The sequence below is a fragment of the Phodopus roborovskii genome, unplaced genomic scaffold (assembly GCF_943737965.1).
Source record: "Phodopus roborovskii unplaced genomic scaffold, PHOROB, whole genome shotgun sequence".
NCBI lineage: Eukaryota > Metazoa > Chordata > Mammalia > Rodentia > Cricetidae > Phodopus > Phodopus roborovskii.
The window spans coordinates 21236319-21305498 of NW_026126448.1; the positions used below are offsets into that span (position 1 = coordinate 21236319).

Here is a 69180-nt window from a genome sequence, read left to right on the forward strand (position 1 = left end):
AGCAGGTAGGTCTCTTCACCTCCAGTCTCTCCGGGAAGTCCTCAACATTACAATGGACAGTGACCCACATAGAGTCCTCAGTAAATGGCAGCCTTGTAATCTCACAGTTGTGCAAGGGCCCTTCTGGAGCTGTAGGAGCACAGACTGGGAGCCGGGGGCTCTGGAATGGTCTTCCTCCAAAGGGACCCCTGCACTGGAGTCACAGGAAGGGCGGCCTCCTAGACTGTACAGTGAGCAAAGTCCCCCAGGGATCTGGCTGCCTTCCCTGCAGCCTGTTCCTTACCGACAACAGGAGCAAAGAGCCCCAAGGTTAGGCAAACACAGCAGCGATAAGGCACTTCCAGGCTGGGTCATGCATTCAAGGCCTTAGCTGGCGCTCTCTGGCTGGCTCCTTGGCTCAGTGAGAACCCTGGTCTTGTGTACATGACAGTGGGCTCCAACAGAAACAGCAGTCACAGCCACTGGCCGGTTGAGCACCTGAGACCTTGGTGCCCTGGTACAGCCTGGGTTAATGACCTTGTTTATACACTTGAGTCATCCGATAAAGGGCATCCAGGCAGTGGGCAGGTGGCCCTGTGCCCTGCAATGGCCACTTCATTGACTAAAGCGATAGAGGCGCCACGTGGAGCTCCAGTGCCCCTCCCCCTCCATTTCCTCACCAGTCCTGCCAGGGTCAGTGTATGTGTGCATTGTGTGTGTATGTTTTTTTTTTTTTTTTCAATGAACATGACTTCTGGAGTCAAGGTTGCATGGCCATTCCCCCTCCCGCCCATCGAGGATATAAATAGCACCCACAGTACAGAGGGCCAGATAGCTGGGAAGAAACAGAAACAAGACATCAACCATGAACCCCAGCCAGTCTGGGGGCTGCCCCTGCCAGGGCTCTGCAGGCCGCCCCGCTATTCTGTACGCACTTCTAAGCCCCAGCCTCAGGGCTAGGCCCATTGCACCCGCATCTCGCAGCCACTGCCTGTGCCAGCAGCACCGGCCTGTCCGTCTGAGTGCTCCGCACCGCACCTGCCGGGAGGCCTTGGATGTCCTAGCCAAGACAGTAGCATTCCTCAGGAACCTGCCTTCCTTCTGCCACCTGCCCCATGAGGATCAGCGACGGCTGCTGGGAGTCTGCTGGGGCCCTCTCTTCCTGCTTGGGTTGGCCCAAGATACTGTGACCTTTGAGGTAGCTGAGGCTCCGGTGCCCAGTATACTGAAAACAATCCTCCTGGAGGAACCCAGCGGTGGTACCCAGGGTGCCCAGCTACCAGACCGCCCACAGCCCTCACTGGCTGCTGTGCAGTGGCTTCAGCGCTGTCTGGAGTCTTTCTGGAGCCTTGAGCTGGGTCCCAAGGAGTATGCCTACTTGAAAGGAACCATCCTCTTCAACCCAGGTGAGCTCCCACACACTCCTGGATGGGGGCCAAGCTGGGAGGGGACAGGATCCGTCCAGGGAAGGAATCATTGTCTCTTTTCGTCCTTGTTAGCCTCAAATAGACATCTCCCAAGGAGACATAGAGAGGTTAAGCAACTACCTTAAGGCCGCACAGTAAGAGGCAGAGCTGGACTGGGGATGCAAGTCAAGCTAATGCAGGGGCTGTTCTTTGCCGCTGTGCCAGAGGGTAGAGGGGATAAGGCACACAGCCGTGTGGCAGACACGATGTCTTCAAGGGCGGGCTGCACAGTGAGGTTCTGAGGGTGAAAGTCCTCCGTGGGTTCAGAGCAGCCACACAAGAAGAATGGAAGGGTGGGGGAGTGGTCACTCCTTGGGTGGAGAACAGTAATGGGGCGGGGTGAGGAGCGATGAGGAGGATTGGGGTAGTTTCACCATGGAACCCTATCTGGCCCAGAGCTCACTATGTAGAGCAAGTTGACCTCAAACTAAGACCGTGCCTGGCATGGGAAAATAGTCTTTGTAGCTTTGAGGAAGACAAAGAGACAGGCCTTGAAAGTTAAAGCATAATGCGAAACAGCAGTAATGGTACCAGAGTCACATGTATTTCCCATATGTCAGGACTTAGGCTAAGGGTTTCACAAATAGTGATTAGGTTAAACCTCATCGCAATCATGGGCAACAGGTATTGTCATTATCCCCGCTTGAGAGATGAAGAAACTAAGGCAAAAAGATTTAAACTATTTGTCCAGGGTCACTCAGCTAACAAGTAACAGTGCTGGGATTCAAATTCAGACAACCTGGCTCTGGTTCTTTTTGTGTTTTGGTTTTGTTTTTTCCAGACAGGGTTTTTCTATGTAACAGCTCTGGCTGTCCTGGAACTCGCTCTGTAGACCAGGCTGGCTCTTGAACTAACAGATTTACCTGCCTCTGCCTCCCAAATACTGAGATTAAAGGTGTGAACCACCACCACCCAGCCTTGTTTTATATTTTTTTAAGATTTATTTAGTCAGGTGCATGCCTTTAATCCCATATGCAGAGGCAGGTGGATCTCTGTCTCAATAAACAAAATAATAAAAAGATGTATTCATATATTATATGTATAAGTTTCTACCTGTATGTATGTGTATCATCTGGGTGGTAGCTCAGAGAAGCCAGAAGAGGGTGTCTGGAATTGATAGGCAGTTGTGAGCCACAATGTAGATGGGAACTGGGCCCAGGTCCTCTGTTATAGCAGCGAGTGCTCTTAACCTCTAGCCATCTCTCTAGCCTGTACATCTTACTCATTATATCCACATACATGGGATAAAATGAAGGAGGTGGTGGCAGAGTGGGCCAAGGCATGTAACTCATTAGTAAAGTAATACCTCCTGAGCTACAGGTCCTGGGTTGGATACATAACACCACCAAACAATTAAGTCTCTTCTCTATCTTTAAGGGCTGGGAATATAGTTCAGTGGTACAACTCTTGCCTGGCACGTTAAAGGAACCATCAATGTACAGCCCAATTGTAGAGTGTACAGCGCCAGCAAGCGCAAGGCCCTGCATTGCACCCCAGCGCGTGAGGGGAGGGGCCCGCTAACACTCTCACGCCCGGGGCCAGCCTCTGCAGAGCAGCTGCTCACCAGCCCTCTTCACCCTCTCTGCCACAGATGTGCCAGGCCTCCATGCTTCTTGCCACATCTCCCACCTGCAGCAGGAGGCTCACTGGGCCTTGTGTGAAATCCTGGAACCCTGGTACCCGGCTAGCCAGGGCCGCCTGGCCCGAATCCTCCTCATGGCCTCCACTCTCAAGAACATTTCATGCAGCCTTCTGGTGGACCTCTTCTTCCGCCCTATCATCGGAGATGTTGACATCGCTGAACTGCTGGAAGACATGCTTTGGCTGAGGTGACCTGCAGCGTGGGGTCCAGTGCTTCCAAAGGGGAGCTTCCATTCCCCAGGAGCAGCCTCACCTCAGCCATACCCCAGCTTGGACCTCCTTGGTTTGGACAGTGTACTAACTCCTAATAGGTCCTTCATGGCCCCCAAAGTCTCTGGGCCAGGGACAGGACAGAGATGGGGGCAGGAATGAGGCTGTTCTTCAAGCCAGAATTCCTCCTGACTTTGTATAGAACTGAACTAAGTTATTGATTTTTGTAATAAAAGGTATGACCTGCTCACACCACAGTTGCCTGTGGAAGGGACCAGCCAGTCTCCAGAGGGCACTCCTGGGATGGAAGCAGAGACCAACTCCTTAATGTTCTAGAAAGGGACGGTGACCTCAATGCTGGGGATAAGGTTTATATTACAACTGAATGAGAAGCTACCAGAAAGCATCCTCTTACTACCTGCCACCTTCTTGCCCTTCTCCCTGAGCAGAAGGACTTTCTGTCCTTGTCCCCTCTTAGATGACTGTCCCCTAGAGGCTATCTCTCTCTCCCTCACCTCTGGGGAACTGGGAAGGCAGCTAATCATAGAAACACCCCATTGCCAAAATAGACAAGGTCACTTCACTTTCAAGAATCTGTGACCCTCAGCCAGGCATTGGTGGCTCACGCCTTTGATCCCAGCACTCAGGAGGCAGGGGCAGACAGATCTCTGTGAGTTCGAGACCAGCCTGGTCTACAGAGCGAGTTCCAGGACAGGATCCAAAGCAATATAGGGAAACTCTGTCTCGAGAAACCAAAAAGAATCTTTGACCTCAGGGTCCCCACTTCTTGCTATTAACAGAAGACACTGGACCATTACTCTCCGGCACCAGGGAACAAAGCAGCCAGGGCTGCCCTGGAAACAGCTTAGAGGTTAGAGGTGGCAGAGGTTTAACATGGCATGGTCACCCTAGTTGTCAAAATCTGAAACCATTGTGTCCTGAGTCCATGAGTTCCCTTCCAATGTCCCCTGCTCTGGCCCAGTCCTGGAACCCTCCCCTCAGAGGGCCTTTCCCACTGCCCTAGCCACCTAGGCTGGGCTTAGTCAGGCCACAGCCTCCAGCCCTGCTCCATCCAAAGCCTGGCTAGGGTCTGTGTTGATCGGTTAATGTCTGTGCCTCGGTGTTTGTTAAATCTTTTGACCCGGTTACTTTGGGGCAGGGTGACTGACCTGAAGGTCGAGCAGGAGGAAATGATTACTGCACAGTTGCCTACAGGGCTTTCAGATCTCCTCCTGTGCTGAGCAGGCTCCACCCCTTCACAGTCTGATCCTTCTTCTGGGGCCAAGTTAATTATTGCTTAGAGAGAGATCACTCTTTCAGGGGCAACAGCCTAGGAGTCACCAGGCAGGCCTGGCTCTAAATCTCCCAGCTTAGGACCATGCCTCCTTCCCATTATGGACACCCAGTGCCAGCACTGAGAATGTCCCTGTGCCTTCCCCCAGTCCCCTTAATATAGAACCACACAGCTCAAATGCCACAACAAGGATTCACAGAACTCAGAGATACAGCATTCTCTCTCTCTCTCTCTCCAACACACACACACACACACACACACACACACACACACAGCTGACCCCCACATAGTATTGGAAAGCTTGTTACACAGATCTCCCTAGAGAACATATGTACCCAAGCAACACAGTCACAATACAATGCTCCATGCACCCAAGACTGGGCATCCTGCTTGGAGACACCTTCAATCTGCACATGCTCTTTTTTATTTCATTGATGTTTGTGGATATTTTTGCCTGCAGACATGTCTGTGCATTGTGTGCGTGCCCAGTGCCCTCGGAAGCCAGAAGAGGGCACAGGATCAGGATCCCTGGTACTGGAGTTACAGATGGCTGTGATCCACCATGTGGGTGCTGGGAATTGAACCTGGGTCTTCTGGAAGAGGAGCCAGTGCTCTCAACTGCTGAGCCATCTGTGATGGTTTGAATGAGATGCTCCCATATGCTCATATCTGACCGCACAGCCCCCATTGGTGGAACCGTTGGAGAAGAATGAGGAAGTTTTGACTTGGTGGAGGAGGTGTATCACCAAGACTGGCTTTGAGGTTTCAGAAGACTCTGATAGCTCTCTGCCTGCTGCCTGCTGATCAAGGTGTGGACTCCCAGCTGCTGCCCCAGCCGCCTCCCTCCGTCTCCATCATAAACTCCAAGTCTCTGGAACTATAAGACAATTAAATTCTGTCTGCTATACCTGCCTTGGTCACAGTGTTTTATCACAGTAGAAAAGCAACTAAGACACCATTTCTTCAGTCCCACGTCCTTTTTAAATGAGACAAAGTCTCATTACATAACCTAGGTTGGCTTTGTGATCTTCCAGCATGCCAACCTGCCAGGATCACAGGTGTGCACTACCACACCTGTCTGTAGGATGTGTTCTTCATCCTCTCCCATGTCTCAGTAAAGAGAAAGGTAGGCAGACCACTAAACATGGAGGGTCATGCCTATCACCCCAACACTCAGGAGGCTGAGGCAGAAGGATTGCCGTGAGTTCAGGCTTCATGATAAGTTCAAGGCCAGCTTTCCCTATATAGTGAGATCATGTCTGAAAGAAAAAAAAAAAAAATAGGGAGCCAGGTGTGGCAGTGCATGCCTTTAATCCCAGAATTTGGGAGGCAGAAACAGGCTGATTCCTGAATTCAAGGCCAGCCTGGTCTACAAGTTCCATAACAGCCAGGGATACAGAGAGAATCCTTGTCTCAAAAAAATCAAAAACTTAAAAAAAAATAAAATAAATTAGGGCTAGAGAACGAAGCTCAATTGATAAGCATATGCCAAGTCCTGAGTTGACCTCCAGCCCCATGCCTGAGGCTTACCTCTAATCTGAGCATCTGAGAGCAGACACAGGTTTACCAGAAGGTCCTGATCATTGTCAGCTGCATAGTGAGTTCAAGTCCAGCCTGGGCTACAGGAGACCATGTCTTAGCAAATGAATGAGTGAATGGATGAATGAATGAAGAGTGACATGGTAAACCTGTGCCTACACATCTCCAGGTTGTTCTCAGAATCTACAATCCAGGCCAAACTGCTCTGTCCAGCATTCAGGACTGTAACTAGATAATCACTCATTCTAACCTGGACATTGACCTTCTCAGCCATTCCCCACCAACCACACCCAGAGAAACCTTCTAGTGAAATCTTTTAGACTTGAAAAAGCCCCTTATTGCCTCCCATCTCCAGACCTGCCTAAACCACCCACCTCTTCCTACCTGGCCCCCTCTAGCACATCCTAACCCCTCCCACAGTGCCAACACAGGAGGTGTTTCCTCCAGGTGACCTGATCACAGGGATTCAGGCCCTTCGAGTCATCTTCTATCTTTGATGCCTTCTCATCAATGGCCTCTACTAGCTAGCTAACTGTTATACTACTGCAAGTCCTTGAGCCATCTTCCCGTGTCTCACTTTCCTCTTCCGAGGCCACCAACTATTAGGAGACTTTCTCCTCAACACCCTACACCATCAACTTAATCTTTCCATCATCCAAATAGCTTTTCTTATTGACTCTGTCTTGTTCCTTCTTAAAAGTTTGCTCTCTCTATATGGTCAGGAAGTGTGATCTCTCTCCCTCTCTTTTTTTTATTTATTCTGTGTGTGAGAGGGCAGATGTGTTTGTGTCTGCCCCCTCACTGGAGTGGACACAATCCGAGGACAACTTTCAGAAGTTGGTTCTCTCCTCACACCGTGGGATGGGGGAGGTGTGGAACTCAGATCCTAAGCCCTTACAGGCTGAGCCATCTTTCTGGCCCCACTTCTGTCCCTTTATCACTCTGGTCGCTCCCTATGTTCTCACTCTAACTCTTCTGCAAGGAACACAAAGAAAATATGACAAAACCAAAGAAAGAATTATGTCCAGTGGAACGAGAGGAGTGGCACTCCTTCCCGTGTGGGTTTTCCAGAGCTGGGAGACTGTCTCTATTATCAGCATCCTGGGACAGGGCCTGTGTCCTATTTCCTGGAAGAGGAGGAAGAAGCAGGCCCAGCTGGCTTATGGAAATTTCTGGAGGTTCAAAGTTAATCACTGTACTGAGACTTGAGCTCAGAGACAGAATTCTTGCCATCAGGAGAGGCCAGAGTGAATCACAGACAGAACCAGGCAGTTGGGTGTTCAGCCACTGCTTGCGAATCATCTACTTCGAAGACAGGCTCCCTGTCCTTAGGCTGTACCAGGGATGACTCACAAGAGAGCAGGAGAGAGATTGTGGCTCCAGGGCAGCTTAGGATACTGGTTTATGGCCATCATTAGCTCTATCTTCATTAACCAAATCACTGGCTGTACTACAGGCAGCCAGAAGCTGTCAGCTGACTGTGCTGAGCCTAGCCATGAGCCACCCTGCCCTCGGGGCCTTTGTGCACCCTAGAACCTTTGATTCTGGTGCAGAACATGAGGTGCTCAGCCACGATCTGCCCATCCACTCAGTGTGTCCTGACATTTACTCAGGCCAGATTGTGTTAGATGTCAGGGGGAAGGAGAGAGAATGAATGAGACCCAGACCCCTTGTGGAACACTTGAGCCCTGGCAGAAGAAAATACCTAAGTGATTAAATACAGTGATCAGAACTGCGTGGGAACAGCAGTCTCAGGGATGATTAATTGTGCCCAGAGGTGAGAAAGTGCTTCCCTGGAGTGCTGACTGTTCTGAAATGTTTGGAAGTTGGCAGAGGTGAGGCATTCCAGAGGGAAGAGAACATTCAAAGGCACAGAGGAGCCAGAGGCAGGCAGATCTCTGTAAGCTTGAGGCCAGCCTGGTCTTTAGAGTGAGTTTCAGGATAACCAGGGCTACCCAGAGAAACTGTCTCCACAAACCCCAAAGTAAATAAAATAAAATCCATGAACAAATACATCTTTTAAAAAAAAAATGTATCTCTTCTACATCTACAAAATACAAAATTGACAGCACAGTGGTCCTCTTCAGGGTTGCAGCAGCCACCATCCCTACCAACCTTAAAGGCTCTTTCTCCATCCATCGCTTCCCCAGAGCTAACAAGCATCCTCATTTTCAGTTAATGATTTCTCTGAGTTTTGCTTTTTTTTTCTCTCGTTCTTTCCATTTATGTGTTTGAGACAGGTTTATGCTCTGTAACCCAGCCCAGTCCTGAGCTTGCAGTAAACCTCAGCCAGCCTCACTCTCCTAGGTGTGGAGATTTCTTTTGTAATCTGATTTAAAGAGCACTTATTGGTACATCCCTAAATTCTGGTTTTAGTTTTCGAGTTTGAACTTTATATAAATGAGACAATTCTGGCTTTCTGACTTCCTTTCTCCACCTAGACCTGAGATTATTAGTACACAAACACTAATGTTTTACAAAATCTCATGAACAGGTAAACCCTGACATATACCGTCAAGTGAAGAACAAAAGAGTAACAAAACTAGACTCCGGAGGGTGTTTTAAGGATTAGAAAAAAGGAATTATTGCAATTATGAGGGCAGGAACTATAGCAGCAAGAGGCTCTGATGCTGAGTTTGAGATCTTCAAGGGTCTCAAGGGCAAGAAGGGTTTTTCTTTCTCAGGTGAGAGTAAACAAGAGCTGTGGGAGGGCAAGGGAGATGAGCAGAGAAGCAGGGCAAGCTGATGGGGTCAGTAAATAGGAAATATTTGGCTGTAAAGCCTACCCAATCTATGGGAGCTTTGGAGGAAGAGGAGGGAAGAGCTGGCCAAAGTTCAGAGACCCAGGGAGAAGGAAGTTAATCCAAAGCTTGATTGTCAGGGACAAGAAGGTCAACTAGGCTTTTATTTTTTTTTTTTTATTTTTTTATTTTTAAAGATTTATTTATTGTGTTTACAATGCTCTGTTTACATGTCTGCTTCAACACCAGAAGAGGGCACCAGACCGGATTACAGATGGCTGTGAGCCACCATGTGGTTGCTGGGAACTGAACTCAGGACCTTTGGAAGAGTAACCAGTGCTCTTAACCTCTGAGCCATCTCTCCAGCCCTCAACTAGGCTTTTATGAGGCAAAGAACTGGAATTTGGAATCTGTCTGCTCTCACAGAGGGTAAACAGGTTCACTCGGGATTCTTATGTAAGTCTGATGAGTAAAGCAATGCACCATGCTCGGGACACAAAGGAATGGTTTAGGATCCTTAACCCTCATTGCCATGCAGGATCACAGGGATCTGGTCAGGCTCCACACTGCCAAAACATCTCATGACAAACACATACAGGACCCCTTTTTATTTTTTTGAGGCAGGTTCTCATGTGACTCAGGCTGGCCTTAAACTTGTTATACAGCCAAGAAGGAGACTGAACTTCTGATCCTCCTGCCTCTACCTCTGAAGTGCTGGGATTACAGACACTATGCCCAGTTTCTGCAGGGTGAGAATTGACCTCAGGGCTGCATGCATGCAAGGCAAGTACTCCATGAACACAGCTACTTCCCAGCTTTGTTTGCTTGCTTTTATGTTTTGTTTTGTTCTTTCAAGACAGGGTTTCTCTGTGTAGTTTTGGAGCCTGTCCTGGAAATAGCATTTGTAGACCAGGCTGGTCTTGAACTCCCAAGTGCTGGGATCAAAGGCATGTGCCACCACCAACCAGCTTGCTTTTATTGTTTATTACAATATATTAATTACACATACACATTGTTCTGAAATTTCTACACACATATACAATTACCGTGGAATAATAAGGACCGGGAAAAACAGATTGGCTGAATAGATGTTTATTCGGGGGAAAAATGACTTACAAATAGACAGATGAACACCAGCAGGTTCCTGGTCCCAAGGATGCCTCCTAATGCTCTCTGTCCCTGTCCAGAAAGCAAGAGAGCAATCTGGGGCCCCTTCCCCAGACCTCGTTCCCCCAGGTCATGTCCGTCCCTGTCCCCACCCCCAATAGGTGTGGTCAGTGCAACAGGTGCACAGTCAGAGTGAATAACTCACTACAGTCCCCTTTTAGTCTAAAGAGAAGATATAGCCTTGATACAAAACTATATACAAAACAGTGAATACAAGTATGATCTAAGAAAAGGAAAATCAAGAATATACAAACTTAAAACCTGAATATCTAGTCTTAGGGTGAAGAAGGCATAACGGAGTTTACAATAGAGTCATCCTAAGCTGGAGAGCTTAAGTCTAGTACCTAATATATCTAATTAAGAAGAGTGAATAATAATTGTGACAGTCTAATCTTCAACCTCATCAAAGACCTGAGAAGGAAAATAACAATGCTAGGGTAGGCAGGAAGTGCGGATGGGTAACTTCCAAAAGGTGCAGCGAGGACAGAAACAGCAGGCTACCTGGACAGTCACCCAAAGTCTCACAGCAACCTCAGTGCAACCAGTTTTAGCTAAGGCCTAGAGTATCTGACAGACCACTACAGAAGCAGGGAGGTAGAAAGGCTGTCTTACCCTGACTAGGCAAGGTTCAGCAATCGCCTATGTTTGTCTCCTGCAAGCACAGTAGGACAGTATGTCCAAGTCAGTGGTCAAGGTGTGGGCAGTTCTTTGCCCAAGAGGCCAAGGACAGGATGGACTCCAGAAGGAGCCAACAGTGCCCAACATATTTTCAGGAAATGCATGGTGCTGTCAGGAGCAATAGTGTCTCAACAGGGTAGTCAATGGAGTACTAATATTAAAACATTTAAATGCCATGTTCTGAAGATCTATAAAGTGAAGATTAAGCATCTATGTCTGACTAATTTCATAGGTATAAGAAACATGAGTGAAGATAATCTGTAATACTCAGAACCCTAGCTATAAAACTGGTCAAAACTTCCCTGAGTAAAGCAGGGATAAATACTTAAACAATATAACTATGTACATATATATACATATACATATATACATATACATATACATATATATATATATATATATATATACACACACACATGTAAATCTCTAAAACAGAGGTAGAGTAGAAATGTTTTAACCAGAGGTAGAACTGTATAGTGCAGCATGATAAAAATATCCTAAATTGTGTTGATATACAAAATATCTTGAACATAGTAAAAGTATACATACATAGAATATGGTAAGGATATTGTGCACAAAACATCATAAATGGAAAGATTTTATACCATATGACAAAAATATAATATACAAATCATCTGGAAAGGGAATATAAACTTAATTTTACATAGGTTACCACATATAAGAATCTATAACAATGTAAGCTGTATATAACTAATAATTACTAAGATAGTTCACAAGAAGATAGGCTAATCTACCTGTATCTCATCTAAACCATACCTTTCCAAACCATACCCTATACCTGTCTAAAAGAGATACCCAAGTCTAAGCATCACCATCCATACCCAACCCTAACTAACTAAAACCAACCCTGTGAAGATGAATGTCATCCTTAAAAGCCAAGGATAGGGAAAGGGGGCATTGTTATCTTAAGATTACTTCCTGCTGAAATGAGACAATGATTGTACATTGGATCCTCTAGGAAGAAAATTTTTAGCAACAAAATTACTTGACTGGGCTGGCTGTGACATTTGTAGCGAGTCTTTGCAGTGACAGGAAACCTTGACTGATGTTCTATCTGAAACTTTGGCCAGGGTGTAATAAGAAGGTTCACTGTTTCAGCTAGCTAGCCAGGAATTGTCTTGAGCATAATGGTCCCAAACCGGTTTTAGGGTGATGTTTGTAGTCCAGATGCATCATACTGAGTCAAGTGGAAATGACGAAGGGGAGGGGGCATCTTCTTTCCAGAGAGCTCAAAGATTGCTGTTAGGAAATGTTATTATTTCTTGTGGAGAACTTAACAGTATTACCGTAAAAATTTCAACTTTTAAGGTATGCATATTGGGAAAGGAAACAATAAGCCTGAAAATGTACATGAGGAAAATTAGAATTTCAGAGAGAAAACCACGTATAGGCAAATGACAGCCCCCAGATTTTGTTTTCTTCTGCCTTACACCAATTGGCTTTTTGATACAAGGCAGAAACTGTGAATTTAACCTTAACACCATGCTTGAATTTAGAGAAGGAAAGCCAAATCCAATTCCAAAGCCAGCATTGGTTTACATGAATTGGGACTAATGGAATACTAGATAGTAAAGAGAAACAGATTCCTGTATAGAAATAGTTTACTAGAATTAAATATTTTTTTACCATATATCAGATTTCTCTTCGTTAAATGGTTCTTTCTGAAGAGCTATCTTCTCTTCTGTAGGTACCTCCATGTTCAGTGTCTTTTGGCTGTTTGAAGATGGGTGTTTTTTTTGTTTTCCTGTAAAGACAAGAACAGAACACTTCCCCTACCTTTGAGAGGTCTCTGCACAACTCATGGGAACTATTTTGGTGGGTGACTTGTCATTTCTCTTCATTAAGATGTTTCTCTTGTTCATATCGTATCTTTATCAACTTAGAAAGTTTAATGTTAGTAAGGCATTACGTAATCTGTTTGGGGGTCTTGGTTCCCCCTGCCTGTTTATAGAGCATTTCTTTTAAAGTATGATTAGATCTCTCAACTACTGCTTGTCCTGTAGGATTGTGTGGTATACTGGTTATGTGCTTTATAATACTCAAAAACTGTTTCAATTTTCTGGAGACATATGCCTGAGCATTGTTAGTTTTTATGCAGGTATGCCCATAATGGTCACTGCCTCTAATAGGTGTGTGATAACAGAATCAGCCTTTTCAGAGCTCAGAGCAGTGGCCCATTGAAACCCTGAAAATGTGTCTATAGTGTGGTGCACATATTTTAATTTTCCAAATTCTGCAAGATGAAGCCCATCCATTCTTGCTCCTTCTGTTACCTTCTCTGTATCCCCTCCTACCCCAACTGATTGACTTCTTTTTCCCCATCAGTGCCCTTCTCTTAATCTTTAAAAATTTTATGTGTAAGGGCATTTTTGTCTCCATGCATATCTATGCAGCACACCTAATACCTGTAGAGACCAGAAGAAGATATTTGAATATCTTGGAACAGGAGTTCCAGACAGTTATCAGTTGCCATGTGGATGCTGGGAATCAAATGTAGGTCATTTGCAAGGGCAACAAGTACTCTTAATTGCTGAGCCATCTCTACAGCCTTGAAACCTCTCTCTCTCTTTCTTTCTCTTCCTTCCTTCCTTTCTTTTTCTCCTTCCTTCCATCCTTCCATCCTTCCTTCCTTCTCCTCCTTCTTCATCTTTGAAACAGGCTTTCTCTGTGTTGCAGATCTGGCTGTCCTGGGGCTGGGTTTGTAGACCAGGCTGGCCTCAAACTTGCAGAGATCCACCTGCCTCTGCCTACTAAGTGCTGGGAGTAAAGGCGTGCACCACCACTGCCTGGAGTTTGTTTGTTTGTTTTTGTGAACCAATGAGTTTCTTTTAAGGTAGCTTACAGAAGCATGGGAAAGGGGGTGTTTACAGACCATTGACACATTACCAGTGGCTAAAGAAAATGTCTCCCTCCCTTTGGTGTGACTTTCTGGAGGAAATGAAAACAAGTATCTCCTCACCCTAAATAGGAAACCAATTCTAGACCAAAGCCTGCATAAAATTAACCAGCAACGGTTTTCCCAATGTCCAGCTTGGAGTTATTTACAGGAGTATGGGTGAGGGGTTTCTTATAGCACAGATGATTCAAAAGCAGTCAACTGAATTACTGAAAAGTCAGCCCAACATGGATGATGCCTTACAAAAGCTGATTACTCCGAGTTCCTGCTGTCCTTGCAGGCAGCCAGACCAGACAGGTTAGAAAGTCTCTTTTCTCCAGTAGCCCTTGCTGCTTATATCTGCTTGGAGAAGGATTTTATGAATCTTATATATTTTAGGAATTGAGACTTGTGAGTTATTTGTTTATTTATTTGTTTATTTATTTATTTATTTATTTATTTTTTGAGACATCCGTTTTCCATGTAGCTTTGGAGTCTGTCCTGGAACTTACTTTGTAGACCAGGCTGAACTTGAACTCGCTGAGATCCGCCTGCCTCATTAAAGGCATGTGCTACTGTTACTATCACCACCCAGTGAGTTGTTTACCTTTTAAATTTTTATTTTATATATGGTTGTTTTGCTTGCATATCGGTGCATTACATGCATGCCTGGTACCCTCAGAGGACAGAAGAAGCCATCATATCCCTTGGAACTGGAGTCACAGATAGTAAACTGCCAAGTAGGTGCTAGAAATTGGACCTGAGCCAGAGCTCTTAACCACTGTGTCATTGTTTCCTTGGGGAGTTTTAAGGATCATCCTCCCAGGCAGGATACAATGTTTCAATTCGGAGGGAATTGCTACAGAATAACCCTCCCTACCATCAACCTTCAACAGCATATACATTTGTTAGGGAGGGGGTTCAGACTCATGAGCGTTTCCATCCTCCAGAAATAGGAGGTTGAAGGGCCAACTTAGACAGATCTGCAGTTGTTATGAGTTCCAGAGCATTTGCTGCTTTTGAAGAGGATCTGGGTTTGGGGTCCCAGAACCGGCCTGGCAGCTCACAATTGTCTGCAACCGTTCCAGAGGATCCATCGCCCTCTTCTGGCCTCCCTGAGCACTGCACGTAGGTGTTGCACTTGAGGTAGTCATTGTAGGCGGTGATTCACTGCTGGCACTAAGGTTTCCATTTAATAACCTATGGCTTCTGGGAAGTTTCCTACAGCCATATAGTTACTTTTGTTTTGTTTCTCGAGACATGGTTTCTCTGTGGCTTTGGAGCCTGTCCTGGAAGTAGCTCTTGTAGACCAGGCTGGCCTCGAACTCATAGAGATCCTCCTGCCTCTGTTTCCAGAGCTCTGGGATTAAAGGCGGTGCCACCACCTCCCCGGCCTAGGTACTTTTTATTTTGTTCTTTAATTTTTAATTTTTGTTTTTGCTACAGATTTATGTTTATGTGAGTTTTGCCTGCATGTATGTATGCACAGCTCTTGTGTGCCTGGTGCTGGACGTCAGAAGAGCACTGAAACTGGATTTACGGATGCATGAGCCTCCTTGTAGCATGTAGGTGCTGGAAATCCAAGCCAGGTACTCTGTAAGATCAGCAAACGCGCTTAGTTGCGGAGCCATCGCTTCATCTTTCTTTTTTTCCAGATAAGGTCTCTCTATGTAGCCCTAGCTGGTCTTGAACCCACAGAGACCCACTTGCCTCCCAAGTGTTGGGACTAAAGGCGTGCGCCACCACGTCCGACTTTTTCAATGTTTATTTATTCATTTTTGGTTTTTTGAGACAGGGTTTCTCTGTGTTGCTTTGGAGGCTGTCTTGGAACTAGCTCTATAGATCAGGGTGATCTCGAACTCACAGAGATCCGCCTGCCTCTGTCTCCCGAGTGCTGGGATTAAAGGCGTGCGCCACCACGTCCGGCTTTTTCGACATTTATTTTAGATACAATTGTGTTACGTAGCACCGGTTGGCCTGGTGTTATTAACTCCCGCCAGCCCTCTGGCTCGGCCTCCAGGGTGCTCCACAGCGATTCTTCCTTAGAGCCGGTTCTCACGGAGTTAAGCCCAGCCCACTAGAGGACTTTTCCATCATCTGTGGATCCGGACAAACCTTTCCATGAGCAGCTAAAACACAGCGTGAAGGACGGAAGAGTGCGCTCCCGAATCCGAGACGCGGTGTTCTCGCGAGAGTTGACGCCAAGCAATCATGTGACAGTCCAAGATGGCGATGCCCGGGGAGGTGGACGAAGAGTCGGCGGTGTACCTGGTGGTGAGTGGTATCCCCCCGGGGTTACGCTCGGCCCAGCTGCGGAACTACTTTAGCCAGTTCCGGGAACAGCGCGGCGGAGGCTTCCTGTGTTTCCACTACCGGCATCGGCCGGAGAGGGGCCCTCCGCAGGCGGCGGCCCGAGCTGCGCCCGCCCGCGACTCTGTCCCCCTCCAGACCCGCACCTGCTGCTGCATCGTCTCGGTGCGGGGAGTGGCACAAGCTCAGCGGCTGCTTCGCATGTACTCGGGCCGCCGGTGGCTGGACTCTCAGGGGACCTGGCTCCCGGGTCGTTGTCTCATCCGCAGGCTTCGGCTCCCCACCGAGGCTTCAGGTAAGAGGGAGAGAAAAGGGGCTGGCCTCACGGGCTTTGGAACGGAGATAGGTCAGACTTGCCAGACTCCACCGTTTTGGAGTTTTACGTCAGTTCTGGACAAAGCTGCACATTTTCAGCCTCGGCTTGCTACTTAGTGTCACTCGGGGACTTAAAGGACGAAAACCCAAACAGAAGCCTGTATAGATGAGTTTTCAGTTTCTCTCTTATTAGGACCATTTCTCTGAGGGGTTGGTTTTTGTACTGGCAGGATTTCCCCAAAAGGAAATTTGGAGCCAGGCAGTGATAGCGCACGTTTTTAACCCCAACACTTGAATCTTTGAGTACGAGGCCCACCCTCTACAGAGCGAAGGCCAGGACAGCCAGGGCTACACAGAGAAACAAATAAAGGAAACTTGGTTTCTTCTAACCTAACCTAAGCGTCTAGAAAACTGGCTCTGCAGAGGAAAGAATTAACTCTAGCGAGCACGGGAGATCACTGTTGGGCTTACTGTACCACGGGCCACCAGAGACAGCAGAAGGGGGCGGAGCACAAGAATGTCCATTCAAGAAAAGGAAGCCAAGCTTTTCAAAATGCCAGATGAAGAAGTTTATACAAATGATTTTGAAATAGTGTCAGACAGGAAACAGCTTTATCCCTGACTTGAATATTACTAAAAGAAAGCTTCTAGGGTTTTAACATCTGTTTTTTCCCCTTCCCTAAGATCTAGGGCCCTTTCCTTTTAAGACCCGGAAGGAATTACAGAGTAGGAAGTCAGAGAATGAAGCTTTTACTCTAGCCGACCTGAGGCAGCTACCCGAGCTGAATCCACCAGTGCTGATGCCCAATGGCAACGTGGGCACACCCCTGCGGGTCTTCTTGGACCTGATCAGGGCCTGCCGTCTGCCACCTCGAATCATCACCCAGCTGCAGCTCCAGTTCCCCAAGACAGGCTCCTCCCGGCGCTATGGCAATGTGCCCTTCGAGTATGAGGACTCAGAGACCGTGGAGCAGGAAGAGCACGTGTACACTGCAGAGGGGGAGGAAATCCCCCAGGGAACCTTCTTGGAAGACCCCCCCGCCAGCCTCATGGATGAGCCTGAGGATGAAGGGCAGCAAGAAGAGGAAGAAGAGTCTCACTCTGATGATGTGAGTAATTTCGCTGGCCAGGGCTGGGGCTGCATCTCATTTGGTAGAATGCTCACCCAGCAAGCACAAAGCCTGAGTTTGAAGCCCAGAGTGCATAAAACTGGCAAGATGGTACACAACTGCAATCCCAGCACTAGGGGAGGTTGAGGCAGGAGGATAAGAAATTCAAGATAATCTTTAGCCCAGGATACATGAGACCCTGATCTAATGAAAAGAAGAAGAAAAAGAAAAAAGAAAGCCAGGCATTAGTATCATTCTCCTGCCACATGTATGATGGAGGTTCCCCCATGGAATAGAAGCACTCCAGCAGTGAACACAAAACTCTGTTTATATTTTGTGATGGGGCAGGTGGCCAGGTTTTGATCAGGACATTTCCAAGTGTATTCTCTTCAGTACTCAGAAAGTGTTGAAGGCTATGGGAAAGCTCCTTTTCACAGATGGAAGGTACGGAGCAAGAGATGTATAGGAATTTGCCCAGAAGCGTATCGTATGGGCAGAGTTTGGATGGGAGCCCAGTTCCTTCTTGAGGCTTCTCCAACCTCTGGGCTTCATCGGGTGCCTTAGTCTGCCTCTATCCTGGCCTCACCAGCCTCTCCAGTCTTAGCTTTGTTAGCAAAATAGACTTTTATTCATCTCCTTTCTCCATGCATCAAATGAAGGGTTTGTTTGAAACCTTCCAGTTATTTGTTTGTTTTGCTTTGCTTTGGAGATGGTCCATGTAGTCCATGCTGACCCTCATTCGAGGCACAGTGTTTGAGAGACCCAGCCCAGTGCTGTGAGTGTGCGTCAGCACCGCCTTTCCCTCACTTTCCTCTAGCACCTCCTCTCCGGCATTGGTCCCTGTGGCCGTGTGGGATTTAACCAGGATAGGGAATCTGGGGAGCCAAGCCAAGAGTCATCTGTCGTTACACAAGTCCAGTTAGGCACACTGAAGTAAGAACTAGTGCTCAGCTCAGGCTGGAGAGAAGGCTCAGCCATTAACACTGGCTGCTCTTCCAGAGGACCTGGGTTCAAGTCCCAGCACCCCCAAGGCAGCTCACTCCTGCTGTAACTTCAGTTCCAGAGCTCCTGACATAGACATATGTGCAGACAAAACACCAAAAAAAAAAAAAAAAAAAAGAAAGAAAGGAAAGAAAAAGAAGATTTAAAAATAAATTTAAAAAGGAAAATAAAAAACTAGTGCTCAACTCTAAAGACATTCTACGATCCATTTCCTGCCCTGGAAGAGGCTAAATTTTTAACTGAGAAAGCTCAGAAAGGCTGTGTGTGATGATGGCCTGGGGTTGCCTGTGGTTCGGCTGTTCTTGGCACAGTGTGTGGGCAGCCTTACCTCTGACCTAGGTTCCCTCCTGTAAAATGGGCACAAAGGCACTTACCTCACAGGGCCACTGAGATCATTCCAGGAACTCAATTATAGGAAGGGCCTGAGCATCAAAAAATGCTACTTGGTGCTTGTCCTTGTCCCTTCTTCGTGACATAATTGAGAAAGGCTGAAGTGTGTACTGAGAGGCACACTAGTGAGACAGCTGTGTACTGAGTGGGCTTTGTGTAGCTGGAGGCCTCAGCAGGAGGGTCTGACCGGCCGACCGACCGAGTGGAGAAGCCAAGGGAGTGGGGGAGGAACTGTGGCCAGGAGCACAGAATTGAGAGCGAGTCGGGCGAGAGGCTGGGGGATGGCAGTGGCAGGTGTCAGTAAATTTTAGGTCTAAATGTGCTGCCTCTGGAGAACCCTGAATGAAGGTGTGGTACTGGGGTCAGGTCTCACGCCCCTGCTGGACCTGAAGCTCCTCCTGGTGGTCAGACATGCGGGTCACCTCTCCCTCCTCCTGTCTCCCAGGATGATGACCGGTGTGAGGAGTGGGAGCGTCATGAGGCACTGCATGAGGATGTGACCAGGCAGGAGCGCACTTCTGAGCGGCTCTTCGAGGAGGAGATTGAGCTCAAGTGGGAGAAGGGTGGCTCTGGCCTGGTGTTCTACACCGATGCTCAGTTCTGGCAGGAGGAAGGAGGAGGTAAGGCTGTGGTTACTGTGATAGACACTGGTGATGAATTAACTTCTAAAGGGAAGAGTTAGCTGAGATTGACATGTCAGGGCATGGGCAATTGGCTTTTATACCTGTGGTGAGGCTGTTCAGTGTGGTTAGAGTACACGGTGCAGGAAGCCTATTCACCTCATGGCTGGGATGCAATGGAGAGAGAAGGAAGAAGATACCAGGTCCTATGGTCCCTTTTAATGTCATGCACGGAGCTCTACCTCTTAAAGTTCCCATTACTTTGTGCTGTGCCTGGGACACATGGACTTTGTGGGGATGTTTAGGATCTAGACCATTAGGTTGGTACCCAGGCAAGGCCTGTCAAAGCAAGGTTGGGGCCTCTGCTCCACATAGTGGATTCTCTGACTGTCTAAATAAAGCTAGGAAATGGCTTCCGTCTTGTGTAAAAGCAGAGCAGACTATTCATCCTATTTTGGAATGAGGAATTGTCTAACTTAGCTCAAAGCCCAAATGGGAATCATTGGGGTGGGCACAAAGCTTGGTGGTAGAGCACCTTTAGCTTGTGCAAATCTCTGGGTCTGCCCCAGAACCAAAGAACGCCGTCCTTAACCCATGCTTCTATCTATCCCTGTAGATTTTGATGAGCAGACAGCTGATGACTGGGACGTGGACATGAGTGTCTACTACGACAAAGGTACTGGACAAGGGGTGGCAGTCCTGGGTGGAACTTGTGCCCTAGTCCCATATGTTAGGAGGTTAAGTCAGGGAACTAGGGGCAGCCCACTGTACACTCGTTTTCAGTTTGCTCAAGAACGGTTCTAGAATCCCGATGCATACCAAAATCTGAAGGTGCTGTTATGAAACGATGTACTTGTTTAGACTTACACACACCCTCCGTGCATACTTTAAATAATCTCTCTCCAAAAAGTTAGCAAGTGCTGGAGCTATATCTCAGTGGTACTTTGCTAGCATATGTGAGGCCCTGGATTCAGTTCACCAGCTATGGTGGTGTACAGTTTGGAATTCCTGCACTGGGGAAGTGAGTGAGGCATGAAGATTGCTGTAGGTTTGAGGCCATTATGGGCACAGAGTGAGAGCTTATCTCAAAACCAACCAGTAAGTTATCCGTAGATGTTTTATAGATCCTAATGCAACATAAACACTATGCAAATAGTATTACTTAGGGAGTAATGGTGGGGTGGGAGTCTGCGTGTTGATACAGGTGCAGTTATTTTCTGAGTAGTTTCAAAGTGTCGGATCTGCAGGTGCAGAACCTGTAGAGACAGGCTGACTGTACTCACCCTCTCTGCTTGAGGGAACTCACTGCCTGGAGTTGAGTGCTACTAGTAGCAGGCCCTAGGGACACCCCTGGGGGGCTGGGTGGACAGGCTCTGAATAGAAGCTTGGCCTTTGAGCAACTCATGGTTCTGAAGAGAAAGTGACCTGGATTTTTATTGTTTCTGTTGTGGTTTTTGTTTGTTTGTTTTGACACAGTCTGTGTGCCCCTGGCTTTCAGTCTGGCTGCTCTTTTTTTTTTTTTTTTTTTGTAATTATTTTGGTGTTTTGAGATAGGATCTCACTGGGTTACTCTGTAGAGCTACACTATGTACACCAGGCTGGCCTTGAACTTACAGAGATCCACTCACAGAGATCCACGTGCCTCTGCCTCTTGGGATTAAAGGCATGCAACACTACACTCAGCTAAGATTTATTATTTTTATTAGGTGTATGTGTGTTTTGCCTGCTTATAAGTGTAACATGTGCCTGGTACAATTCAGATTACCTGGAATTGGAGTTCCAGTTGTGAGCTGCCATGTACGTGCTGAGAAATGAACCCAGGTCCTGTAGAGAATCAGTACACACTCTTTAACTGCTGAGCCATCTCTCTAGCTCCCAGTAACCTATTTCTGATTTCATCTCTGTATGTTCTGTGACTTTTCTCCACTGTCCCTCATCTGTAAGATGAGAACTGTGCTTCCTATTCCTGTGTGTTTCCAGTCTTACGAGATTCAGGACATTATGAAAATGAAGCAGTAAGTCTTGTGAGGGGATCCCAGATATCTGAGCCTCCTAGTGAGAGTGACATTTTTACAAAATGGGTTATGGTTCCTCAGATGGTGGAGACAAAGACGCCCGTGACTCTGTCCAGATGCGCTTGGAGCAGAGACTCCGTGATGGCCAGGAAGATGGCTCTGTGATAGGACGCCAGGTGGGCACTTTTGAGCGCCACACCAAGGTAAGAGCACTGCCCAGCCCACTGACACTTTTCCTTTTCCTGTGTTTCTTCTCCAAGAACCCTGCCTCCCTCTTTCTCTTTCCTTTCCTTTCCTCCGTTCCTCCCCTTCTCCCTCTGTCCCTTACTTCCTTTGAGGCAGGGTCTTCATATGTAGTTCAGCCTGACCTTGAACTCACATCATGCCTCTGCCTCCCAAGCAATAATGGGGCATGCACCACATTGTCACACTGAAGCCACCTGTCTTAATTCTTGCTTTTGCAGGGCATTGGTCGCAAGGTGATGGAGCGCCAGGGCTGGGCAGAAGGCCAGGGCCTGGGCAGTAGGTGCTCTGGGGTGCCTGAGGCCCTGGATGGTGATGGCCAGCACCCCAGATGCAAGCGTGGATTGGGGTAAGTGCACCCCTAAAGGATTCCTTAGGTTATCATCCAGCCTCGATGCTATTTGGTTTCTCTCTTCCTGTTGCTTTTGGAAATGCAAGCTGGGTACCCTAAGAGATGACTGTCATAGCAGAAGTAGGATGAGTAGATGCTGTTCTTCATGTTCATGCTATATCAAATCTTAGAACTTAATGGGATCATGAATCCCCCAGGAAGTCATTTCATTGAGTCTGTTTGGGCTTGATAAGGGAGTCCCGTTGTGTGGATGAAAATGCCAAGGTTCCTTACAGTTGGCACAGACTGTCTCCAGAAGTTAGAGAGTAGAATTCCAGATAAATGCTTTGTCTTTGGTGCTGGGGGTGTGGCTCAGGGATGAGTATTTGCCTGGCCCTGGGTTCAAGCTCTATCAGCACAAGACAGTTGTATATTACAGGACAAACCAGATATGTAGTAGTTACTAGAGTCCCTTGCCCTGTTTTATCCAGGTACCATGGAGAGAAACTACAGCCTTTTGGGCAACTGAAGAGGCCCCGTGGAAATGGCTTGGGGCTCATTTCCACAATCTACGATGAGCCTCTGCCCCAAGACAAGATGGAATCCTTGCTCCGACGCCAGCCACCTACCAGCATGAAGTTTCGGACAGATATGACTTTTGTGAGGGGTTCCAGTTGTGCCTTGGAAAGACCCTCGGAGCCTGAGTGAGGGTCCTTCATCAGGGTCACTCAGTTGTAGGAAAACAGCCTAGGTCTTGCCTTGTGGACCTGTAAAGCAGCCAAGAGCCTAGAAGTCTGTACAGCAGGCTCATGTGCTCAGGCCTGAGCATGCCTGTCGCTTCTCTACCTCAAAGATGACTTCAGAGAAGGCCCCTCCCTCGCGTGGGGTGGTCCCTGAACCCTAGGCCATGTTTGGGCTCGCCCCAGAACTTGGAAGATCTGGACTGCCAATGGCACATTCAAATCGGTTTGGGGGGTCTGAAGGACGGACGACATGCGGCCCAAGAAAGGAAAAGGGACCTGAGAAGAACTGGTCCGGAGAGGGTCGGGTGGTCCCTCACCACCTGTGTCCTCTGCTGGGGGCGGGTCTACGCGAGAATAAACGAGTTTAGAACGGGACCCAGCCTGGAAGTCTGCCTTAGAGAAGCCAGGGAAACCCTGAGACTGACTCCGAGGCGGGAGGAGTGCGGCTGTGTAACCACAACTCCGTCGCCGGACTATGCCTTTGGCGTGTGGGCGGGACTTCCTCTTAGACAACTTCCGGTGGTGTCCGGAAGTCGGAGCTTTCCCCTTCCTTGCCGGTTAGTTTGCAGGCTTTCTGCGTGGGTCGCCTTGTTTTAGTTCGGGAGGCGCCTGTGGGCTGCCGTGCTCCGCCCATGGCGGGGGCTGCACCGGCCACGGCCTTCGGGCAAGCGGTGATCGGGCCCCCGGGCTCGGGGAAGACCACGTACTGCCTGGGCATGAGTGAGTTCCTGCGCGCGCTCGGCCGGCGCGTGGCGGTCGTGAACCTGGACCCGGCTAACGAAGGGCTGCCTTATGAGTGTGCCGTGGATGTGGGCGAGCTGGTGGGGCTGGGCGACGTGATGGACGCGCTGCGCCTGGGGCCCAACGGTGGCTTGCTCTACTGCATGGAGTACCTGGAAGCCAACCTGGACTGGCTGCGCGCCAAGCTCGAGCCCCTCCGAGGCCACTACTTTCTCTTCGACTGCCCCGGCCAGGTGGAGCTCTGCACGCACCATGCCGCCCTTCGCAGCATCTTCTCCCAGATGGCACAGTGGGACCTCAGGGTGCGTCTTCGGTCGGGCAGGCCCATTATGCAGGTGGAATCCCTAAGATGGAGAGGCGAGTAGATGCCACGCCCCCAAGTCACACTTGGAGATAAGGGTTGAGTTAAGTTTGGAGCAGAACTAAAGGTTCTGAGTTAGAATTTTAGCTCTGCCACCAATCTCTGTGATCTGGTCAAGTTTTCACTTAACTGTTTTGTCATCTCTAAAGTGAACGTGTTCTCAATTGGGGATTTAAAAACAGAACAGTGGAGGTGATTACATAGACAGTGGCTCAGCAATTGTTTAGTTGGTGTGCAAAACTGTAATGAAAGAAAGGAGAGACAGATGCAGTGTAATTTGAACCTGTTTTCCACTACAGGGCTCTCTGCAAGATACTTTGTAAGAGGGATTGGAGATTTAGCTCAAAAGTAGAGATCTTGCCTAACAAACAGGCCACAGGCCCTGGATTTGGTCCCCAGCACAGTAGGTAAGAAAAAAAGGTACTAAGAAAAAAATATCCAGTGTTTCCTGGGAGGAAGATATGATGCTGGCTATTAGAATTAAATACAAGAGGCAGAGAAAGTGGCACTTGGCATTGGAGGCAGAAAGATCATGAGTTTCAGGCCATAAAACCCTGTTGCAAGTACATGCACAAACAAGGAAATAGAAGCAGATCACAGTGAGGAAGGCTTGAGCTGCTGGTCTCACAGTGGAGACATGGCCAAGCCCCTCCCACTGCAGTCGGTCTTTCCCGCTCACTCTGTGTCTTCTGCTCACAGCTGACAGCGGTCCACCTTGTAGATTCTCACTACTGCACAGACCCAGCCAAGTTCATCTCGGTACTGTGCACCTCCCTGGCCACCATGCTGCACGTGGAACTGCCCCATGTCAACCTCCTCTCCAAGATGGACCTTATTGAGCACTATGGGAAGCTGGGTAAGAGCCCCTGCTGGGAGCATGAAGGAAGCTGCTAACTGCTTTCCTGACTTCTGACCATTTATTTTGTGCATCACTGTCAGATACGACACTAGTTCTTACAGCAGGTCCCACAAAGTAGGTACCTGTCCACATGTGCCCAATAAATGGTAGATGAAATCACACGATTAGCTAGGTATGATGGTGCGTGTCTGTAACCCCAACACTTGGGAGATTAAGAGAGGAGGATCAGGTGTTCAAGGCCAGCCTGGGCTAAATAAGACCTTCTCTACAAAGGGAAAGAAGGAAACAAGTGCTTGGGTTTCTTGTGATACTGGAATAGACCCTGGAGCCTCACACCTGCTAGGTATATATTCACCCTTCAGAAACTGCCCCAGCTCTCATCTCTCTTTAAGATTTGTTTTAGGCCAGGTTATCGTGGTACCCGCCTTTAGTCCCAGCACTCAGAAGGCAAGAACAGGTAGATCTCTGTGAGATAGAGGCCAACCTGTTCTACATAGTTCCAGAACAGTCAGAGCTACATAGTGAGACCCTGACTGAAAAATCTGTGTGTGTTGTGTGACTGCAAAGAAGCCAGAAGAGGTGTTTGATCCTCTGGAGGCAGTGTGAGCCTCCCGTGTGGATACTAGAAACTGAACTCAGGTCCTTTGGAAGAGTAGCAAGCACTCAGGTTGCCTCCCTTTGAATTTTTTCGTTTATGGGGTACACATGTTTGTGTGGAGGAGGTCAGGGCAGCTTGTGTGAATCTATTATCTATTTCTGCTGTGTGCCTTCCAGGGATAACTTGGGTTGTCAGGGTTGGCTCCATGTCCCGTGCCCACTGAGCAATCTCATAGGCCTTCTTTCATTTTAATTAGGGTCTCACGAAATTGCCCAGACTGACCTTAAGTTTACTCTGTAGTCTAGACTAGCCTTGAACTTCCAGTCCTTCTGCCTTAGCTGCCCTTATATCTGGGATTACCAGCCTGTGCCACCAGACCAAGACAGTATTTCTCTTCTTAGTAATATCACTTCACTGCGCCTGCTGATATTTTAGTGAGTGTAAATGATGGAAGCCAGTGTAACACTCAGGCCTGTAATGTAATCTCAGCACACAGGAGTCTGAGGCAGGCGAACTGCTGTGAACACTGCCTGGGCAGCTACGTAGTGAGTCACAGGCCAGCAAGAGCTGAGGTGTGAGACTGTCTAAGAAAAAACAATGACAGACAGACAAGGTAAAGCCAGGCTTTGGGTCTTTCTGGTCTCACGTTGCTACAGACAGAATCCAATACCTCGTTCGTGCCAGGCAAGTGCTCCAAGCTGAACTCTTCCTCAAGTCCATTGGTTATGGTTTTGTTTTTTTCCAGAGCTGAGGACCAAACCCAGGGCCTTGCTTGCTAGGCAAGCCACTGAACTAAATCCCCACCCCTGGTTATGGTTTTTAACCCCCTTTGGGTGCTAGGGATAGAACCCAGGCCCTTAAGGATGCTAAACCTTGTTGCTGAGCTACGGCTCAGCCCCTCCAGTCTTTTGGCCCTTAGCCTAATGCCCGCAGCTTCTAACTCCAGTTTCTCTCCTTAGCCTTCAACCTGGACTACTATACCGAAGTCCTGGACCTCTCCTACCTGCTTGAGCACCTGGCATCTGACCCTTTCTTCAGTCACTACCGTCAGCTCAATGAGAAACTAGTACAACTCATTGAAGACTACAGCCTGGTGTCCTTTATCCCTCTGAACATCCAGGTAATGGATAGGAAGAGATGTCTTCCCTGTGGCTGTAGCTCTGACATGCCAAGGACACAGGAAGATGCAATGGCTCCACCGATAGTCTGTGTTCTGGGCCTGCCCTTGGCTTGTTTCAGGACCAGGAGCTGAGGGAGCATGATCTCAGTAAAAGGCATCGACCAGACTTTAGTCCTGTGATTCTGAATCACTGGCTCCTCTTTGTGCATGCTCCTCCTAAGTGAGAGTGGACATGAGTGAGTCCGGAGACTCACAGCAGAATTCGACCAAGGGAACAGATTTCTGGGTCCATTTTGCTGTGTGACTATGTTGAGTTTGCAAAGTGAGTGGGTCCCCAACCTCTGTGCCTCTCATCGTGGCTGTGGCAAAGTAGCCCAGGAGACATGGTGTTCTAGATTCCTTTCTGCGGTGGGGGACTTGAACTAACTTGGCTTTTCCTCTAACAGCACAGTTGTCTTCTGTATGAGGAGAGTGTGAAGGCTAGCACTGTGCTGAGAGCTGAGCATGCCTTATTTGATTTGTATATTTCACTGAGACATATGGACTCTTGTCACTGTTGTATATGGATGAAGAAACTGTTATGAGCCAAATATCACATATTTGTTGGGTGCCTCTAAAGGCTGCTTGGCCCAGTAAGAGCAATGAGACAGTTTTCTAGGATGGTAGGGATGCTGCCATAGGAGAAAACCCTAGGCAGTGCCTGCATGAAGGAGCTGATCTCTTCTAATCTGGGCAGTTGTCTGGCTAGCCAGCCCCCAGGGGAATGGACTTTTCTAGGGCAAGGATACTGCATGTATGACTTGTCATGGGAGGAGTTAGAGGATAGCAGGTAGGTGTGGCTTCAGCTCTCCACACTTGATCCACTCATTGAGTTACTTCTCTTCTCTGCTCAGGACAAGGACAGCATCCAGCGAGTCCTGCAGGCTGTGGATAAAGCCAATGGTTACTGTTTTGGGATTCAAGAGCAGCGAAGCCTGGAGGCCATGATGTCCGCTGCGATGGGAGCTGACTTTCACTTCTCCTCGTATCCTTGGGGAGCATGGGAAGGGACAGCGGAAAAGCTGCAGGCACAGAAGCTAGAGATGAGAGGGCCAAGTGCGCGGGGCTCAGTTCGCCTGCTGTGTCATGTAGGAAAAAGGAGGCGCCAGAGTGAGGAAGGAGATGTGGCTGGTGATGGAGGGCTGGGGTCTAGCCCAGGATAGGATGCTCGCCCGCAGCCATGAGGCCTTGGGTTTGCCCAGCACCAAAGTGGTGGGAAGTGTGTGTAGATGGCAGCTCAGGGGTAAGGATTGATTTATTTTGGTGTTTTGAGACAGGGTTTCTCTGCCCCTAGCTGGCCTGTACCCTGTGTAGTGCAGGCTAGTCTTAAACTATTGATCTTCCTCCAGCTTTCTTAGGAGAGTCCCTGTAGGTGTGGGAATGCACTTCCTGGGTGTGATGAGGGGCTGCAGAGGCTGTTTGTTTGTTTATGGAAAATGCATTTCCTGGGTGTGATGAGGGGCTGCAGAGGTTGTTTGTTTGTTTTTGGTTTAGCCAAAAAGTTCCTAAAGTCTTGCTAGATAAAGCATGTAGTGAAGTAGAACAAAGGTGCCCTGAGTGAAGTTTCATGCCTGTAAACCGACACTTGAGAAAATGAGGCAGGAAGATCATCAGACGCTTGAGGCCAGCCTGGGCTACAAAGTCAGATCTGTCGCAAATAAATAACAAATGAGGCCGGGCAGTGGTGGTGCATGCCTTCACTCTAATAACAACAAAAGGGAAGAATAGAGAAAGGTATGTGGGTTGGAGAACACGGAGGAGGTAGATTAGGACAGCCAGTGACAGACAGGTCATGGGTAGAGAGGACAGGTTTGTCTCTAGCAGGGATGCGCTGGGTCTGAGGGCACCACTGGACACAGCTGTGCAAATGGCAGCTGGGCTTTTGGTGTTGGTGTTAGGTTCTAACGCGATTGTGTCGGAAGCTGTCCAAGAGGCAGGAAGGGAAAGGCCTGGTCCTCCAGGTCAGTAGTCTCAAAGACCTAGCATTTGCCCAGGGTGCTGGAGGTGGGAGTTCCAGTCTGGAGGGTGGCGGCAGACGGTCCGTGTCGGGCCCTGGAGAACAGTCGCTAGGATGGTGACTGTAGAGCATGCAGTCCCCATGGGATGAGCGGACCAAGGAGATGGCTCATGTGTAGCCAGTGTTAGCAGTGTCTGGTCTTCCTTTGGTGAATTGCCCTGTGTCGTGTCCCAGGGGAGGGAGGAGACCCTTTGCCTCGGTAAGAAAAGGGAAGTCACACTGGTTATTGCAGCAGTTGTTTCCCGGGTGTGGAGGAGGCACTCTTCATTTTATGATTACAGCTCTCGTGTGACTTAGAGGAAAAGGAAGTGGCAGGGGCAGGATTTGAACACCATGGTCTGTCTCTAAAGCATATGCTACACAAAGCCAGAGGGCTGGTGCTTCCTGGTCCTTTGGTCTAAGCAGTGTGGGAAAGAAACAGGAACCCCAGGGAAGGAATGCTTGAAGGCAGTTCACATCCAGCTGTGGGAACTATGACAGACACAGATGTGCTTGGGTGGTGGTCGTCAGTGGAGGTCAGATCCTGCCTGGGCCAGGCCCTCATCCCCTGCCTGTGATCTAAGCCTTGACAAGCCTTCCCTCCCACAGCACTCTGGGCATCCAAGAGAAGTACTTAGCATCCCCGGACCAGACAGCCGAGCAGGAAGCCATGCAGCTGTAACAGCTGGGCCTGGGTCACGGGCAGCTGGATATGGACCCAAAAGCTGCATCCAGCCAGAGCAGCTGGGAGGAAGCAGCCATCCCTGCTGAGGTCTTCTGGATAAAAAGCCCCCTCGTCGGTGTCTTCAGACTCGCCCTTCCCCCACGGAATGCTACCTAAATTGAGGACTGGCTCTCCTTAGGCTATAGTGGGATGTACAATGATATGAGATTATTTTCTATTTTTTGTGTGCTTCAAACTTGTCTCAAACCCTTGGGAACCAAGGATTCGGAGCAGAACAAAGGAATGTCTCTGTCCCTGCAAATAGTCCTATTTCTCTGTTTTGTTTTAATTACATTTAATGTTTGTGCACAAGTGTGTGTGAGTGGGCAGGTATGGGAATGGAGGAGGGGATAGGTCGTGTGAGATGCTTCTCTCCTGCGTTCTGGGGTTGAACTCGGGTTATGGGACTTGGTGACAGGTCCATCTATCTGCTCCATCTCAGCAGCCCAGTGTGTTTCTTCACTCAGGGTTCACACAGCCTCAGCTCAGGTAGGTGTGTGTACACAACTCTCCTGTGAGTTGTTCATTCTTCAGTGCCAACAGCTTTAAGCTCAGGCATCTGCAGGTGACTCTTCCTCCCCAGACCTTATTTAATACTTTATTTTTATCCTATGATTTACATGGTTTTTGCCTAATTAGTCAAAGTTTGAAAGATTAGCCAGACAGTGGTGGAACATGTCTTTAATCCCAGTACGTGGGAGGCAGAGGAAGGTGTTCAAGACCAGACTGGCCTACAGAGAAAGTTCCAGGACAGCCAGAGCTACACAGAGAAACCCTGTCTCAAAAAATCAAAAAGGAAAGGGAAAAAAAAAAAAAAGATTATGATGACTAACTCAGTAGCTAGCATGCACAAAGTGCCAGGGTCAATCCCCAGCACTGCCAAAAGATAAAGATTACTTCAAAAATGAAGTTATTTTAATTTTGTGTGGTGGTATGTATACCTCTAATCCCAACACTTGAGATGTGGAGGCAGCAGCATCAGGGGTTGAAGGCCAGCCTTGGCTATATATTGAGTTTCAGGAAAACCTTGGCTATATGAAGCCCTGTTTCTACAGAAGGAGATTTGTGCAAAGTGATTTGTTTAAGGAAAATATTTAATGTATACTAGAACAGTTGTCTGGAGACACCTGTGCAGCTAGGGGGGCTGCAATTGGCATTTTCAGCCAGTAGGTGGCACAATAGACTTAGTTTTGCCCTTAACATCAGGAAGAGCCTGATGGCCAAGGGATACTTGTGCCCGAAGGTTTTATCTGTAAACCCACTGCAGCTACACATATGCTTGATATTTTGCAAAGAGCCTGCACACATAGGGTCCTCATGTGGCTCTTACAGCAACCCAGAGAGAGGCAAGGTAGAAATGTCATTAACCTGGCTCTCATAGCTTACTTTGCTGACTTGGGGATGTCCCCTCTTGGGTATATATACAGATGAAAAGGTACAGCCATCATCCCTTGGAGTCTGTAGTTAGGCAAGAGAGAAAGTTGAGACGTATGTACAGGTGTTATGAGTACCGATTGAATCGATGGTGCTCTCTGCTTCGGGCATTGGGAGAATCCAGTTTAGCAGTGTGGTTGGGAAGTGGCAGGGAGACAGGCAGCTCATCTTTGCTTTCCAGTGTGGTGTGGGCAGCCACAGCTGAGAGCGGAAGGGGGCAGCCGGCCTCAGCTCCCACGCCCCGCTGTGGAGGGCTAATAACCGGGTGCTGTCTCCCCAGCCTCTTTCATCTCAAGAGTTCAAAGTGCCTCGCCCCTATTAATGCCCTGAACAGTAGGTGGGGAGTACCAACAATGCAGTCCAGGGAAACTGAGACCAGGAGCCACAGCCTGGGGTTTGCTCTGACTCACCCGTGGGGCCTGGAGCCCAGGAATCCTGACGCCCAGGCTGCTGGGTGAGTGCCTTGCCTGGGTGGGAGGGTGGGTTCTGTGCTTTTGAATGTGCCAGTAGCTATGCTTATGGGTTTTGATGCTTTCCCATCACAGGCCTTAAGTCATCAGAGCAAACCACATGCAGGGGCTGAAGGCATCATCTCAGGGTCACAGCTCACATGTGCACCGCAGCATGAATTCACTGCACTCCCAGAGTGGGGGTGGGGAGCAAACTACAACTTATTTGGAGACTAGCATGTTGTTTTTTTTTTTTTGTTTTTTTTGTTTTTTGTTTTTTTTTTTCCCTCAATAAATTGAAGTAGTTCTCATCCAGGCTCCATGGTACACATCTGTATAGTCCCAGTAGTAGATGGAGGTGGGAGGATCAGATGGTCAGCTTTTGCTACTTAGCAAGTTCAAGGCTAGCCTGGGCTACATGAGATCTGTCTCAAATAAACATACAAACTAATGAATGGAGTTTCTGGTTTTTTTTTTCAAGATAGGGTTTTGCTGTGTAGTCCTGGCTGTTCTGGAACTTCCTCTGTAGACCAGGCTGGCCTCTAACTCAGAGATCAAATCCGCTTGCCTCTGCCTCCTCCCCAGCGCTGGAATTAAAGGTGTGTGCCATCATCGCCCAGCTAACAAAAGGAGTTTCTGGTCTGTGAACTTATACTGAGGTGATAAGATGTAGTGAGATAGTCCTTCTGTAGCACTGGCCACGCCCATTGGGGGTGGAGCCATGGGCGGAAGTGACCTGTGGAAGGAGGTCGGAGGGGGCCAGAAAAGGCGCTCTCTTTCTGGCGTGACTCGGACAGGAGAGGATCGGGTTGAATTTCCTGGTGTTCATATGTCTAGGTTGTAAGTTATTTCTCCCTGAATAAACATCTATTTGGCCTATTTGTTTATCCTGATCCTTATTTACCGCAATATCTGGTGTCAGAAGTGGGATTGATTTTAGCAGACTTGCTCCTTGTCAGTACAAAGAGCAGACACTGCTTCCTTTATCTTTTGTTTCTCTTTAGACTGAATCAACCTTGTGTAGCTCTGGGTGGCCTTGGATTCACAGAGATGCATTTGCCTCTTAATTCTGAGTCCTAGGATTAAAGGTGTGCATCACCACTGCCTAGCTCTATAGCTGCTGGGACTAAAGGTGTGTATCACCACTGCCTGTCCTCTATAGCTTTGAGGCTGACTTTGCTTTCTGAATCTCAGGCATTAGTAAATCATAACATATCACCACATACAACCATCAGTAAATTTGGTCTCAGGGGATCTGATGCCTTTTTCTGGCCTTAGGCATCAGGCCCACAGGTGGTGTAGACATATATACAGACAAAACATTCAAACATAAAATACAATTTATGTTTTTTTCAGACAGGATTTTTCCATGTTACAACTCTGGCTGTCCTGGAACTCACTTTGTAGATTAGGCTGACCTCAAACTGACAAGAGATCATCTGCTTCCTGAATGCTGGGATTAAAAGTGTACCACCACTCACCACAATACAAGTTTTTAAAAAGTGGAAAAAACAAACGGGAGGGGGGGGTCGTCAATAAAAACCGTGAGATAGGCTCGGTGGGTAAAGATGCTTGATGCCCTAGGACCTACAGATAGAAGGAGAAAATTGATTCTTGCAGGTTGACTGAATCAAGCACATTGTCATCTGACCTAAGCACACATGCCCAAACACATACACACAAAATTACTGTAATATACAAACAGATTTTCTACCTGGTAACCATCTCAGCTCCAACTCCAGGAGATTCAACTCCCTCTTCTGGTCTCTATGAGTACTACATTCAGGTGGTGTGCTTTTACATACATGCAGACAAACATTTATACAGGTAAAAACGAAGGTTTCAAACATGACATAGGTTGGAAAAATGAGTCAGCAGTGAAGGTGCTTATTGCCCTTCCAGGGTACCAGAGTTGGTCCCAGAACCCACGTCAAGTAGCTCAAACTGTAATTCTAGCTCCAAGGGATCTGATGCAACAACCTCTGGTTTCCTACAATGCACACAAACAACACAAGACAAGCATACACATAAATGACATATGGAAATTGTTAAATAATGAAACACTCTTAAAAAGTGACTTGGGGCTGGAGAGATAGCTCAGCAATTAAGAGCTTTAGCTGCTCTTTCAGAGGACCTGATAAAATTCCCAGCACCCATGGCAGCTTACAACTTCTATAACTCTAACAAGGGGCTAGCACCCTCATACAGACTTACATACAGGCAAAACACCAATGCACATAAAAATAAATCTGTTTTAAAGATTGACTTGTGAGAGGATCTGGGGCCAACAAAAGTGGGAAAAGAACTTGGATCAGTCCCCCTGCCTCAGCATCCTAAGAGCTGAAATTACACACATGAGCCACCATGCACTGGGGGAAAAATTGGATAAAAATATAGCAGCACCCAGGCTTTGTTCCTAGCAAACACATGATGGTTTACAGCTGTCTGTAACTCCAGTTCCAGGTATCTGACTCCCTTTTCTGGCCTCCATGAGCTGCCCACATAGGGAGACATATACACGCAAATACCACACACAAAATCAATATTTTAAACAGAGAGCCGGTGTTTGGTGGCACATGCCTTTACTCCCAGCACACGGGAGGCAGAGGCAGGTGGATTTCTGTGAGTTTGGGACCAGCCTGGTCTACAGAGTTCCAGGACAGCCTCCAAAGCCTGTCTCAAAAAGCCAAAAATAATAATAATAATAATAATAAATAAATAAAGTTTGCAAAGTTACAAAGGCTAGAGATAGCTCCAGGGTTACTACTGCTTACTGCTTTTGGAGAAGACCTGGGTTCAATTCCCAGCACCCACATAAGATGGCTCACAATGACCTATAACTCAAGTTCCAAGGGACCTGGTGCTATCCTCTGGTCTCTTCCGGTACATACATACACTTGAATACATATATCACATAGGCATACATACACAGCTGTAATACATAAGTCTTTTTTCTTCTAAAGACAGAATCTCACCCTATTGTCCTGACTGGTCTAGAATTCATCTGTAGACCTCAAACTCAGAAAGATCAGCTTGCTCCTGCCACCTTAGTGCCGGGATTAAAGGTGTGCACTCCCACAGTCTTAAAGCTGGTTGGACATGTCAGCCAGCCCTAAAATTAAAGGTGTGCAACTACTGAACCTGGTGGATCCCTACCTTGTTTTTCTGAGACAAGGTCTCTTCTTCGACCTGGAGCTCAGATTCAACCAGCCCCTAGGTCTGTCCATCTCTACCCCACCAGCACTGGGGTCACAGATACATATTACCATTGCATGTGGGTTATGGAGATCTGAATGGGGTTAGCCACTGAGCCATTTGTCTGGCTTGTTTTGAGACAGAGTCTCATGAAGCCCACGCTGGCCTCGAACTTACTATGTAGACAGACATGGATGCTCTTGAACTCTTCATCCTCCTGCCTCCACCTCCCATCTTCTGGGATTACAGTTGTGTGCCACCATGCCTGTTTGTGAGTATGTTACCCAGGTTACCTCTTACTCCTGAGCTTACTTAATCATCATCCTGCCTCACCCTTCCATGAAGCTGGAATTACAAGATGCCCACTTCTGTTAGAGATGGTTTTGAAGAGATAACTGTTTCCAGGTTCTGGAAAGAAGAAGAAAACTCTGTTCTTTTGTTTGTTTTGAGACAAGGTTTCTCTGTGGCTTTGGAGGCTGGCCTCAAACTCACAGAGATCTGCTGCCTCTGCCATCTGAGTGAGTGCTGGGACTAAAGGCATGTGCCACCACCGCCTGGTTCTCTGTGTAATTTTGGAGCTGGTCCTGGAACTCGTAGACCAGGCTGGACTTGAACTCACAGAGATCTGCCTGCCTCTGCCTCCTTACTGCTGGGATTAAAGGCATGCACCACCAATGCCTGGCCTTTGCAAATATTTTTATTACATTTATATGTGTGTTTGAGTGGTTGCACAGATGGAGGTTAGATGACAGTTTGCAGAAGTCAGTTCTGTGTATCACAAGGATTAAACTCAGGCTTGACAGCAGGTGCCTTCACCCATTGAACCATCTTGCCAGTCCTCAAGACCGTGTCTTTCCTGTCTTGGAACTTGATGATTCTGCAGACTGGCTGGTCAGCAACCCCAAGCACTCTCTTGTTTTGCCTGCATCCCTGGGATGATAGATGTGCTGCTGTATGAACTTTTCATGTGGGAGCTGTGGGATCTGAATTCAGGGCTTCCCAACAGAGCCATCTTCCCGGGAGCTTTCCAACGTTCAATCTTTCTGTGTCACATTGCTCTGTGGGTCACAGAAACAGCAAAGAGATTGAGATGTAAGATTTCCCCCCAATTCAGAAGTCACCCCAGACTTCATCTCCTTGACCCAAAAGGCTCTGTAGTCAGATAAAGAGCTTTTAGGTCAGCTGCTCTCTGGAGGAGGGTATGTGCCCCTCCTCCCTCCCTTCAGCAACCGGTCCTGAATGCTTTCCCTACCCATGGATCTAACTCCATGCTTCTGAGAGCCCAGGGTTGCTCTCTTATCTCTAGACAGACTTCAATTTCCCAGTCCTGTAAGAAGATTGGGTGAACAGGAGAGATGAATCAGCCCCTGACACCCCCAGGATGGCATTCCTGTCTGCCGCCCCCACAGACATTCCTGGCTCCTGACTCAGTTGGTAGGTGGAGCGAGAGGGGCTCTTGGGAGGGAGACCTACCTTGCAGAGACCTGCCTTCCCCACCTCACACAGAGCAGAGGTGGGGGATGGTACTGGCCCAGGTAAAGAGCAGGAACAAAGAGAGGAAGGTTAAGGAGACCTAAACATGGTGAGTAATCGGTTCTGGTCCTCTCTCACAACCATCTAAGAGGGCCCTTTCTGCTGAGGCCTGGGTGGAGGAGACAGATGTCGACTAGAAAAAGCCTCTTTTTCTTTTTGGTTTTTAGAAAGTCCAAAGTAGGAGCAGGATAGCATAACATAATTCATGTTTCTTAACGCATTTTTAACTCACGAAACCTCAACACACAAAACAGACATATGTGTGGCTATTTTAGCTACAGTGTGTGGAAACAGGAAACCCTAGCCACCTGGGTCCTGCTTGGAGGCAGCTTCTGAACAGTTTGAAAATAGCTGATGTAGTTCAAGGCCTGAGAGTCAGATCCTGTCCCACACCCAGCACAAGCAGTGGTCTAACCTTGGCTATTAAGTTATGCAGTTGATCAGAGTCTCAGTTGCTTCATGGGTAAAACAGATACAGTTCCGTAAAATACCTTGAGGTTTAAGACATGAACATACCTGGCATCAATCAGGACAACAAAGGCTATTACTGCATCCTGCTCCCTAGGAAGGAGCAAGATGGGAGTGGGAGTGGGGGGGAGGTCAAAATAGCCATCTTGATGCAAACATCTGAAATTAAGGTTTCCTGGAAAGGACTGGGATATTTTGATGTTAAACACTCTTGTATGTGTGTGTGTACGCTCTCGAGCACATCTGTATATGCATGTGTGTATATGTGTGTGTGAGTATGAGTATGAATGTATGTATATGCATGGGTGTATGTATGTATGCATGTGTGTATACATGTTTGTATACACATGTATGAATGTTATATGTGTATTATGTGATCATGTTTGTGTGTGTGTGTGTGTGTGTGTGTGTGTGTGTGTATTTTTCTGGGGAACAGTACTCTACTTTCCTGGAAGAATTCACAGTGGCCCTGATAAGGTGTTGGTTTCCCTAAAATGCCTGGTTGGGTCTGAGGTTATGTTGGTGTTTGTCAACCACACCATTGGGTCTACAGAGCCAATTTGATTTTCTTGCTGGTGCAGGGATATGTAGGAGCCACGCTGGTGTGTTGGTGCATTTTTCATTCTAGTAGCTGGAAGGTGGGTGGGCCAGGAGGATGAGGAGTTCAAGGTCACCCTCAGCTGCATACCTAGGCTAATGAGACCCTATCTAGGAAGAAGGAAGAAAGAAAAAAGGAAGAAAGAAAGAAAGAAAGAAAACAAAAGAAGAAAGAAACTAGGCTTTGATGGCTCACACCTGTAATCCCAGCACTTGGGAGACTAAGGCAGGAGAATAATGGCTTGGCAGCCTGAGCTACAGAGTGAGTTCAGGCCAACCTAGGCTTCAGAGTGAAACCTTATCTCAAAAAAGCTAAAACATAAAAATATAGGAGATATGTTTTCTAGGTAGTTTTAGATTGCAATTTTTTTCCTGTGCCACTCAAATTGTTATTATTACTTAGATGCAATATCATGTAGCCCAAGCTAACCTCAAACTCCCACTGTGACTGAGGACAACTCTGAACTTTTTGATCCTTCTGCTTCCAACTCCTTAGTGCTGGGATTAAAGGCTGTTGTCACCACACCCAGCTGGAAAACAAAATGGCTGTACCCCTTGAAGGGACACTAGCCCACTCCAGCATGTGGCTCCGGCAGGCCTTGCCCCTCTCCCCATCCCCTCTGCTAAAAACTGTTAGATTACACTCCTACAGCTGCCATCAAGGTCTATTCCCTTATTTGGCCACTTCCTCCTGAGGCTGACTCTGACCACCAAGGTCCAGCAATCAGAAGCCCCCTTTGGTTCACCTAATTAACTTGCCCAATTAAAATTAAACAGTGTAGCTGGGCATTGGTGGGGCATGCCTTCGACTCCAGCACTCAGGAGGCAGAGGCAGCAGATCTCTGTGAGTTTGAGACCAGCCTGATCTACAGAGCGAGTTCCAGGACAGCCTCCAAAGCCACAGAGAAACCCTGCCTCAAAAAACAAAAAAATTAAATTAAACAGTGGTAGCACCTGCCCTTAATCCCAGCATTTGGGAGGCAGAGGCAGATGTATCTCTGTAAGTTTGAGACCAGCCTTGTCTATAAGAGCTAGTTCCAGGACAGCCTCCAGAGCTACACAGAGAAACGATGTCTCAAAAAACAAAAACAAAAAAACTTAAAACACCTCATCTAACACAGGGTTTCCCCCTTTATCTTTACAAACTGTCATTTGCCTATGTGCCACCTCTGTCTGCTGTCTATCAAGAGGAGTCCTTTGTTCTTCTGGACAAATTCCTGGCCCCTTTTCTTGTCCCCCTCCCCCTTCTCCTTCATCCTCTATCTCCTTTACAGCGGCATCCTAGCTCATTTAATATATGACTTCCCCTTTTTCTCTTCTTAAAAATTACACCTGCTGCCAGGCGGTGGTGGCACACTCCTTTAATCCTAGCACTTGGAAAGCAAAGGCTGGTGGCTTCAGTGAGTTCGAGCCAGGCTGGTCTACAAAGCAAGTTCCAGGGCAGTATGGACTACACAGAGAAACCCTGATCTGATCTAAGCATGGCTTTATAATTTCCTGAAAGTTAAAAGAACATAATCCACATGGATGAGAGAAATGGCCACCACCAACTTCCAGTGGCACTTGGCATTCTTGCCTGTGTGGCTGTGTGGGATTTTGATGGCCTTGTGCTTCCTTGGTTTTAGAGTTTGAACACTGAGAGATCTTCCTCCATCTGCCTCCTGAATGCTGGGATCAAAGGTGTGTGCTACCACACCCAGTGGAACTTTTAAAATATCAAATCCAGACTAGGAAAAGATGGCCGTAATTTTAAACTTTATTTTTTTCTTTTATTTATTTATTTATTTTGGTATTTCAACAGGGCTTCTCTGTGTAGCTTTGGAGCCTGTCCTGGAACTCGCGCTGTAGACCAGGATCCACCTGCCTCTGCCTCCCAAGTGCTGGTATTAAAGGCCTGGCAATTTTAAACTGTATGGGCATTTTATCTGCATATGTGCCTGTGCCACACTTGAGTCTGCATCTATAGAGGTCAGAAAAGTGCATCATATTCCCTGGAATTGTATTTGCAGACAGCTGTGGGCCACCATGTGGAGGTTGGAAACCAAACTCGGCTAGTGCTCTTAACTGCCAAGCCCTCTCTTCATCCCATAATTTTTTTTTTAACATGTCATAGACAGAAAGTTCCGAGACCACTTTGGTGAGAAGTTATAGCTTACACAGCTACAGTCTGGCAGGCATCATGACCTTCAGCGCAGGGCATCTATCTCCTCTTGAATACTCTTGACCTAGCACACTACCTTAGGGCAGAGCTGCGGTCCACTCAGGTCCACTCATTTCCAATGTAGGGCAGCCATGTGCGGTCTGGAGCAGACACACGGGAAGCAGAGGCTGAGACACAGGCGTCCCTTTCCCAGGCAGGACCTATCCCATTAAGAGAAAGTCACCAGACCTGTCTGGTGGAAAGAAACCGGGTCACCTCTAGAGCTGAAGGGAGCTGCCTGCCCTAGCTCAGAGTCTGTGGCCTGGGAACCTTGAAACCCCATGCATCACCAGGAAATGAGAAAACACAGGGCCTAAAAAGCTCCAGACAGACATTCCCTGAATTAGGGCCTGTAACAAGAGCCAAGGACCACAGGTGTGGCCAAACTTGGACCCTGGAGAACCCAGTAAATCTGGGTTAGCTAGCTTAGTCTTCCCAGAAAGAGTCCTCCTACTGTCAATCCAGCTTTCTTCCTTCCTTTCTTTTGTATTTTATTTTACGTGCCCATGGGAAGTTTCAGGTCCCCTGAAATTGGAGCTACAGACAATTGTTAGCTGATATGTGAGTGCTGGGAGTTGAACTCAAGTTCTCTGGAAGAGCCATCAGTACTCTTAACCATGGAGCCATCTCTCCAGCTAGCTTTCTTAAGTGGCCCAAAGAGCACCCACCCAGGTCAACTTTGGCAGTGAGTGGGCCTGACGCTTATTCAGCTTTGGGGTTAGAAATACAGGATAACTCCCTGATGTCCTGATACTGGCTGGAAGACTTAATTAATCACTAACATTTTGGAGGGTCCCCTCACCTTTCTTTTTCTTGGTTGCTTTCTTTCCTTCAGCACTGGGATTGAGCCCAGGTCCCTGGACTTTCCAAAGGCTGAGCCACACTCCAGCTTCTGGAAGAGATGTTTGTTAAGCATGTACTATCCACTAATGCAGTGCACATCTTTTTTGAGACAGGGTTTCACTATATAGCCCTGCTAGCCTGGAATTCCCTATGTAGCCCAGGCTAGCCTCAGACTCACAGAAATCTGCATGCTCCTGCCTCCCAAATGGGAGTAGATGCTTGTACTACCATGCCCTGCCTAGAGTAGGACTTTTTGTTTTTATTTATGTAGGGGTTTTCTGGTTTTTGTTGTTGTTGTTTTGTTTTTTGTTTAGATAGGTTCCCGCTATGTAGCTTTGGATAGTCTGGAGCTTGTTATATTGACCAGGCTGACCTGGGACTCAGAAAGTTCCACCCTCCCTCAGAGTGCTTGGATTAAAAGCATAGTGCCCTACCTAGGAAGGAACATCTTAAATTCCCACTCCTAAGTTTCCTTTCTTTCTTTCTTTTTTAAGATTTATTTATTATGTATACAGTGTTCTGTATGTATAAATGTTGGCCAGAAGACTGCATCAGATCTCATTACAGATGGTTGTGAGCCACCTTGTATGTGGTGCTGGGGATTGAAGTCAGGACCTCTGGAAGAACAGCTAGCTTTCTTAATCGCTGAGCCATCTCTCCAGCCCCTCCCCACTCCTAAATTTTCAAAGGAGGACCCAAAGTTTAAGATCCTCAAGCGAGGCAGCTTAAGCAGGGTCCCGCTTTTCACTTTGCTTAACTGGAGAGTCTTTAATGACACAGAAGAAAAACTGAGGCGCAAGGAGGTGTCAAGGTTTTTCTGGGGTGCAAAGCCAATCAGGGACATAACCTTAGCCTGCTGGCGACCAGCGCCGGTCTGCCTCTGATGTTCCGAGAGGAGCGTCTTGGCCTCTTTCCAGCCGACTCAGCCGCGGGCCTGGCCCAGACACCTCCAGGTGAGCCGATGACTCAAAGGGCGGAGACTAAATGTTGCTCACGGCCCCGCCCTGTCCCGTTGCTCCCGGGGGTGGGGGACGAGCTCCCGAGTCGGGCGGGTGACAACTTGTCGGAGTGAAACCGGGAAGGCACCGCCCCGCTGCGCTCCACGGAACGCGGGGACGCAGCTTCTTCTTTCCGCGAGCCGTAACCGGGCCGGCGGGGCGGTAGGCGGGAATGCTCGCTCTCCCATTGGCCAATCGGGTTCCGGGGGCGGACTCTGTGGAGACCCGGTCCTGTGATTGGGCCGAAGACTGAAGGCCGCGGCGCGCTGCGGCGAGTTGGTGCGTGTTCCTGCCTGCTGCGCGCGGGCCGTGGGCTGGTCCCGCCGGACTCCCTGCGGCCCGTCCCGCCCAGCTCGCGCCGGCTCCTCGCCAGCCAATTTCCTTTTGTCCCCACCTTGGGGAGCTGGGCCTTGGGGAGCTTTGGGCCTTGGGGAGCTTTCCCTTATTAGATCTGGGTTTTTACTGGAGGCTACGCCCCTGCCTCGGATCGTGCACCCCTCGGCTCAGATCTGAGCACCTGATGTGACGGTTTCCCGCTTTCAGATCTGAGGTGCTCAGTGCCACTCGCGAAGCGCGTCTCTAAGGCCACTGTGCTCAGTCTTCAGTGGCTTGGTGGTTCCCGCCACATCTGAGCACCGCAGCTTTCCCGCCCACAGCACCTACTCACCTCTCCTCTCCTGCCCTGCGTTTGTGCTCGCCTGGCCTGAACCAGAGCGCTGTGGGGGCTTCCCGATGGCCTCTCACCTGAAGTCACTCCACCCAAAGGTTCTTCTGCCTTCCAGGTCACCGAGGCAGCCCCAGCGGAACTTAAGGCCCTAACTCCCAGCCCATGGCCAATAACTGGAGAAGACAGGAGTGTCACAGGGCAACTTTATTGAGAGGAGACATGGTCACACCCAGCAAACATGTGTTCCTTCTCGTTCTCTCTCACACACACAATCACACGGACACACACACAGCCCTTGCCACAGTCCAGTTCTCAGCCACAGGGGTGGGAGCCTCCTGGATTCCTAGGATCTAGAAGGAACAGGTGGGGGGGGGCGGGGCACAGTGGAAGGGCAGGCCCAGGAGCGGTGTAGGGAAGTCGGCGGGGTACAGAGAGCAGGGGTGGGCAGGGTCAGGAACACACCAGACAGCTGCATGAGAGTGGGGTCCCCAGCCCCCTGTGGCCTCAGCCTGGCTGCGCCTTCCAAGGAAGCTTTTCAGGGCGTGGCAGAACACTCAGGATTTGGGAAGGGCCCGGGTCCCACTCCATAGTAGTCCTCTCTGCAGACGGGACTGGAGGGCAAGGCAGGGCAGGGAGGGAGCAGGCTGCTTCAGCTCTGGGGCTCCTCTGGAGCCTCTCCACCCTCTTCTCCAGCATTGTCGGCTGTCCACAGCGTCAGGTTGTCTCTCAGCAGCTGCATAATGAGGGTGCTGTCCTTGTAGGAGTCCTCATTGAGAGTGTGCAGGTCAGCCATGGCCTCGTCGAAGGTGGTCTTGGCCAGAGAGATGGCCTCCTCGGGGCTGTTGGCTATCTCGTAGTGGAAGACAGAAAAGTTCAGGGCCAGGCCCAGGCGTATGGGGTTGGTGGGAGGCATCTCCTTCTTGCTGATGTCCATGGCCTCTTGGTAGGCTGACCGGGCAGAGTCGATGATGCGTTTCTTGTCATCACCCGTGGCCACCTCGGCCAGGTAGCGGTAGTAGTCACCCTTCATCTTCAGGTAGAAGACTCGGCTCTCTGCCTCTCCGGCCTCCTTGATGAGGTGGGAGTCCAGCAGGCCCAGCACGGTGTCACACACACCTCGGAGCTCCGTCTCTACCTTCTCCCGGTACTCTTTGACCTCGGGGCCTTTCTCTTCTGACCCCTCCTCGTTGCTCTTCTGCTCGATGCTGGACAGGACCCTCCAGGCGGCTCTCTGGCCGCCCACCACATTCTTATAGGCCACGGAGAGCAGATTCCGCTCCTCGCAGGAGAGTTCCTCGCCCTTTTCCACCGCACCCTTCATGAAGGCTGCCATGTCCTCATAGCGTTCGGCCTGCTCTGCCAACTTGGCCTTCTGGATCAGACTGGCTCTCTCCATGACTCCGAGGACAGACAGGCGGGCGAACTGGCTGCCTTGAGACCAATGCTGGATTCTGAGCCTGTCTTGCTCTGGGTCTGCCTTTTGGCTGGGGTGGCATGGCCTGGAGAAGGGTTGGGAGTGGCCTGGGGCGGGCCTGGGCCCTGCCTCCTCCTCTTCTCCCCACACCCTTTCCGGCTTTTCCTTAAAGGTAAAAGGGCTGGGGGGGGGGGGGGAGGTGAGTCATGGGGACAGTCAGCAGGAGAAACCTGGCTGGCCGTGGGGACCACCTGAACGGGCATCTTTCAGGCTCTAGACTGCCCCCTGCTGTTCAGACCTGCATTGCAGGAGTGTTCTGGCTTAACCAAATCAGACTGTTTCAGGGTGTCATTCCAGGGGTAAGGATGGCTACAGCCACTGGGCTACTTTAGCCCTGGCAGAGCTCAGTGAGCTGGTATAGGGGGCTGGGATGGTTCAAGTGAGAATTCGTGTGTAGGCAGGGCTATACAGCTTCCCAAACACTTCAGCATCCATGATCTGATAGAATCCCCTTGATGGCTCTATAGGACCATAGGTGGAAACGTCAAGTCTCAAGGGAAGAAACTGCTTAAGGTCACAAGCTGCTGGCTTCAATTTTCTTCTGGCTTTTCTCCCTTTGAGGCCTGTGACCTGGAGCCATTATCCGGAATTGAGAGCCAGACTTCTTCCTGAGCTGGCCCAAAGACAGTTCGTCCCTTGGTCCTTGTTCTCCTTCAAAGTCCCCTCTGAACACCCAGAATGCGCAGGTGGCATCTCAGGGTGCCACTTAATGAAGTGTTTAATGAGTGGCCTCTGATACTCCAGCCCAGCCTTTGTAATTAGTCACCCAGTAGGTTCGTTGGATACCTTCCTCAATACAACACAATTTTCCCTTTCAAGTTGGTAGCCTGTTGACACTTGTCTGAGACCTTACTCTCTGGTCTTCCACATCAGGGCACCGGGCACCTGTCCCTTCCCAGCTGCCTACTGTCATGTGTCAGCAGGGCTCACAGAGGGCGGGAGCCTAGCTCTCTGACTGCCCACTCTTGCCTGACTCAGATTGCCCTGTCGGAGGCTGGGAAGCAGGCCACCGAGGTGCTCAGTCCAGTTTTGTCCCCCAGGGGGGACGCTAGCACCCTGAAGAGGAAGACAGGGCTGAGGAGAAGGAGCCAGTAATGACACATAGCATTTTGTTTTATGGAGTAGCCATTCCAGCTGAGGGAGATCCCCCACTTGGCTCCCAAAGGTTTCCCAGTACCTTCTCACTGAGCAAGGCCCAACCTCCAACCCAAGAGAAGCCTCCTTAGAGATGGAGACTGCTTTGCTCCCAAACATCTGTCCCTGTTTGGTTGGGTCTGGTCTTCAAGCCTTGTCAAGAGTCTGGGTACAGAGGGGAGGTCAGGGTCCTGCTTATCTGCCCCACCCTCAAGCTTAGATGGGATGCCAGGATTCTTTCTAAGGAAACTTCTCCCTAGGACTTAGCCAATCTAATCCTTGAGTTAGCACTATAGCATAAGCCTTGCCTGTGCACCCACTACTGCCCCCCACTCCATGCCTGATCACACACCTTGCCTCTGGGAAGGAGGTGTAGGCCATGTGCTTGTACCACAAGAGCAGGGACTCTTCAGATACTGGCTAATTCCTTGGGGTTTCTCGGGAAGTGAGTGGAATTTCCCTGAGAACTTTGCCTAACTCAGAGCACTGACCCAGGAAAGGACAGAAACTACCCTAAAACATCAAGTCAGGGAGGGACATGGCAGAGCACACCCAGAGTCTCAGCACTCAGGCTGACTGACGACGGAGGAGTTCCAGTTGGGCTACAAAGAGACACACTGCCCCCCACCCCCAAACCCCAGGGGAAAAAAACAGGTTTGTGGGTGAGGTGTAGTAAGGTTGATAGAGTTCCTGCCCAGCATCTATGGAGTCGGATCTCCAGTACTGCGTAGACTGATGCACATCTGTAATTCCATCACTCACGAGGCAGAAGCAGAGGGAGAGGGAGCTCTGCACATTCAAGGCCAGTCTGGTCTACCTACTGAGCAGTGGTACTGGGATTGTCCCCACGGGTCCCAAAAACTCCACCAGCTAAACTACATCCTCAGCTTGGTTCTTTCTTTCTTTTTTCCCAGACAGGGTTTCTCTGTGTAGCTTTGGAGCCTGTCCTGGCACTCACTCTGTAGACCAGGCTGGACTCTAACGCAGAGATCCCTGCCTGCCTCTGCCTCCTAAATGCTGGGATTAAAGGCTCTTGTTTCTATTCTAGCTGGGTTCTATGGAATGAGGGAAGATCACAAACTATCTGTACCTCATGGCCCAGCCAGGTATCCATGACAGAGAAGGGGTCCTCTGTCCAGATTTCCCTCTCCAGACTGACAAATGGGTAGGTGCAATCGTCACTGACTCCTCCCTTCTGGAACATTCCTCTCAGACTTCAAGGGCCTTCCTTGGCAGTAGTCATCTAGCCTGGGCTTCCCTAAGCCCTGGGGGGGCAACTTGGAGATCCCAGGGCACTAGGAACTTGGACAGCAGGGGCTGGCAAAATTGAATGTCCAAAAAGGGAGTGTCCTCATGCCTCTTAAGCCAGGAATCTGATGGGCAACTACAGCCGGTCTAGCCCCTCACAGCGCCTCTCCTCCTCCACTAAAGCCAGGCTGCTTGACACTCCTGCTGGCTGTGGCCTATAGATCCTGACTCAGTTCCTGTCTCAGTTGCCTCCCTTTGCCTCCAGGCTTCTACTTCCCAAGTCTAGGAGCCCAGGCAGGCAGGAGGCTACAGGTCCTGGCAGAGCATGGGACTGCGAAGCGGCTGCCTGAGTCAGCAGAATGGGAGATGGTGTTACCATCCAGGGGGCTCTCCTCATCCTGGTGGCCAGTGCCCACCTTTCTGGAGAGGCTGATTGCAGCAAGAGGGATTCTTATTATAGACTAGAAAGAATCTACCACAACTGGCAAATCCTTTTCTTTTCTAGTAATTTCCTGGATAACTTCTGGCTTTGGAATGACCAAATTCAACAGCTGACCAGAGGGCTTTGTGGTTGGTATAAAGAGTCCAGTTCCTGTAACTGAAAGCTGTCTACTTGATGTGGGAAGGGACAGAGGAGGACACTTAGGTGATTCAGCTGTTTGCCTCTTTTTCTTCTAAGGTATTGCTGTTCAAGGTAGCCGCCCCCCTCCCCCAATCCAGTGTAGGGTATGAGACAGTGTGGAATTTATAGGAACAGAACCGAATGAGGTCAGCACACAGAGCTGCATTCCAGTTGGGTTATAGGAGGCCTTGGGCAGGTCCCTTCCTGCCCCTGGGTTTAGGCTTCCCCATTAGTAACAAGAGGCTGGCAGCCCCCTCTTGGGCATGGCCTTCTCCAAGTTTAGGGCTTCTCCAAGACCCCACCCTTCCCTACTGGGGCAACACCACTCTGCTGGCTAGGTGACATTCCCTGCGGGTCAGTTCTCTTGTCTGTAGGCTGAGATGACCTTTTTCTTTGGTTACAGGGAGAAAACAGCCTACTGCTTAGCAAGCCCTGATAGATGCAGTCTTTTTCCTTTTTCTTTTTCTTTTTCCTTTTTTTTTTTTTTTTTTTTTTTTTTGACAGTATCTCATACGGTCCAGGCTAGCCTCAAGTGTGCTATGTAGTCGAAGATGGCTTAGACCTGATCTTTCTGCCTCCAAGTTCTGGGATTACAGACATGCACCATCACTCCGGAGTACTGCAGGTGTCCCTGTGGGAAAGCATCTCGGGAAGGGAAGAAAGGCGGCAGCTCTCGGGTTGGGCTCAATTGGGGAATGTGAACCTCAGACTGGAGTTTGACACCCACCCCCATTTTGGACTAGGCAGGGTTTTTCAAAGTTCAGAGTTCAGCTAAGCCTTGAAGGTCTCTGGGGAGGAAATGAGTTCTAGAGAGCCGAGAGGTCACTTTCCCCAAGTTCCTCCTTGCCTCGCTGTCTCCAGAGCAGCACTGCCCAGCCAGAGGGAAGCTGAGGGGGACAGACAGCTGCTCTCACACATCCACAACAGGCCCCGCCCACCAGCCCCAAAGGAAAGTGACACACACTCAAGGCTACGGCAAGGGGGGGGGTCTTTATTTGTTACAAAAGATAGTGGACAGCGGGCGAGCGGCCCCCACCCCACCCCGCCCCCTACCCTTGCTGAATGCAGCTGATCCTCCCAGGTCTGGCCCGGTTGGTTCCTTAAAACACGGAGTTGTATAGCCCTTGGCGCCTGGGGCCAAGGATACAGGCTCACACTTCACATCCTCCTGGGGGGATGGGGGCGTGGGAACAGCGCTGAGCCGGTGTGCTCAGAACAGTCGCCAAACTTGTTTGACAGCGTCATCAACACCCCGATAGCTCCTGAAGGAACCTGCTTGGCTTGACTGTGGCTCTGCTGACTTGGGGGGGGGGGAGGCGGTAAGGCAGGATTCCTGAAGAGTCTTGACACTTCATAAATCCGGGGAAGGGGCATGAGGGGAGGAGGGGAGGTTCAGCAGGTCACAGCAGTGTCTGTTGTGCTGAGGCTGCAGTATGGCTTATTATATACTCTGGCCAGCAAGGGGCGGGGGCGGGGCCAAGAGGTCGGCACCTGCCCACTGTGGGCGTCTCTAGAGAGCACACAGTAGGACAGGCTGGGGGACAGACCCTGTAGGCACAGATGGTGGCAGATGGGCCACAGGTTAGGCAGGTGGAGGTGCAGGGTGCCTGGCTCCCCCCAGGCCACTCCTGGAGAGGCAGAGAGTAGCGGTCCGCAGGAGCTCCTTCAGCCCCCGCACATACTGGATGATCCCACAGGGTAGCAAAAAGAAGAGAGAGGGTTAGTGGATGGATGGATGGAAAGGGATAGCCTGCAGGGGCCCCAAGTGGGGTCAAAGGCTACCACAGTACCTGCCTCTCTCCCCGACAAGGGCCAAAGCTCGGGCAGCAGCAGGCAAGAGAGCAGGAGAGAAACAGGGCAGGCCGGAGAGCGTGGCAGGGACACACAGCGGGGTGCAGAGGTATTAGTGACCTGACTGAGGGCCCTGCACACCAGTACACTGAAGGCACAGGCCCCTCGGAGCAGGAGCGCCACCCTCCCCAGCCTCACCCTCCTAAAAGAACTGGTACTAGGCAAGAAGCCTCTGTCTTGAGGAGGGGGTGGGACAGGACTAAGAGCCTTCTGTTTGGGGGGAGCCTTGGGGACCTGCCACCACCAGTGTGCACACACACATACACACACCACCCGACACACCAGACAGATGGATAGATTCATGGTGTTGGTGAGGCATGCGATGGTGATGAGATGGGGGGGTGCTGGCTGACAGGTGAGACATGGTCTTACCAGCTAACCCTCTGCAGAGAGGCCTGTTAGCTCCTCTCAGGCTGTGCAGGAGATGGCAAAGTCCTGACAGGTGTCCTCCTGGAGGAGATACCAGAGAGGTCGGCCCATGATCTGCCTGCTTGTTAGCTACCTAGGAGGTTGGGTTGGGGCAGGGACAAGAAGCCCAGACTGGGATCTACTGTCTCAAACATGTTTTTAGCTGAGCTAAAACTCTGGGGATCAGAATGGAAAGTTAGCAGGAAGGAGCTCAGGAGGTACCAATTCCTGAAGCACTAGAGGGTAGACATGGTGAACCAGACAGGTGGGTTAGCCATAGCCCTCTGCTGCAGAGTTCCTGCTAGCCACCTGGCTGCCTGCCTCAGTTTCCCAGGAAAGACCCAAGTGCGTCTGAAAGAACCCAGAGCTACACTGCAACCCAGGAACTTGGCAAAATAAAAGCCAACAAAAACCAAACCAAAGCAAACCAGCTCTTAAAAACACAAGTTTTATTACAAGCAGGAACAAAGAAAACTGGCTTAAATAAAAGGCAGGTTAGAGATCTCTTCTTCAGCCCCTGCAGGATGGCCTAGCTTCTGAAATTGCTTCTCCAGCCACCACTCCCCAGCTCTGTCTGGTACCCACTGGCCTTAGGAGCAAGGAAGGGAAGCTGGCCTGACTTCCTATGCTATGATCCAAGGGCTTCAGCCCACCTGAAGGGCCAAAGAGGGAGCCTAGAAGAATAAGTCTCTACTTTCATGAGAAACTGCAGCTCCCAGCACAAGGACTTGCTATGAGCTCCTGGCCAACCCACACCATCCTGATCTACTCCACTTCTTTTACTCCTAATTAGTACAAATGCCTTCTCCTAGTCCTTAGCACTGGGGCCCATATTCAGAGCAGAACTCCAAGGAGGGGGTGTGGCTTGCAGAATAGCAGCTGCTCCCCAGACCAATCACCTCACCCACCACACCTAGCCTCAGCCTGTTGGGGCACATCACAGCTGGGAGCCTGCCCTGGGGGCTGGGTGGCAGAGTCCCTAGTCAATGGCTGTCTGAAGGCTGTGGTAGAAGAGGGCAGGAGCCCAGGGGTCTCTAGTGACTAATGTACAGCCTCCTAGTCCCCACGCCTCAGGCTGCTTCTGAACACAGGGTAATGGGGAAAGGAATAGCCCAGGGGATATGGAAGTCAGCTGCATTAGTAGACGGGTGGCCACACCCATACACACACACTCAATCACTCACAGCTAGATCTTCTGTAATGAATGTATTAAACCACCTGGCCTTGGGAAAACCCTTGACTTGGCACTACACATATAGCAATGCATTAACTTCTATTTTAAAAAAGGCTATGTAAAAAAGAGGTCTATAAAATTGTGCAAAATACCCAGCATCAATAAACCCGTTTCAAGTATTGCCAGCATGACCTAACCCCTGACTTCTAGTCCTGACTTGGGAGAGATTCAGGGAGCACAGGAAAGGATCCTTTGGGGAAGGCAGGGTCCCCATTCCTACGACTCTACAGGAGCTGAGGTTCTGGGGGGCCTGGATGGCTGATTTGGCTTCCTCTGACACAGGCTGCCTCCCACCCTCTACCCATGCTCTCTCTCTACTGGTACCCAGCTCTATCCTATTGGCCAACTCCATATAACCCCCCCACCCCAAGCCCCACCAAAATAACCTTGATCATCACAAAGGGATGCAGGAGCCCCAGTCCAAAGCAACCCAAGAAAGGGCGCTGACCTGCCACCTGTGGTCCCTGCTTCCAGAAGCCCCTGGCTGCACAGGGCTCAAGCATGCCTCCAGCTGAGAGGCTGCCCACTCAGTCCACATCCTCACTCACACTGGGTCTCCGTGGGCACAGGCAGTGACTTGGCATGGTCTCCTTGGTGGCCTCCAGGAGCTGTGGCTCTCCTCTCCTGCCACTGATCAGCTCAGGGACCTAGGGCCCAAGCTGTGGGAACTTGGGTTTGGGAAGCAGAGGGCACAGCTATGGGGCAGTTCAGAGAAAGCCACGCAAGATGGGAAATAAATACGAAAAGACTTGAATCTTTGGCAGCTCTGCTTCTCAGGTGGTATGGGGAGGGTCCCGGCAGGCACGGAGGGCAGCAGGTGGCAAGCACTGAGTCACATTCAGGGGTGGCCTCCTACCATGCTGGCATCTGGCTTGGCCCCACAGGCTGGCTCGTCACTTCTGATGGGCGAGGGCAACACAGCATCAGACTGCACGAATCCCCGCCGGTCAATCAGGCTTCCAAAACATAAGGACAGGGCATGAGTTTCTGACAGGGCTCCACGCCAAAGGCCAGGTGGTGTGACAATGTAGACAATGTCTTCTCAGGAAAGAGCCAGCCTGAGAGAAGCTGGGCAAATGGAAGCTGCTTTCCACTCAGGAGTTCAAGACCCTCCCTCTGGGGCTGATGAGACAGTTCAACAGGTGAAGGTGTGTGCCACCAAACCTGATGACTTGAGATCAACCCCAAGGACTCGGGACCTCTGTATGCACTCCACTGTATGTGTGTATACAACATACAAGTAAATGCATGTAAATACATCTAAAATAGGACCTTCATGGTACCTGCCTTTTAGTTTAGTTTTGCTGCTTATTTTATTAACATCACTATTTTTAGACAGGGTCTCACTAAGTAGCTCTGTAGATTGTCCTGGAATTTATGATGTACACAAGGGTGGCCTTGAATTCACAGAAATCTACCTGCCTCTGCTTTCTGATTGCTGGAACTAAAGGCATGTACCATTATGGCCAGTTTCTTATTATTTCTTGAGACAGGGTTTCACTATGTAGCCCTGGTTGGCTTGGAACTCACTATGTAGATGAAGATAGTATTGAATTCAAAGATACACCTGTTTCTGTTAAATGCCCATGGATGGTAGTGGTGTGCTCCTATAATCCTAGCACTTCCTAGCACTTGGGAGGCAGAGGCAGGCTAATCTCTGTGAGTTTGAGGATAACTTGGTCTACAGAGAGATTTCCAGGCCAGCTAGGGCCATACAGAGAAACCATGTTTCAAAAAAAAATGTGGGGGACATGCAGTAGTGCCACCATGCCAGTATCCCAAGTAGCCTTGCTTCCCAAGGATGTAGCTGAGCATGACCTTGAACTTCTGACAGGCCTGCCTCTACCTCCCAAGTTTATTCACTGTTAATTCAAACTGACTCAGCTGTCTGGGTGCCAAGAAGCCAGACTGTGAGTGAGGGAAAAGTAAGAAAGAATAGCTATTTGGAGGCAGTAAGAGGCCTGTGTCCTATGTCCCCAGATAGGGTACATTTGTATAAGGTCTTATCCCCCCAGTCCCCATCACCATTTAACTCTTGTTCTGGAGCTCTGGTGCCCCCTGCTGTCAGGACCGACATGGAGCTTCCCTGCAGGGTTGAGTAAGGTTCGGGGAGAGGGAGGTGACCTCACCCTGGAACAGGAAAAGCATGTCACCCAAGTGTGGTCATGACAGTCACTGTGGTATCTCTGAGAAGTAGAGTGACACAGAAAACCCTATGATCTTTAATAATTTATACTTTTCCCCTTAGGCGGGCCTTGAACAGGAAGTGATCCTCCTTCAAGTGTTAGGATTATGGATATACACAACCATGCCTGGTTGCATTTATTTTTTATTCTACGAATGAGTTCATGTGACTAAAACTAACAGCCTTCTTCAGAATTTCTCTGAGTCATCCAGAAGAGCAGAGGACAGCAAACAGGGAACCCACATATGTACATGCAGGGAGAAAGGCTTACTAAAGTCCAGAACCTCTAGAACTCCCATGAGGGTGCCAGACTCAGGGGCCACCTTCCTGTAACCTCGCTTATATGACCCAGCTTACCTGGGAGGTAGGGGGCCGCAGAGCACGGCACAGCAGTTGGTGATAATACTTTTATGGCTGTAGGGGTTAACAGAGGCCTCACCGCCCCTCTTGCTGGACCAGGACCCTTTGATCTGGAAAGGGAGGAAGCCTGGGTAAGCTATCTTCTTCTATCCTGCCTCCTTCTAGTAGTGTTGGGGGTTACTGATGCAAATCATCAACCCATCGTTGAGCTCCATCTTCACCCCCATCTGCACTGAGGCAAGCACCCTCCTGTGGAACCACCCTCATCGCCCGCCTCCTTTCACCTCACTTTCTAGAAATGGAACCTAGAGACCAGAGAGTCCGGTTCAGAAACCAGCTCTGGGTGGACTACTGGAGGGAACATGTCTTCACGGAGGCCTTTCAATGGAGATGTGGGGACCCCTGGAAAAGGCAGCTCCAGCAGAGCCTGGAGGCTCCATGAAGCACAGAAGACAGAATCAAAAGGAGCCTCCACAGCAGGGTGCTTGGGTAACCTGTGCTGGATGGTTTTACATCAGCCTGATGCAAGCTAGAGTTGTCTGAAAGGAGACCTCAATTAAAAACACTTCCATAAGATCCCACTATAGGCATCATTTTCTTAATTAGTGATTGATGGAGGAGGGCCCAGCCGATTGTGGTTGGGACATCCCTGGGCTGGTGGTCCTAGGTTCTATAAGAAAGCAGTTTGAGCAAGCCAGTAAGCAGCATTCCTCCTTGGCTTCTGCATCAGCTTCTGCCCCCAGATCCCTGCCCTGCTTAAGTTCCTGTCCTGACTTCCTCTGATGATGAACAGTGATGTGGAAGTGTAAGCCAAATAAATCCTTTCCTCCCCATCCTGCTTTTGATTGTGGTGATTTGTCACAGCAATAGTAACCCTGACTAGGACAGGGAGGGAGGGCAGGACTGACGGCACAAAGCAGGCTGAAGCACTCTGACCTTAGACAGATCATTTCTGGATGAACAGTCTGCCTCTGGGAAGCCCTCTGCTAAAGGCATCAAGGAGCTTAGCAGGAAAGACCCACTGACTGTCACCCAGAAGTCTCCATACTTGCTGGGCCAAGCATCCCTTTCTGCGTAAGCTCCAGGGAGACCCTGCAGATCCAGCGGTCAGGAACCCACTGGTGATGGGGGTGGGTTGGGGCTGATGTCATTTCTACCCTTATCACGTGTTCTTTTGGATGGTGGGTCTCTGATCAGTGTTATGCAGCAACCCTGCGAGCATCACTACTGCTTCCTTTTTATGGGGTGAAGGAAAGTAAGGGGAGGTCATGTCTGGACTGGGGACAGTGGGTACTCAGATAATGATGTCTTAGGAAAGGGTAGGTAGGATGGCCCAATAGAGCCACACTGTTCTATTCTAACAATGCCTCTCAGCGCATATACTTCTGGAACCCCATAGGTGTGGTGTGGTAGATACAAAGGCATGGTCATGACTCCTGGGCATCAATCCTAGACTGGCCCCTTCACAGCATTATGACCCTAAGCCACATTTCTTAGTCATGTCACACATGGGCAATATGTACCCCAGTTCTGTCACAAGCAGGATGCAATGCTCCAAGAGCATAGCGAATGCAAAGATCCCTATGAGCGTTGGCACACAAGTCTGGTGTGCTTACTGCCTCTGTGGAGTTCTGAGAAGGGAAGTGTAGGTGCTACATCAAGAATCCGGGGCATGTAGGAACCCCGGGTCTGGCGTTAGGCTTCTGCCTTAGGATTTCTCAGGAGGCCTGCACTCAGCCACCCCAGGCTCCCCAGCCCTGCCCAGTTTTACTCACGTCTTCGTTAGTTGTCAGGTTGGAGGCGACGAGGTAAGTGTGGAACCCTGAGAGGCCCAGGATGGACCAGATTGAGAAGAAGCAGATGACCAACTCCAGCACAGTGGGACTGTCAAGGACACGTGTGCAGGGGAGGGTGGGACTCTGGAGCCCTGTGTTCATCCGTTCTCACTCACCCTTCCCTGGAGCTATATCCCTGAAGTTACAGGGTTTCTACTCTTTCTGTGGTCCAGTCCTTATTTCACCTTCTGTACCCCCAAACAGGTGAGAGTCCTGAGGAGCAAGTTGAGATCTGGGCTAGGGATGGCACGGGGAAATTCCTTTTAAGTCAGGGTTTCTCTGTATAACAGTTTAGGCTCTCCTGGAACTCGCTTTGTAGACCAGGCTAGCTTCCAAGTCACAGAGATCCACCTGCCTCTGCCTCCTAAGTGCTGGGATTAAAGGCAGGCACCCCCACTGCCTGCTAGGCAGGGGGAATTCTAACCACAGAGTCTTGGACACAACATGGTCCAGGGAAATTGGCATCCTAAGGGACATGCAGGCTGGTGACATAGACTCAAGTCCGATGACCTGAGTTTGAATTTCAAGTTGTCCCCCATCTCTATTTGTGTGTGCATGCCCAGGCAAGAGAAAACAAACAAGAATTTAATTAAGAAATATACTCTTAAGCCTGGCACATGCCTTTAATCCCAGTACTCAGAAGGCAGAGACAGGCAGATCTCTTGAGTTCGAGACCACCCTGGTCTACATTGTGAGTTCTAGTACAGCCAGGACTACAAACAGAAAAACCCTGTTCTGGAAAAATAAAAAAGAAATATACTCTTGGGTTTGGAGAGACAGCTCAGCAGTTAAAGAGTGCTGACTGCTCTTCTAGAGAACAGGGGTTCAATTCCCAGTACCCACATAGCAGCTAACAACTGTCTGTAACTCCTGACACCCTCACACAGACATTCATACAGGTAAAAACAACAATGCACATTTTAAAAAGGGGGGTGAGCTGGAGAGATGGTTCAGGTTAGGAACACTGGCTACTCTTCCAGAGAGGGTTTTTATTGCTAATATAAATTGGTTGTAGGGCTGGAGAATGGCTCACCAGTTAAGACCACTGGCTTCTGCTCTTCTAGAGGTCCTGAGTTCAATTCCCAGCACCCACATGGTGGCTCTCAACCATCTGTAATGAGATCTGGTGCCCTCTTCTGGTGTGCAGGCATACATGCAGGAGGAAAGACATACACAATAAATAAATAAATCTAAAAAAAGAAAAAAGGAAGGAGAGAAGGAAGGAGAGAAGGAAGGAAGGAAGAGAAATATACTCTGCCAGGCTTTTGTAGACAGGGTCAGTTTCCTGAGGTTTCTTGCTCCCCCTTCCACTAATGACAATCCATTTAGGGTCAGTTCTAGCCTGGGTATTGACAAAAGAGCTGGTGAAGTGGATTCCAGAGACCAGGCATGGCCCTATCATCCCACTCTGGAGCCCCATGCCATGAAGAGGCCTCAGCGCCCACCCACGGGGATAACTGGCAAAAGATATCTTGCTGGTTTCTCTTTCAGAGTGGAGAGGAAGTTGCTTTCTTGAGAGCCTAGGAAGAAAGAAACAAAGACACAGCTCAGGCTGGCGTGGCCACAGCCCCTTGCTGGGCTAAGGTCACTAGTCAGCCCTCCTCCACCCTTTGCTGTCCCCCACTCACGCAGAGTCAGGTGGGTGACCACGCAGGCAAAGATGAAGGCCGTCAGGAAGGAGAGGGAGAGGATAAACGCATAAAAGAAGCGGTAGTTCCGTCTCCCGACACAGTTGCCCACCCAGGGGCAGTGATGGTCAAACCGCTCTAGAAAAGGAAGGGGTTGGTGTGGGTCTCAAACCAGCACTGGTGGCTCGCCCTCCCCCAGGCTGGCACTATCCCATCTCTTCACCCCTCAACACCAGCTGACTCTCGTCCCTCCCTTGGACACACCCAACTCGTAGGCCTTGATCATCAGTTCCCACCCATGGCCTGACACATTCCCTGTCTATTCTTTTAGCTCCATAGTAACTCCTTCAGATGTCAACTACAAAGCCACTCCCTTAAAGAGTCTCCTTTGGCCTCAAACTAGGTAGGAGTCCCTGTCACCTGCTGTTACCCCTGTTTTATATAACTTTACCCTTGAGTATCGGCATCCATACAAGACATGGATGGCCTCGGACTCTTGAAATCTCCAGGGTCTAATAGAGTGCCTGGTTCAAAGATTCATAGACATATTACTAGCTATATGCCAACAGCTCTGGCCTAAGGCCCAGAGAGGGCTGGGCCGCTAGGTAACTCACACAGACCTGGCACCAGAGGCCAGGGCAAGGGACTGAGCTCATACCAGCACTATGTCCCTGGGGGTGGGAGTCACACCCAGACTGGTGAGGAAAGTCCGTGTGGGAATCTGGGTCATAAGCCCGTTGCAGGCCTTATGCCAAGGCTGGTGCCCTCTAAGGAGGTGGGTGGGGCAGACTGGCAGGGATGAATAACACCCACTGAGTCACCCACTTCACTGCCCGATGTCCCAGCTCTCCTCTTCGGGGAGTTGCTGAGCTGGCAGGGTGAAGTCACTGCCTTGGGAACTGTGCTCTGTGCAGTCTCCACGGCTCAGCTCACTTGGGTGTCATGTCGACACTCCCTTATGACACCCTCCCGAGGGACCATCATGGGTCTTCATCAAAGCTGCACAGCTTCTGAGGGGCAGGGTGGGGAACAAACCGCAGAGGAGGTGGTCAAGAGCTGCCTTCCTCTCCTGGCCCAGGCTCTCCACCTCCTCCTCCAGATTCTCACCCTGCCTTCTTTCTCAGTTAGCTCTGTCTTCCACGTCACTGCCCCCAGGCTTCTGGGATCATGGACCTACTGAGGGGCAGACTAAAGCTGGGAGACATGGTCATGGTGTCTGTCTGCTGAACTACTTGACAACTAGGGGGACAGAATATACCGACCCTGGGCCAAGAGATGTCACAGCCAATCTGGGCCAACCAGACTTCTGGCTCAGCCCTAAGTATTTCAGATGCTGCCTGTCTTGCCTCACGTGACTTCCTGCGTCCAAGATGTCCCTCAGGGGTCCTTGAGGCCTCCCACTCACCTACGCAGTTGTCGCAGACACTGCAGTGTGAGGTCCTGGGTGGCCGAAACATCTTACAGGTGAAGCAGTACTTCAGCTTCACCATCTGTCCATTGATCATCACCTCGCGGGTCCGAGGAGGCGGGCGGTATGTGGAGCTGCCTGTGTTGTCTGAGGGTGAGAAGAGAGAAAATGAGGAGGCCCAAATTGGCCCATGGTCCTTGCCACCGGGAAGCCACGGCTGCCAGGCAGGGACAGAAGGCACCTCAGAGAGAATGTACCCAGGAACAGGAGTGGGGGATGGCACACTAATCAGGGACAAACATTATGAACTGCTTACAGACCCAGCTCTCATTCAGGCCTGGGACTGTGCTCAAATCTCACACAGCTGCTCACATACCTGCTGGCCTTCATCCTGAGAAAGGTCGTCAGGGACAGGGCTCCTAGGAAGGTTTCGAGAGGTCATGTGCATCTAATTAAGTCTAGATCCCACTTCTAATACATGAGAACTTCACAGTTAAAGGGACAAGATAAATGCCCCACGGAAGCAACTGGATCTAGAACTCGGACATCTACAATCCACTGACGTTGCACCAAAGCCAACGCTACTTACAGAGAAGAGCTGGGGAGACAGCTCAGTGGTTGAGAGCCTCCTGCTCTTCCCAAGGACCTGAGTTCTGTCCCCAGCATCCACGTCAAGTGGCTCATAACCACCTGATATTCTGGCTTTCTTCTGGCACCCACATGCACAATCCCTCCCCTTATACATAATTAAAATTAATATCTTAATAAATAAATATATAATAAAACCCAGAATGTCAGAGGTAGGATGATAGCTTATGCCTGTAGTCCCAGACCCCATGAAACTGGAAAACTGTGAGTTCAAGGCCAGCCTAGACTACAATGTTTCTTCCTTCCCTTCTCCTCCTCTTTCTTTCTTTCTTTCTTTTTTTTTTTAAGAAAAAGATGTTTATTGTCCACCCTGCAAGACAGAAGTGGGTTACAGAAGAACTGCCTGTTGCATCAACCTTTTTGTTTGTTTATTTTTTAATGGAAGGAATAACAGGTTTACCCCAAGTCTGCAAATTCTATATGTTCTGCTGGGTATGTGTTTCCAAACTGAACTCCCATGATCTTGGTGTTCATATCAAAACAATGTGTGGCTGGCTAGCCAGGTGCAGCCCTCTGATCCCAGCACTCGGGAGGCAAAGGCAAGTGGATCTCTGTCAGTTTGTGGACAGCCAGAGCTGTGTAAAGAGACCCTGTCTGACCAGGTGGTGGTGGCTCACGCCTTTAACCCTAGCACCTGGGAGGCAGAGGCAGCCTGGTCTACAGAACAAGTTTCAGGACAGCCAGGACTACACACAGAAGCCTCAAAGAACCAAAAACAAAGAAAATAAGGTCTCACCATGTTATCCCTGCCTCCTGGAACTCACTACATAGGCCAGGTTGCCCTTGAACTCACAGAGATCTTCTTGCATCTCAAGTGCTGGACCCATCAGCCCAGTTACTTATTGTTTGGATACAGATACTGAGCTCATGAGCATTCAGCTTGGGAACAATCATCAACGAGGCTCCTAGACTCTGGGTCTGCGGGATAGTCTCCAGTTTGGTTGCTTTCCTCCAGTGACTAGTGTCTGAGTGCTTACCAACGCACTAGACATTAGCCCAGGTGCCCCACATGCCTGGTGACGCACATGGACTGTGATTTCAGTTCCAACCACCACTGAGACTCTTACCATAACCCTGACCACACAGGCTTAAAATGCAATTAAGCACCTGAAGACTTCCTCTCTAGAACAGGAAGCAGGAAAGGGCAGGGGTTGGGGCCTGGAGGTTGAGTCAATTGAACTCTGTGCTTTAGCTTTCTAATTTATAAAATAGGACTAACAAGTAGAATGGTGAATACATTTTGGTTCTCTGGGAGACAGGACCTCATGTAGCCAGGCTGGCCTTAAACTCACTGTGTAGCTGAAGATGACCCTGACCCTCTCACCTTTCATATGCTGGAATAGACATGTAACCACCATACCTGGTTCTATGTGGAGCTGGGAACTGAACCCAGCTTTATGCATGTTGGGCATGCATGCTACCAACTTAGTCATATACCCTGTTGCTTGTTTTTTCGAGGTAGGGTATTACTTCAGAGTTTAATCTGGTCTTGAACTCAGGCAGGCACATCTCCATTACCTGATCACATGCTCTAACATTATTCTCAGCAATACAACTTTACAGCTAAGACTTACTCAGCACATTAAATGGCAACACAGTACACAGCAAAATCAGGATTGGAACCCAGGTTTCAAAATTCAGGTTTGAGATCCTTCAATACACTTTACAGCGTCATAGTGGGATTGCAGCTCAAAGGTAGAATTTTGCCCAGCATGCCAGATTCCCTGGGTTTAGTCCCCAGTATGACCCCCAAATAAATAAATAGTAGAAATGACCCAGGTTCAAGCTGGGCAACTGCAGTCCCTATGCTCGGGAGGTGGATTCAAGAGAATCCCGAGTTCCAAGCTACCCTCAGATGCTTGGCAAGTCTGAGGTCAACATGGCCTAGATAAAACTCTGTCTTAAAAATAAACAAGGGGAGCCGAGTGAGTGGTAGCTGCACACACCTTTACTCTGCCAAAAAAAAAAAAAAAAAAAAAAAATACATAAACAAAAAAACAAACAAATGGCTGGAGAGGTGGTTCAGTGGTTAAAAGCACTCACTGCTCTTATAGAATACAAGGGTTCCGTTCCCAACACTAATATGATGGCTGTAACTATTCCTAAATCCATGTCCAAGAGATCTAACACCTACTTCTGGCCTTTGAGGGCATATACAGGGTGTGTACAGAAATACACTTGGGCAAAACACCTATATACAGTAAAAATCTAAAAATAAATAGGACTGGGTAAAAGTGCCTATTGCCAAGCCTGGTGAGCTGAGTTTGATACCTGGGGCCTACATGGTATGCAGGAAGAATGGGACTCCTGCAAGTCAATCCTCTGACCTTTACTAGGGTGCTAAACCCTGTCTCAAAGAGAAAAGACAAATAAACCAAAATGTGAATTCACTTCACTTCACGTGGGCGGGTGTTCTGCCTGCATGTGTGCCTGTGCACCACCGTGTGCCTGATGTTCATGGAGGCCAGAGGACAGCATCAGATCCCCCGAGACAGGAGTCACACAGCTGTGAGCCATGTGGGGGCTGGGAATTGAACCTGGGTCCTCTAGAAGAGCAGCCAGTGCTCTTAACCACTGAACCATCCCTCCAGGAAAGTTGTTCTCCTTTCTTAGGCATCTTGTTCGACAAGTAACTACTACAGCCTCCCTGCAGACAACTTCCTTCCCCTCATCCTTGCCTGGCCAGTCATCGGGTCTGTGTGTGTCCTCTCCAGTCCTTTGCTCTCTACTGGAATTCTACTGGAATTGCCCCAATGTAGGCCATGTCTTTATCATCAAAAAGCTGCTCCAGAAAACTCCCTTTTCCAGTCCCTCTACACTTGGCTGCATCCATCCTAATGACTCTTCAAGGCATCTCCTAGCTCTAAACCATTTCTCAGAGTTCCTCAAGACAAGAAGAGGCCTAGAGAGTGCTCAGCAGTTAGGAGTACTTATTGCTCTCACAGAGGACCCACATTAAGTTCCCAGCACCCACACGGAACAGCTCACAACTGCCTGCATTGGGCATCCTTTTTCTGGCCTCTGAACACATATGGTGCACACAAACTCAAACAGGCAGAGAGACATACGCATATGTCAAACAAATCTTTTTATACACACATACACACAGATAAAATTTTTATTTCATATGCATTGGTATTTTGTTTGCATGTATGTCTGTGTGAGGGTGTCAGATCTCAGGGTTACAAACAGGTATAAGCTCCCATGTATGCTGGGAATTGAACCTGGGTTCTCTGGAAGAACAGCCAGTGCTTTTAACCACTGAGCCATTTCTCCAGTTCCCAAATAAATAAATATTAAAAGCAAATAAACAAAAGACTGGCCAGGCATTTTGTAATCCCACACTTAGCCAGTAGATTTAGGAAATCCAGGAATTCAAGTTTACCCTAGGCTACCTAGTAAGATTGACGAAAGCTGGACTGTGTGAGACCCTGTCTCAATATCTTCAACCATTAAAAAAAATAAACCCAGGAGCTGCAAGGGTGTCTCAGTGCTTAAGACCATGTGTTGCTAGGAGAGAAGACCTGGGTTTGGGTCCTGACTGTAAATTCAGTCCTAATGCTCTTGCTGGGTGGGGATGATACACACCTTTAATCTCAGCACTCTGGAAACAGAGGCAGGAGGATCTCTGTGAGTTGAGGCCAGTCTGGCCTACGGAGTTCCAGGGCAGCCAAGGCTGTTACACAGAGATATCCGCCTGCCTCTGCCTCCAGAGTGCTGGGAATAAAGGCATGTGCTACCACCAGCCAGAGACAAACCTTATTCTTTTGACAGAGACCCTGTCTGTGTTCAAACTTGCTATGTCTCAGGATGACCTTGAACTTCTGAGCTGCCTGCCTCTCCCCCCCCTTTGTCACTCTGTCACATTCAGTTTTCTGGGTTTGTTGTTTGTTTGTTTGTTTGTTTATGCTGGGATCAAACCCAGAGCCTGTGATGCTAGACAAGCACTCTACCAACTGAGCTGCACCCCCAGACCATCCTCTCTTTCTCTTTTAAGATTTAATTATTTAGCCAGGCATTGGTGGCCACGCCTTTAGTCCCAGCACTCCGGAGGCAGAAGCAGGAGGATCTCTGTGAGTTCGAGGCCAGCCTGATCTACAGAGCTAGTTCTAGAACAGCCTCCAAAGCCACAGAGAAACCCTGTCTCTAAAAAAAAAAAAAAAAAAAAAAAAAAAAAAAAAAATATTTATTATGTACACAGTGTTCTGCCTGCATGTATACTTGCACACCAGAAGAGGGCACCAGATCTCATTCTAGATGGTTGAGAGCCACCATGTGGTTGCTAGGAATTGAACTCAGGACCTCTGGAAGATCAGCCAGTGCTCTTAACCTCTGAGCTGTCTCCCCAGCACCTTTCTTTCCTTTTCCCTCCCTTCCTCCCTTTCTTTTTTTTCCTGAGACACTTTCCTATCCCTAACTTGCCCCAAGCTCATCTCCAATTATGCTTTGCAGCCACTTCAGGCTTTGCAGACTCCTGCTTCTCACTACGTTCAGCACACCTGCCACTGCCTGATGCTGTGGTAGGACCATGCGTATGCCTCCTCCCTCTAGCTAGACTCTAACAAGGGAATACAAGGGCAGTCCTGGGGCTAAAAACTAGGAGACAGCAAGCAGCGGAAGAAGACAAGCTTTAAGGCTGGGGCAGGCTGGGGGTTCAAGCTCCGACCTTTCCCTGCTGCCAAGCCTATAGAAAACGATGAACACCACAGTGCCCAAGGCTAAGGGTAAAACCACCAGAACTAGCACCTGTTAAGAACCTAGTTAGCTACTGACAGGAATGCCAAGAGGCGCAGGCTAAGAAGGCTGAGAACACTGGGTCTGACTCTTTCCAGCCTGGAAGTCTACTTGTACTGAGGAAGTCCCTTCACTCCTGAGCCTCCGTTTCTTCCTCAGCAAACAGAGGTCAGGTGCCCCTCCTCTCTTCGGTGGTGAGGATGGAGGAAGGGCAAGGCAGCCTGAGGCAGCGCTGGTGTCCCAGGAGTCACTGACCTTGGTCCTGACTAACAGGCCATAACAGGCCTGCAGGCAAAGGGCCCAGCTCTTTCCAAGCTACTGACATCGCTCTATACCAGACCCCAAATCCCACCCACTGCTGTCTGTCTCCTACGGGAGCTTTCAAGCTGGTGAGACATGGACATACATCTATGCCCAAACATTTATTGAGTTAGGCAGATCAAGTCTTTCAGCTCCTCTGCTCAAAATAAAATGGAACAGAACAATTGACTCCACCCCCCCCAGGGTTACTGGGAGAACTAGCTAAGAATTTAATAAGTGGATTTTTGTTGTTGTTTTGTTTTGTTTTTTTTTGTTTGTTTGTTTTTAGAGACAGGGTTTCTCTGTGGCTTTGGAGGCTGTTCTGGAACTAGCTCTTGTAGATCAGGGTAGACCAGGCTGGTCTTGAACTGGTCTATCTGCCTCTGCCTTCCGACTGCTGGGATTAAAGTCATAGGCCACCACTGCCTGGCTACTAAGTGTGTTTAACACAATGTCTAGCATTTAGCAAGATCCTAGGGGAGGCTGTACATCCCTTATCTGAAATACTGGGACCAGACATGTTTTAGATTTGGCATTCTACAGATTTTGGAATCTCTACATACACATAATAACATGTCTAGAGAGTGGAACCCAAGCCACACATTAAATTCTCTTACAGGTTTTATACAGGTCTTTTACACATAGCTAGAAGGTCATTTATTATTATTATTATTGTTGTTTTGGCACAGGGACTCACTGTATAGCCCTGGTTGGTCTGGATCTAACTTTGGAGGTGGGCTTTGAACTCACAGACCTGCTTGCCTCTGCTGGGATTAAAAGTGTGAGCCACCTCACCTGGCTACAGATAATTTACTAATTATTTTTAATGCACCTGTGTTCTGACTACAATTTACCGGGTGAGGGCAGGTGTGGAAATTTCTGGTTGTGGTCTCAAATTTTGAATCACTTAGGATTTTCAGATGAGGGATGCCTTGTAAATGTAAGCTAACATTATTGCTGCTATAGGAACACTACAGAACAGATACACACGGAGTTATAAAGAAACCTCTGGAATACACCCGGGAGTGAAAGGCAGACACAGACCCTCTTCAGTATTGAGAGGACTCACTAGGAATCTCACCGATCCCAGAGATCCTCCTCAGGACACAGGGTTATCTCGGTGTCTCCTACGAGGCAGGGAGGGAGCTCCTGGAAGCCTGTTCTAGTCTCTGGTTGTGAGGTCTCCTGCCCTCCAGAGCTGTGACAGAGGAAGTGAAGATGCCAAGGGCCAGAGAGGCGGAGCACAGATGCTCACTAGTAGGTCACAGTTTGGTCAAAGGAGGATTGCAGGGGCACTAATGAGCCAGTCTTCCTACCACCTGCTCTGCCCAGCAGCTGCCATCGACAGCTTGTCACCTCCAGAGCAAGTCCACCGCCACTCCAACCAAAAGCTCAGTCTTTTGTTGTTGTTGTTGTTTTGTTTTGTTTTTCGAGACGGGGTATCCTGAGACTGTCTCCTTGAATCACAGAGAATGCAGGACATAAGCCCACATTCTGCAGATGGGAAACCAAATTAACCCATATTAGAGGGCGGGGCTGAGATTAAAATCTATGTTTCCCAAGGCATACATTTGTTCATTCTTTCGAATACAAGCTTTCACTACATGCAAGATACTGCACAAGGCCTGGGTGTGGTAGGTAAGGGGCCCACACATACAGATGAGCCAGAAATGTCTGCTCATTCTATGTCTGCTTGGCACACCACAGCAATATATATTTTAAAATGTTTGGGAGCTGAAGAGGTGACTCAGTGGTTCCTGAGTTCCATTCACTGCACCCATGGTGTCTCATAACTGGCTGTAACTCCTAACCCAGTGCCCTCTTCTGACCTCTGTGGGCGCTAGACATATGGTGTAGGCAAAACATCCCTATACAAGGTTGTGAGACAAGGCCTTGCTATGTACAAGGTTGGCTACAGATCCTCTGGCCACCACATGAGTGGTTAAAAATACTTCAGTAAAGGAAGGATGGAGTGGTTGAAAAAATGCTTCTTGAGCTGGGTGTTGGTGGCACACACCTTTAGTCCCAGCACTTCAGGGGGAAGAGGCAGGGGGATCTCTGTGAGTTTGAGGCCAGCCTGATCTACAGAGTGAGTTCCAGGACAGCCAGGGATACACAGAGAAACTCTGGAGAGAGAGGAGGGAGAGAAGAGAGGAGAGGGTGTAGAAAGAGAGAGACAGAGATAGAGGGAGAGATGGAGAGAGAGGGAGATGCTTCAGTGACTCTAGGATGTATTTCAGAGCTTTCTTCTATGACTAACTTTTCCCCAAGAAAGAAAACAGGTGCCTACACTCTGGTGGCCACCCTGACCGTGTGCCTTCCAGACAGGAAACTCTTGAGGAAGTCATTTCAAGAAGTGACTCTCCCCATTTGTGCTTTGGCTGTGAGAAGCAAATGGCCTTTCCCATACCTTTCTCCTGCTGAGGTACCGCCAGGACCATCACACCTTCAATATAGGGGATGGGCTATCAATGGGAGCCAGAACTGGTATGGAACTAGACCCCATCTAGAGCCCTGGGCTTCACATACTAGGCAGATAGTCTACTGGTCTCAGCTCCAGAGAAGGAAGGTTCTGCCTGCCTGCCACCCAACTGTCACCATAGTAGCTAGCACCTGATCCCAGCATAGCTTAAGATTAACCATAAGCCAACCTTTGAATTCTGGCCACTGTCATCTCCACATGGCTGCTTTTGTTCATCCCAGAGGTTGACAGAGCCCTGCAACCTATGAGGCTTAACGTAAGGTCTGGGAACACAGGAAGATCACAGAGGGTGTAACTGTGTGGCCACGGAGAAAGCAATGTGAGTCAATGCCACTGCCACTACCATGTGGTCACGTGGGACATGTTTGATTTCATTTTGAAATATGGCATGGCTGCCTGTCAGTCTTCTAGATCATCAGTTTCCTCAGTTCTAAAATGGGCAACATGAATCTTATAAGACTGCATTCAAACGAGAGATGATTTTTTTTTATTAAAGCCTAACCCATAGCTACTCAATTACTGATATTGGTGTCTATACTCTTAATACAGAAGCAGGGCTGGAGAGATGGCTCAGAGGTTAAGAGCAATGGCTGCCCTTTCAGAGGATCAGGGTTTGATTCCCAGCACCCACATGGCAGCTTACAACCAAGTGTTCCACTTCCAGGGGATCTGACACCCTCAAACCAATGTACATAAAATAAAATAATTTTAAAAAAATACAAAACCTAGCCAGGCTGGAGATGACACACGCCTTTAGTCCCATTACTCAGGAGGCAGAGGCAGGTGGATTTCTGTGAGTTTGAGCCCAGCCTGGTCTACATAGTGAGTTTTGGAACAGGCAGAGCTATGTAGTGAAACTGTACTTCAAAACAAAACAACCCCCCCTCCCAAAAATAACAGAATTCTTTGGGGGGGGTCATGAGAATAATTATTAGGTGTTCACCACTATGTAACATATGCCTCCCACAAACCTTGCTACAACCACACTGGCATATTATCCATCTATCGGGAGGGGGGAAATGTGGTGCATGGCTTTAATACTAGCATTTGAGAGGCATGGGCAGGCAGATGTCTGTGAGCTAGAGACCAGCCTGCTCTACATAGTAAGTTCCAGGACAGCTTAAAACACATGGTTGAGATTCTGTCTCAAGAAACCAAAACAAAATAGATACAAACAAATAAAATACCCTAAACAGCATCACCGGGAACACAGAAGAGAGCCAGGTAAGACATCACATACCTGTGCTCCTAGCAACTGGGAGGTGAAGGCAGACTGCTAGGATTCAATCAAGGCCAGCCTGACTACACTATGAGGCTGTGTCTCAAAACCTAACACCTGGCTGGGGATAGAAGGTCTGCTGGGAAAATCCTTGCCTAACATTACAAAGCCCTGCTCGATCCCCATGGCCATGTGAACTGGGTGCAGTGGTTCACATGCTAACCCTTACCTCGGGGGTGGGGGTGGGGGATGCCTCAGACAAAATAAAACAAACAAACAGAAAATCAATGTAAAATAAAAATACACCAGGTACAATCAGATACCAGCTCAGCAGGAATGGGTGGGCAGCACCCCGCACCAGGAATAGGGCAAGCAAAGCCCACATCCCTGGTATCTGGGGAGTGGGAGGAAGAGGGGAGGGCTGCTGCAGCTGGCCTCCTTGTGGCTCCGCCCCCATAGGGAGTTTCCTGCACTGGGCTTGTGAATCATGGTCTGAGAAAGTTAGTCCCCTTTTTAGTCTCTCCATCCTTTCACTCCAGAAAGGGGGAAGTCTCCACCTGTAATGAGAACCTCACACACCTCCTTGTACTTGCTTCAACAGCCATTATAATGGCCAGCAGCCCTGCAACCTGCCTTTCTCTTACACAACAACAGTCTATGCAGAGCAAATAAGCAAATGTGGCTTTGTCCTCATGAGGCCCGACATAAATTTCTCTTTTAAAGTATATAGTCACATGTCACATAGGAGCAGTGTGCCAATAGGTGATTTCCCCATGCAAATGTCATAAAGTACACGAAAACTAAGAAGGCTCTGGTTCCATCAGGTGGCATGCTGGGGACCACAGTTATATGTGGGCTTTGTTGGTGACTAAAGCATTGTTACACAGCATAAGGCTGTATTTCAAAGTGCTTGTTTATTCTGGGGGAAGGGCTACACAGGGTCTCACTATGGTGGTCTGAAATTTGGTTGGAGATGGCTTAGCCGTTAAAAGCTAGGCTCACAACCAAAAAAATATAAAAAAGTGAGCCATTTGTGGGGCGGTAGTGGCGCATGCCTTTAACTCCAGCAGAGTTAAGGGCCAGTCTTAACTGGCAGGGCCAGTCTCTGCCAGTTAAAGGCCAGCCTGATCTACATAGTGAGTTCCAGGAGCGCCAAGACTATACAGTGAAATCCTGTCTCCAAAACAAACAAACAAGCAAGCAAGCAAACAAAAGAAGTGAGACATTTGAAGGAAAACTCTGAAGAAATGATGGGAGGAGCTAGAGAGATGGCTCAGTGGTTAAGATCATTTGTTGGTCTTGCAAAGGACTCGGGTTCGGTTCCCAGAACCCACATGGTAGCTCACAACTACCCAAACTAACTCCAGAAGATCTGCTCTCTACTGATACCAGGCATGCACATGGATGGCACACATATGTACACTCAGAACTTTGGCAAAGAAAGATGCTAGTTAGGTGGGCTAGGAGCCTGTAATCCTAGCACCCAGGAAAGACAGAGGCAGGAGGACCACCAGCTGCATATGGAGACCATATATACCCAGGCCAGCCAAGCGCACATAGGGAGACCCTACTTCAAAATAACACACAAAAGGAAAAAAGAGAAACCAAGGTACAGCTGGGTATGGGAAGGGTAAAAACCATGCAAGCTGTTCAGGAAAGGGAGGGGAAGGGCCAAGGGTGGGCACTAGGGAATCACCCAGATTCTAAACTGAGGAGGGTCAGAGGCCAAACAATTCCAATCCGAGAAAGCACAAGTGGCTGGGTCAGCAGAGCCCTGGGCCAGCCTGGGAAGGAGATGGGGCAATCGGCCATTAAAGGACTCTCAGTCAGCCAGGAGTGGACAGGCGGAGCTGGTGCGACAGGCTGTGAGCATCACAGGACACCCAGAGTGTCTGTGTGAGTGCTGCTGGGCCTAGGTGAAGACCTTGGAGTGGACTGTCTCCCACTGAGCCAGGATACCTTAGGAACAATTCTGACTCTTGCAATGTCTAGCAATGTTGCCCGCCAGCTGATTAGGCCCAGACCTCAGACGAAGGGGGACCAACTGCCTCATTGTGCCTCAGGCGCTTTCCCAGGACAAGGCTTTCAGTTCTCTGTTTTAGTGCTGGGCAAACTGGGGGGCTGGTCCCCTGCTGTCTCTGGTGGAGCTGCAAGGCTCAGTCCCACCCCTTGTCATCCCACTTACCCCAGAGCCAGAAGGGCTCAGGGACCTTAGATCCCATCAGAAAAATGTGTTTCAACTGTGACAGAAGCTTCCTGGACACATTTCAAAATCTAGGTCCAATTCAAGCAGGTTGTAATGATGCCACTCTTCCTAGATGAGTCTTTGCGCGCGTGCGTGCGTGCGTGCGTGCGTGTGTGTGTGTGTGTGTGTGTGTGTGTGTGTGTGTGTGTGTGTGTTTATTTTTTGAAACAGGGTTTCTCTGTATTGCTTTGGAACCTGTCCCGGAACTAGCTCTGTAGACCAGGCTGGCCTTGAACTCACAAAGATCCACCTGCCTTTGCCTTCCAAGTGATCAAAGGTGTGCACCACTACTGCCTGGCCAGATTCCTGTCCTTAGATTCCTGTCATTCAGCTGGCAGTGGTGGCGAACACCTTTAATCCCAGCACTCAGGAGGCAGAGGCAGTCAGATCTGTGTTTGAGTTTGAGGTCGGCCTGATCTACTGAGTGAGTTCGAGGACAGTCAGAAAAGAAAAAAGAAAGAAAGAAAATAAAAAGATTTTTTTCATGCAGTTGGCTGCCAAGCAGCATTGTGTAGAAACAGCATTTAACTGTATGAACCCACAATGTCCTCCCTGGGAGATACAAAAAACCTTTCAAATGTCCCAGTGCAGCAAGCAGCGCTCCCAGGAGGCTCCCGTTCCTCACTCATCCTTCCATCCATCCATCCCATTCTT

At 49.1% G+C, this 69180-nt stretch overlaps 5 protein-coding genes and 1 non-coding gene across 7 annotated transcripts in view; 4 read left to right on the forward strand and 2 right to left on the reverse strand.

Moving 5' to 3' along the window:
• Positions 1-758: 758 nt before the first annotated feature.
• Nr0b2 (nuclear receptor subfamily 0 group B member 2) lies at positions 759-3528 on the forward strand. Its single transcript, XM_051189043.1, has 2 exons — positions 759-1385; positions 3037-3528. The coding sequence occupies exons 1-2, from the start codon at positions 845-847 to the stop codon at positions 3276-3278; spliced, it is 783 nt and encodes a 260-aa protein (XP_051045000.1). The 5' UTR covers positions 759-844; the 3' UTR covers positions 3279-3528.
• A 12295-nt stretch (positions 3529-15823) lies between these two features.
• On the forward strand, positions 15824-23062 carry Gpatch3 (G-patch domain containing 3). The gene is made up of 7 exons (XM_051189035.1): positions 15824-16216; positions 16921-17345; positions 19183-19357; positions 19974-20033; positions 21454-21575; positions 21837-21964; positions 22438-23062. The coding sequence occupies exons 1-7, from the start codon at positions 15838-15840 to the stop codon at positions 22652-22654; spliced, it is 1506 nt and encodes a 501-aa protein (XP_051044992.1). The 5' UTR covers positions 15824-15837; the 3' UTR covers positions 22655-23062.
• A 99-nt stretch (positions 23063-23161) lies between these two features.
• Positions 23162-30032, forward strand: Gpn2 (GPN-loop GTPase 2). Its single transcript, XM_051189045.1, has 5 exons — positions 23162-23732; positions 24491-24647; positions 26208-26368; positions 27262-27392; positions 29013-30032. The coding sequence occupies exons 1-5, from the start codon at positions 23322-23324 to the stop codon at positions 29083-29085; spliced, it is 933 nt and encodes a 310-aa protein (XP_051045002.1). The 5' UTR covers positions 23162-23321; the 3' UTR covers positions 29086-30032.
• Positions 30033-42054: 12022 nt separating this feature from the next.
• Sfn (stratifin) lies at positions 42055-42998 on the reverse strand. Its single transcript, XM_051189046.1, has one exon. The coding sequence runs from the start codon at positions 42905-42907 to the stop codon at positions 42161-42163; it is 747 nt and encodes a 248-aa protein (XP_051045003.1). The 5' UTR covers positions 42908-42998; the 3' UTR covers positions 42055-42160.
• Positions 42999-47374: 4376 nt separating this feature from the next.
• Positions 47375-69180, reverse strand: part of Zdhhc18 (zinc finger DHHC-type palmitoyltransferase 18) — a 29361-nt gene continuing 7555 nt past the window's right edge. Inside the window, exons 3-10 of one of the 2 annotated variants that reach the window (XM_051189048.1) lie at positions 56896-57045; positions 55491-55628; positions 55334-55382; positions 53803-53905; positions 52025-52137; positions 50339-50438; positions 48213-48290; positions 47521-47670 (exon numbers count right to left, since the gene is read on the reverse strand). In XM_051189048.1, coding sequence (XP_051045005.1) covers positions 48249-48290; positions 50339-50438; positions 52025-52137; positions 53803-53905; positions 55334-55382; positions 55491-55628; positions 56896-57045 — 695 coding nt within the window. In that variant the 3' untranslated portion in view covers positions 47521-47670; positions 48213-48248. Of the gene's footprint in view, positions 47671-48212; positions 48291-50338; positions 50439-52024; positions 52138-53802; positions 53906-55333; positions 55383-55490; positions 55629-56895; positions 57046-69180 lie in introns of both variants that reach the window. The other variant, XM_051189047.1, reaches the window with a different exon arrangement.
• Positions 65964-66070, forward strand: LOC127225545 (small nucleolar RNA U13). The gene has a single exon (XR_007834828.1). It is a non-coding gene; the product is annotated as a small nucleolar RNA U13 (small nucleolar RNA).

Coding starts and splice junctions, on each gene's coding strand:
- Nr0b2 (XM_051189043.1), top strand. CDS start 845: ATGAACCCCAGCCAGTCTGGGGGCTGCCCCTGCCAGGGCTCTGCAGGC. Junction 1,386..3,036: donor AACCATCCTCTTCAACCCAG/GTGAGCTCCCAC, acceptor TCTCTGCCACAG/ATGTGCCAGGCCTCCATGCT.
- Gpatch3 (XM_051189035.1), top strand. CDS start 15,838: ATGGCGATGCCCGGGGAGGTGGACGAAGAGTCGGCGGTGTACCTGGTG. Junction 19,358..19,973: donor CTGGCAGGAGGAAGGAGGAG/GTAAGGCTGTGG, acceptor CTATCCCTGTAG/ATTTTGATGAGCAGACAGCT. Junction 21,576..21,836: donor CTTTTGAGCGCCACACCAAG/GTAAGAGCACTG, acceptor TTGCTTTTGCAG/GGCATTGGTCGCAAGGTGAT.
- Gpn2 (XM_051189045.1), top strand. CDS start 23,322: ATGGCGGGGGCTGCACCGGCCACGGCCTTCGGGCAAGCGGTGATCGGG. Junction 24,648..26,207: donor TGAGCACTATGGGAAGCTGG/GTAAGAGCCCCT, acceptor TTCTCTCCTTAG/CCTTCAACCTGGACTACTAT. Junction 27,393..29,012: donor GCTGACTTTCACTTCTCCTC/GTATCCTTGGGG, acceptor TCCCTCCCACAG/CACTCTGGGCATCCAAGAGA.
- Sfn (XM_051189046.1), bottom strand. CDS start 42,907: ATGGAGAGAGCCAGTCTGATCCAGAAGGCCAAGTTGGCAGAGCAGGCC.